The sequence below is a fragment of the Loxodonta africana genome, chromosome 1 (genome assembly GCF_030014295.1).
Source record: "Loxodonta africana isolate mLoxAfr1 chromosome 1, mLoxAfr1.hap2, whole genome shotgun sequence".
In the NCBI taxonomy this organism is placed as follows: domain Eukaryota; kingdom Metazoa; phylum Chordata; class Mammalia; order Proboscidea; family Elephantidae; genus Loxodonta; species Loxodonta africana.
In genome coordinates this window covers 132,686,245-132,758,333 of record NC_087342.1, presented here as the reverse complement: position 1 = coordinate 132,758,333, position 72,089 = coordinate 132,686,245, and the positions used below count along the sequence as shown (strand labels likewise).

The 72,089-nt window shown below is 38.8% G+C and overlaps 1 protein-coding gene across 2 annotated transcripts; it reads right to left on the bottom strand.

The window, feature by feature from the left end:
* Positions 1-43,873: 43,873 nt before the first annotated feature.
* OGFRL1 (opioid growth factor receptor like 1) lies at positions 43,874-64,387 on the bottom strand. 2 transcript variants are annotated; one of them, XM_064287916.1, is made up of 7 exons: positions 64,096-64,387; positions 59,599-59,685; positions 59,367-59,448; positions 55,943-56,021; positions 55,781-55,847; positions 55,546-55,691; positions 43,874-50,052 (listed from the first exon to the last, which is right to left on the bottom strand). In XM_064287916.1, exons 1-7 carry the CDS (start codon positions 64,333-64,335, stop codon positions 49,386-49,388), a joined length of 1,368 nt encoding a protein of 455 aa, XP_064143986.1. In that variant the 5' UTR covers positions 64,336-64,387; the 3' UTR covers positions 43,874-49,385. The 2 variants fall into 2 exon arrangements, with proteins under 2 accessions (XP_064143986.1, XP_064143994.1); XM_064287924.1 differs by having other exon boundaries at positions 59,367-59,445; positions 64,096-64,386.
* Between the last annotated feature and the right edge of the window lie 7,702 nt (positions 64,388-72,089).

The following is a 72,089-nucleotide window of genomic DNA, read 5'->3' as shown; positions in this document are numbered from 1 at the left end:
CTTTGAAGTCTATTTTGTCAGAAATTAATATTGTCATTCCTGCTCTGTTTTGATCATTGTTGTTTGCTTGATATGTTTTTTTTCATCCTTTGAGATTTAGTTTATTTGAGTCTTTAAGTCTAATGTGTGTCTCTTGTAGGCAGCTTATGGATGAATCTTTTTTTATATCCATTCTGCCACACTCTTATCTCTTTATTGCTGCATTTAGTCCACTTACATTCAGCATCATTACTGATAGGTATGTGTTTAATGCTGTCATTTTGATGCCTTTTTGTGTGTGTGTTGTTGATAGTTTCTTTTTTTTCACTTAATTTTCTGTGCTGAGTAGTTTTTCTTTACATATTGTCTTTTCCTCTTTTTCATTGTTGTTGCTTTTGTATTTGCTGAGTCTTTATGTTTTTCTGATTTTTATTTTGGTGTGTGGGATTGTTAGTTTACTTTGCGGTTACCTTAGTATTTACCCCTATTTTTCTAAGTTTAAACCAAACTTTTATTGCTTTATGTCACCTTGACTTCCTCTCCATATGAAAGATCTATGACTACATTGTTTTTAGTCCTTTGTTTTTTGTTTTTTTTTTCCAGTGTCCACCTGATTTAATTAGCTCACTCTTCATCAGCATCTCTCTCCCCGCCGCTGACCAGTCCTTTTCATGCCTGATGAGTTGTCTTCAGGGATGGTTCCTGTCCTGTGCCATCAGAAGGTCTGGGGAGCATTGTCTCCGGGATTCCTGTAGTCACAGTCATACCATTAAGTATGGTCTTTTTATGAGAATTTGGGGTCTGTATCCCATTGGTCTCCTGCTCCCTCAGGAGTTGTCTGTTGTGCTCCCTGACAGGGCAGACATCGATTGTGGCCGGGCACCAACTAGTTCTTCTGGTCTCAGGATAATGTAGGTCTCTGGCTCATGTGGCCCTTTCTGTCTCTTGGGTTCTTAGTTGTCGTGTGACCTTGGTGTTCTTCCTTTGCCTTTGCTCCAGGTGGGTTGAGACCAATTGATGTATCTTAGATGGCCGCTTGTTGGCATTTAGGACCCCAGACGCCACGTTTCAAAGTGGGATGCAGAATGTTTTCATAATAGAATTGTTTTGCCCATTGACTTAGAAGTCCCCTCAAACCATGTTCCCCAGGCCCCAGCCCCTGCTCCGCTGACCTTTGAAGCTTTCATTTTATCCCGGAAACCTCTTTGCTTTTAGTCCAGTCCAATTAGACTGACCTTCCTTGCATTGAGTGTTGTCTTTCCCTTCACCCAAAGCAGTTCTTATCTACTGATTAATCAATAAAAAACCCTCTCCCTCCCTCCCTCCCTCCCCCCTTCGTAACCACAAAAGTATGTGTTCTTCTCCGTTTTTTCTATTTCTCAAGATCTTATAATAGAGGTCTTATACAATATTTGTCCTTTTGCCTCTGACTCATTTCGCTCAGCATAATGCCTTCCAGATTCCTCCATGTTATGAAATGTTTCACAGATTCGTCACTGTTCTTTATCGATGCGTAGTATTCCATTGTGTGAATATACCACAATTTATTTACCCATTCATCCGTTGATGGACACCTTGGTTGCTTCCAGCTTTTTGCTATTGTAAACAGAGCTGCAATAAACATGGGTGTGCATATATCTGTTTGTGTGAAGGCTCTTGTATCTCTAGGGTATATTCCGAGAAGTGGGATTTCTGGGTTGTATGGTAGTTCTCTTTCTAACTGTTTAAGATAACGCCAGATGGATTTCCAAAGTGGTTGTACCATTTTACAATCCCACCAGCAGTGTATGAGAGTTCCAGTCTCTCCGCAGCCTCTCCAACATTTATTATTTTGTGTTTTTTGGATTAATGCCAGTCTAGTTTTTTTTTTTTAGTTGGTGTGAGATGGAATCTCATCGTAGTTTTAATTTGCATTTCTCTAATGGCTAATGATCGGGAGCATTTTCTCATGTGTCTGTTGGCTGCCTGAATATCTTCTTTAGTGAAATGTGTGTTCATATCCTTTGCCCATTTCTTGATTGGGTTGTTTGTCTTTTTGTGGTTGAGTTTTGACAGAATCATGTAGATTTTAGAGATCAGGCGCTGGTCTGAGATGTCATAGCTGAATATTCTTTCGCAGTCTGTAGGTGGTCTTTTTACTCTTTTGGTGAAGTCTTTAGATGAGCATAGGTGTTTGATTTTTAGCAGCTCCCAGTTATCTGGTTTCTCTTCATCATTTTTGGTAATGTTTTGTATTCTGTTTATGCCCTGTATTAGGGCTCCTAGGGTTGTCCCTATTTTTTCTTCCATGATCTTCATCGTTTTAGTCTTTATGTTTAGGTCTTTGATCCACTTGGAGTTAGTTTTTGTGCATGGTGTGAGGTATGGGTCCTGTTTCATTCTTTTGCAAATGGATATCCAGTTATGCCAGCACCATTTGTTAAAAAGGCTATCATTTCCCCAATTGACTGACACTGGTCCTTTGTCAAATATCAGCTGCTCATACATGGATGGAGTTATATCTGGGTTCTCAATACTGTTCCATTGGTCTATGTGCCTGTTGTTGTACCAGTACCAGGCTGTTTTGACTACTGTAGCTGTATAATAGGTTCTGAAATCAGGTAGAGTGAGGCCTCCCACTTTCTTCTTCTTTTTCAGTACTGCTTTGCTTATCCGGGGCTTCTTTCCCTTCCAAATGAAATTGGTGATTTGTTTCTCTATCCCCTTAAAATATGACATTGGTATTTGGATTGGAAGTGCGTTACATGTATAGATGGCTTTTGGTAGAATAGACATTTTTACTATGTTAAGTCTTCCTATCCATGAGCAGGGTATGTTTTTCCACTTAAGTATGTCCTTTTGAATTTCTTATAGCAGAGTTTTATAGTTTTCTTTGTATAGGTCTTTTACATCCTTGGTAAGATTTATTCCTAAGTATTTTATCTTCTTGGGGGCTACTGTGAATGGTATTGATTTGGTTATTTCCTCTTCGGTGTTCTTTTTGTTGATGTAGAGGAATCCAAGTGATTTTTGTATGTTTATTTTATAACCTGAGACTCTGCCAAACTCTTCTATTAGTTTCAGTAGTTTTCTGGAGGATTCCTTGGGGTTTTCCATGTATATGATCATGTCATCTGCAAATAGTGATAGCTTTACTTCTTCCTTGCCAATCCGGATACCCTTTATTTCTTTGTCTAGCCTAATTGCCCTGGCTAGGACTTCAAGTACGATGTTGAATAAGAGCGGTGATAAAGGGCATCCTTGTCTGGTTCCCGTTCTCAAGGGAAATGCTTTCAGGTTCTCTCCATTTAGAGTGATATTGGCTGTTGGCTTTGCACAGATGCCCTTTATTATGTTGAGGAATTTTCCTTCAATTCCTATTTTGGTAAGAGTTTTTATCATAAATGGGTGTTGAACTTTGTCAAATGCCTTTTCTGCATCTATTGATAAGATCATGTGGTTTTTATCTTTTGTTTTATTTATGTGATGGATTACATTAATGGTTTTTCTGATATTAAACCAGCCTTGCATACCTGGTATAAATCCCACTTGATCAGGGTGAATTATTTTTTTGATGTGTTGTTGGATTCTATTGGCTAGAATTTTGTTGAGGATTTTTGCATCTATGTTCATGAGGGATATAGGTCTAAAATTTTCTTTTTTTGTAATGTCTTTACCTGGTTTTGGTATCAGGGAGATGGTAGCTTCATAGAATGAGTTGGGTAGTATTCCGTCTTTTTCTATGCTTTGAAATACCTTCAGTAGTCGTGGTGTTAAGTCTTCTCTGAAGCTTTGGTAGAACTCTGCAGTGAAGCCGTCTGGGCCAGGACTTTTTTTTGTTGGAAGTATTTTGATTACCGTTTCAATCTCTTTTTTTGTTATGGGTCTATTTAGTTGTTCTACTTCTGAATGTGTTAGTTTAGGTAGGTAGTATTGTTCCAAGAATTTATCCATTTCTTCTAGGTTGTCAAATTTGTTAGAGTACAATTTTTCGTAGTAATCTGAAATGATTCTTTTAATTTCATTTGGCTCTGTTGTGACGTGGTCCTTCTCGTTTCTTATTCGAGTTATTTGTTTCCTTTCCTGTTTTTCTTTAGTCAGTCTAGCCAATGGTTTATCAATTTTGTTAATTTTTTCAAAGAACCAGCTTTTGGCTTTGTTAATTCTTTCAATTGTTTTCCTGTTCTCTAATTCATTTAGTTCAGCTCTAATTTTTATTATTTGTTTTCTTCTGGTGCCTGATGGGTTCTTTTGTTGCTCACTTTCTATTTGTTCAAGTTGACGGGACAGTTCTCTGATTTTGGCTCTTTCTTCTTTTTGTACGTGTGCATTTATCAATATAAATTTGCCTCTGAGCACTGCTTTTGCTGTGTCCCAGAGGTTTTGATAGGAAGTATTTTCATTCTCGTTGCTTTCTAAGAATTTCCTTATTCCCTCCTTGATGTCTTCTATAACCCAGTCTTTTTTCAGGAGAGTATTGTTCATTTTCCAAGTATTTGATTTCTTTTCCCTCGTTTTTCTGTTATTGATTTCTAGCTTCATTGCCTTGTGGTCTGAGAAGATGCTTTGTAATATTTCGATGTTTTGGATTCTGCAAAGATTTGTTTTATGACCTAATATGTGGTCTATTCTAGAGAATGTTCCATGTGCACTAGAAAAAAAAGTATATTTTGCAGCAGTTGGGTGGAGAGTTCTGTATAAGTCAATGAGGTCAAGTTGGTTGATTGTTGTAAGTAGGTCTTCCGTGTCTCTATTGAGCTTCTTAGTGGATGTCCTGTCCTTCTCCGAAAGTGGTGTGTTGAAGTCTCCTACTATAAATGTGGAGGTATCTATCTCACTTTTCAATTCTGTTAAAATTTGATTTATGTATCTTGCAGCCCTGTCATTGGGTGCATAAATATTTAATATGGTTATGTCTTCCTGATCAATTGTCCCTTTTATCATTATATAGTGTCCTTCTTTATCCTTTGTGGTGGATTTAAGTCTAAAGTCTATTTTGTCAGAAATTAATATTGCTACTCCTCTTCTTTTTTGCTTATTATTTGCTTGATATATTTTTTTCCACCCTTTGAGTTTTAGTTTGTTTGTGTCTCTAAGTCTAAGGTGTGTCTCTTGTAGGCAGCATATAGATGGATCGTGTTTCTTTATCCAGTCCGTGAGTCTCTGTCTCTTTATTGGTGCATTTAGTCCATTTACATTCAGCGTAATTATAGATAAATAAGTTTTTAGTGCTGTCATTTTGATGCCTTTTCATGTGAGTTGTTGGCCATTTCATTTTTCCACATACTTTTTTGTGCTGAGACATTTTTCTTAGTAGATTGTGAGATCCTCATTTTCATAATGTTTAACTTTATGTTAGTTGAGTCGTTATGTTTTTCTTGGCTTTTTTCTTGAGTTATGGAATTGATATTCCTTTTTGTGGTTACCTTATTATTTACCCCTATTTTTCTAAGTAAAAACCTAACTTGTATCGTTCTATATTGCCTTGTATCACTCTCCTTGTATCACTCTCCATCTGGCAGTTCAATGCCTCCTATATTTAGTCCCTCTTTTTGATTATTGTGATCGTTTATCTATTGATTTCCATGATTGCCTATTATGTGTATTATTTTGTTTATTTATTTATTTTTTAGAATTAATCTTAATTTGTTTGTTTTTGTGCTTTCCCTATTTGAGTTGCGTTGATATCAGGACGTTCTGTCTTGTGACCTTGTATTGTGCTGGTACCTGATATTATTGGTCATCAGGCCGAACAATCTCCTTTAGCATTTCTTGCAGTCTTGGTTTAGTTTTTGCAAATTCTCTAAACTTGTGTTTATCTGTAAATATCTTAATTTCTCCTTCATATTTCAGAGAGAGTTTTGCTGGATATATGATCCTTGGTTGGCAGTTTTTCTCCTTCAGTCCTCTGTATACGTCGTCTCATTCCCTTCTTGCCTGCATGGTTTCTGCTGAGTAGTCTGAACTTATTCTTATTGATTCTCCCTTGAGGGAAACCTTTCTTTTCTCCCTGGCTGCTTTTAAAATTTTCTGTTTGTCTTTGTTTTTGGCAAGTTTGATGATAATATGTCTTGGTGTTTTTCTTTTTGGATCAATCTTAAATGGGGTTCGATGAGCATCTTGGATAGATATCCTTTCGTCTTTCCTGATGTCAGGGAAGTTTTGTGTCAGGAGTTCTTCAACTATTTTCTCTGTGTTTTCTGTCCCCCCTCCCTGTTCTGGGACTGCAATCACCCGCAGGTTATCCTTCTCGATAGAGTCCCACATGATTCTTAGGGTTTCTTCATTTTTTTTTTAATCTTTTATCTGATTTTTTTTCAGCTATGTTGGTGTTGATTCCCTGGTCCTCCAGAAGTCCCAGTCTACGTTCTAATTGCTCGAGTCTGCTCCTCTGACTTCCTATTGCATTGTCTAATTCTGTAATTTTATTGTTAATCTTTTGGATTTCTACATGCTGTCTCTCTATGGATTCTTGCAACTTATTAATTTTTCCACTGTGTTCTTGAATAATCTTTTTGAGTTCTTCAACAGTTTTATCAGTGTGTTCCTTGGCTTTTTCTGCAGTTAGCCTAATTTCATTTGTGATGTCTTTAAGCATTCTGTAAATTAGTTTTTTATATTCTGTGTCTGAAAATTCCAGGATTGTATCTTCATTTGGGAAGGATTTTGATTCTTTTGTTTGGGGGGTTGGAGAAGCTGTCATGGTCTGTTTCTTTATGTGGTTTGGTATGGACTGCTGTCTCCGAGCCATCACTGGGAAACTAGTTTTTCCAGGTAATCAGCTAAAAAAAAATGCAGTGAGGTCCCTATCTGAATTCTCCCTCTGGCTCAGGGTATTCGGATGTTAATGGAGCCGCCTGGGGAGGGTGGGGGAGGGATCAGAGAGCTAGGAGTGTAGCACCTCAGAATATAGAGCTGATCTCCGCGTTCACACTCCGCCCGTGTCCGCCAAAATCCCGGCGGGACGGCTCCCTGGCTGGGATGCTGCTCTCCCCACTCCAAGACCAGTCACTTCCTCCTGGGGACTTCTCCCTCCGGTGCGCCGCAACACTTGCGCGAACTGGGTGGGCGTCGCCCTCAGGAACAACTGGGCCCGCCCCCGGGGTCTATTCAGGGGAACGTGCTCATGCCCCGCCCGCTCTCGCCAAAATCCCAGTGGGACGGCTCCCCGGCTGGAAGGCTGCTCTCCCCGCTCCGAGACCAGTCACTTCCTCCCAGGGACCTCTCCCTCCAGTGCGCCACACCGCTCGTGCGAACTGGGTGGGCGTCGCCCTCACGAACGGCTGGGCCTGCCCCCGGGGTCGCTTTAGGGAAATATAGTTGATCCCCACACTCGCACCACGCCCGCTTCCCGCCAAACTCCCAGCAGGACGGCTCCCTGGCTGGGACGCTGCTCTCCCCGCTCCAAGATCAGTCACTGCCTCCCGGGTGCTTCTCCCACGGGCTGCGCCGCTACCCGCCCGCGCCAACCGGCTAGGCTCTCTCCCAGGATGAGTTCTGGGGGTAGGGCTGGGCCCCTTGTCTGTGCCGTCTGCCCCCCTGGGCTCTGCCCCAGATCGGGCCTCGAAGGTCACCTGCCTGGTACGCTGGCTCCTGGTTCTGAAAATGATCGCTGTCTGCCCGTATTTGTTCGTTCTCCGTCTCTAAGTCTGTGTTTGTTGTTCAGAGTTCGTAGATTGTTATGTATGTGGTTGATTCACTTGTTTTTCCGAGTCTTTGTTGCAAGAGGGATCCGCGGTAGTGTCCACCTAGTCCGCCTTCTTGGCCCCGCCAGCCAGTCCTTTGTTTTTGATTTAATATTGTCATCTTTTACATAATGATGTCTCTGTTTCCCTGTTTTGAGCATTTTAGCTTTGATTTATTTTTGTGATTTCCCTATCTAGGTTGATATCTGGTTGCTCTCTCCTGTTGTTCTTGTCTTGGGTTGTTATCCAATGTTACTTATTTTCTAACCAGATGACTCCCTTTAGTATTTCTTGTAATTTTTGTTTGATTTTTGCAAATTCCCTAAACTTCTGTTTATCTGGAAATGTCCTAATTTCACCTTCACATTTGAGAGACAGTTTTGCTGGATATATAATTCTTGGCTGGCAATTTTTTTTCCTTGAAGGCTTTATATATGTCATCCCATTGCCTTCTTGCCTGCATGGTTTCTGCTGAGTAATCTGAGCTTATTCTTATTGACTCTCCTTTTAGGTGACTTTTCATTTATCCCTAGCTGCTCTTAAAATTCTTTATCTTTGGTTTTGGCAAGTTTGATTATAATATGTCTTGGTGACTTTATTTTGGGACCTACCTTGAAAAATATATATATTTTTTATATTTTACTTTGTGTGGGGTTTGCTGAGCATCTTGGATAGATATCTTCTCATCTTTCACAGTATCAGGGAAGTTTTCTGCCAACAGATCTTCAGCAATTCTCTGTGTATTTTCTGTTATTCCCCCCACCTCTGTTCTGGTATTCCAATCACTAGTAGGGTGTTTCTCTTGATAGAGTCCCACATAATTCTTAGGGCTGCTTCATTTTTTAAAATTCTCTTTTATCTGATTTTTCCTCAAATATCTTGGTGTCAAGTGCTTTATCTTCAATCTCACTAAGTCTGACTTCCATTTCCTCAATTCTGCTCCTCTGACTTTCTATTGCGTTGTCTAATTCTAAAATTTTTTATTGTTAATCTTCTGAATTTGTTTGCTGTCTCTCTATGGATTCTTGCAGTGTATTAAATTTGTCATTATGCTCTTCTCTAATCTTCTTAAGTTCTTCTAATGCTATGTCTGTGTGTTCCTTGGCTTGTTCTGCATTTTGCCTGATAGTCTTCCTGATCTCTTGAAGATTTCTGTATATTAATCTTTTGTAGTCTGCCTCTTCATCCAGAAGATTTCTTTATTCTTTGTTTTGGGGGCTTGCTGAAGCCATCATGGTCTGCCTTTTTATGTGATTTGATGTTGACTGTTGTCTCTGCGCCATCAATAAGTTATTGTATTTATTTACTTTGTTTGCTTACTGCATCCTAGCTTCTTGTTTTGTTTTGTTTTGATATGCCCCTATAGGCTGCTTGAGTGAGCTAGTTTGATTATTTGTCCCTTTGAAGCTCTAATGTCCTGTCACCAGGTGGTTAGAGCTGTTATTATGTATGTGAGCCCAGGAATCCATTTGCTTTTCTTGTATGGATTCAGCTCAGGTGACCAGGTAGTCAGTCACCAAGTGTGTGATGCAGGCTCTCACTTACAGTCTTAACCGAGCAGGGGTGATTGGTGTAGGCACAGGTATCTGGATGCAGCAGGGGGTCATGCACTGGGCCAAGCAGGGAACTGACAACTGCTCCTGAGTGTTTGTGAGGAAAGTGCGTTTCTGTTCCCTAGGGCAATTAGGCAGGTGGGTTTTGCAGCTGGTCTATGGGCACCCAGTGCTGTTGGCTGTAAGGACTGGGAGGCACCACTTCTCCCTGGATACCTGCTGACGGTGGCTAGATGTCATGGGTGAAGCCACCAGTCCTCAGGCCCCTGATATGGGTAGGCGAGGACCCTGCTTATTAGACAGAGCGCTGTCAAATGAAACGAACCTACCACTCCACCATATAGCAGAAACAGTTGAAGCTAGACTTCAGGTATACACCCTGTTGTATTGTGTTAATGAGAGCCTGTGCTGTTGAAATGAGCTCACACAGGTCTATGCAGGGGTTAAAGGCATTCAAAGTCCATGGATCACTTATGCCTGTACATAGGCAAGGGTGCTGTTTCTGCCCTGAGTTCCCAGCTCAGGGGAGCCAGCAGATTATTTTTTCCCTGTTTGTTTATTTGTTCCTTCTCCAAGGCCAGGAGGATGGCTCAGGGTGTGCTACAGGTCCTACTTCCAGTCCAGGGAAAGCGACTGTCAGTGAAACCAGCTCAGAACTCAGTGCAGAGTGGGGAAGGGTCAGTTAAATGGGAGAGAGTTTTTTCCAAAGGGGTGTTTTTGATCTACATGGCAGATTAAAAGCAAGTACTTATCTTTTGCCGAGAGGGCCACTTTTCACTGATTCTGGAGGCGTGAGTGAACTCTCTGCTGCTTGGTCTCTCCTGATGTGGAAGATACATCCTGAATGTCTCTGCTTGCTTCACCAGTGGATTCAGCCTGTGGGGTGCCGGTACCCGCCAGGTCAGGTCTGGCAACTCCTCGCCGCTTCTGAACTGTCTCTCCCTCTCCCTACCGCTCAGTCTGATTCCTCGACTTTGTCTTTGGTAGTCAAGACTCCTAGATTATCATATATAATCAATTCATTTGTTCTTTTGCGTCTTTGTTTTAAGAGGGACCACAGAAGCATCTGACTACTCTGCCGTCTTGGCCCCACCTCCATCAATTCAGTTTTGATGCCGGTAAGATTTCTGAGTCCATTGCAGTGAATAAGCAACATGGTGCCATGGACTAGGAGTAAGACATGGATCTAGTCTTGTCACTTACACAGACTCACCATGTGACTCTGAGCAAATCACTCATACTTTTGTTTCTTGGACTCTCCTTCAGTAAAATCAGAAAATACTTCCTACTTGTCAATATCACTGGGACTAGAGTTTCTGAGAAACTTGGACTGGGGTCCAAAATTCCGAGGATATCCAGATCTCTAGTAGGTACATCCTGGGGTAACTGCTTGGCTCACAGGATCCCCACTTGCCAGAAATAAGCCCTTTGATAAAAGAGGTTTGGGGTGGAAAATGATCACACCTGGACATTATACCCTATTCCCCTTGTCCACAGCCAGTTAATGCAAGGATAAGCACATCATTCAAACAGACCAATCGAATTCTCTCTCCCAGGAAATCAAACAGAGAAAGAGAAAGGTACATAAAGATTGGGAATTGTCAATTGACAGGGTCAAAGGACATTTCGAAATGTAAAATAATAGAATAGAATAGATCCTATCAGAGGGCAGTACTCTCAGCACATATTCCCCTCACATATTGGAATGCCTCCTCATAGTGCCTGGGACTGGCTGGGTCCCCAGTGCTGGACAGGGATCTGCCTGGGTCCTATTCCCTCTTTCTCCCCTTCAGGATTCTCTCCTACACTCTACAACTCCCCACCTCCATCTAGGGTCAACAAGATGCCCTGCTGAGCTCTGAGACCCATAGCAACGAGGTCGACCTGGTGCTCAATGACTGAGCCCTAGTTCCAGGGGGCAGATTACTTTTGCTGGCTGGCACAGTATTTCTTTTGTGAATTATATGAGATTGGGCTGCCAGAATGGTGCCAACACACTGATTTGGGAGTTTCACATACCCTGTGAGTCACTGGAAACTCTGGTGGTGTAGTGGTTAAGAGCTATGGCTGCTAACTAAAAGGTAAGCAGTCCATTTCCACCAGGTGCTCCTTGGAAACCCTACAGGGAAGTTCTATGCTGTCCTATAGGGTTGCTATGAGTCATAATCAACTCAATGGCAACGGGTTTGGTTTTTTTTGTTTGTTTTATGAGTCACTGTCAGAGAGCATTACTGCCAATAAGAATAAGTTTTGTTTTGTAAGACTTTTGTTTCATATATATTTTTATTTATGTGAATACATAGAAATATACAGCATCTCTATAATATGCAGATGTTTACACAACTGTTACATGTTTATAATGTAATTTATATATACATTTACATGTATTGGGTTGACATGTAATGTAAATTTCTTATTTTAATTCATAGTCAAAAATACCTGCCCTAAAAGAACTACCACCTTCACCTAAAAGTAGATTAATTACATAAAACCAGTGTCGGTAAATGGCATCAGCAACATGTAATACAATGTTAAGTTTAATTATCTCAATCAAAATGGCAACTTACAAAAAGTAGAAATGAAGTAGGAACATCTATAACATGTTTATTTATAATTCCATCCATGGCATTTTAGATGCATTCATGAGTCTAGTAGCAAAACAGATGCATTCTCATTTTCAGAACTGGGCAGAGCTGGAAACTCTAAGCTCAAAACACGCTAACAGTAAACAGAGACAGGTCACACAAACTGTGGCTCAAAGACAAATAAGTCTTCATGTCAGGGCCCCTTCAGAAGTCTGGGCCTAATCATTAATGCAAAGACCTCCATGTTTGACCTCCATATTTCATTACTTCTACCCCATCTACCATTTTGCACTGGCTTTTTCTTTTTTTAATATGTCATGTTACTGATCAATTATTGAATTATAAAATCCTACCATAATTTAAATAAGGTCTTTTAAATCCTACATGGAAAATAAAATTAGTCAAGATGATAAATAAGTAAAAATCAAAATTTCAAATAATTTTACATTTGCAAGACCCCTAGAAATGTCAGGGATATTTTTTAAGCATTCTTAATCCATTCAGTCATTCACGTTGAGAGTCAACTTGTTAGCCCTGTCAGTGCCTGGTCAAGCCTGAAAGAATCAAACTCTATGACTCAGGGCTAACAGGAAAGTTTTAATGCTTGAGAAACTACTTATGATTTTTTTCCAGTTTATGAGTGCTCATTATATCAGTATCCATTCCTCTTAAAAATTCATCCATGACTTTCAGGTATACTTCCTTCAATTAAAGGTTACTCTTCCTGGTAAAGTTTCCAAAGGTATATGCTTTTTTTTTTTTAAGTGTGGAATTATTAACAAGTGTGAGAAAAGACACTTGATCACTATATTCTTTGACACCTAGCATCGCTCTGCCTACTATTTTTTTCTTCAAGACACCACCACCTTTTTATGTTCACGCATCCCATTCATGTTTATGACATCTATCATCATAAGCCATACCTGCTAGGGCAAAGATACGGCACCAGAGGAGGGAGAGACATCGCCAACCAAATCCCTTGTAGTTTATGGCAGAGTGAGCGATGATGGTAGAAGCGTATAGAAGAACAGCAGAACCTGTGGGATTCTAGGATACTTTGTCTAAGTCAGAATTGGTGCAAACCTCCAGTGTTGAGTATATCCTTGAACATTTTTCACATTCAACCTAAGCCCAAAATCTATTTTTAAGGCCAGATTATTCCACATCCTAAATTACTCAACTAAGGATATTTTTTCAGTCTTAAATTATCTGGTTTGATGGGTACTCACTGATTTGATATTTAATCCTGAACCCACTCCATTTTGAGGAGATGATCACAGTCTTGTAAGAAAGTTGTGCAAAGAATGGGAAAATGCAGTTACTGGTTTGTGACTGCCAAAGGCTTGTCCTGACAGAGAGGGACCTGTTCTGATCTCTGTTACCTTTTATTTCATATTATTCCAAATCTCTGAGCATGGCTGCAAAGTCCCTCATGATTTGTCTTTTATCTCAGATTATTGCTTAGTTTATATAGCTCTTTAAAGCATACCCTATATATCATCCATACTCAGTTGCTTTCAGTTTCCTGTCAACTTAATATACCCTCCAGTTGCAGGGGAGCAGGGAGGGCATGTATGGAGGAGAGCCAGTTGGTTATGCTCTAACCATCCTGAACACTTCGAATTCAGGCTTTTGATATTATCTCTAAATAATATTATACACCCCATTGCCGTTGAGTCAGTTCTGACTCATAGCAACCCTATAGGACAGAATAGAACTTCCCCATAGTGTTTCCAAGGCTGTAATCTTTATGCAAGCAGACTGCCACATCTTTCTACCGTGGAGCGGGCTAGGGGGTTCAAACTGCCAACTTTTTGGTTAGCGGCTGAGTACTTTAACTACTGCACTACCAGCGTTCCTTAGTATTATACACCAACCCCCCACCTTGCCATCAAGTCGATTCCGACTCATAGCAACCCTATGGGACAGAGTAGAACTGCCCCATAAAGTTTCCAATGAGCACCTGGTGGATTCAAACTGCTGACCTTTTGGTTAGCAGCCAAACTCTTAACCACTACGCCACCAGGGTTTCCAATATTATACACAGAGTCCGGTGAATACACTGACAGAAGATTCATCATACAGCTCGTCATCATCAGACAATTTTAATCATAGCCCTAATTGCTAATCTATACTGTCCATGTGGTTTTTAAAAATAAATCCTATAATTTCTTGTGAATAGTGCTTTTTGAGTTAAAAGTTTTAATTTATTAAATGTAAACATTTGAAATACACCACAATTTTTATAAACTTGTTTTGTCATTTTCTTCAATTCTTCCGTTTTTAATAATCCAGAAACCTCAACAACAGGAAGTGACTAGAAACTCTGTAATGTTTTTTCTCAAATCCCTGCTTTTGTGGTTGCCATTTCCTTCCTTCCCTTTTCTGCATTACCAGCCTCCTGATCATTCTTAACCCTTTCGTGACTGAATTATTTTCTGTTCTTAATTTTTTGTTGATATAATGTTTTTTCATTAATGGAATGTATGCTGAATCATTGAGTGTGTCTGAATTTTGTTAAGTAATGTGAATTTTTATACACACTGTGTGGACCACATATGTCCCTCTGGACTCTGGGGGCAGGATGATGTGCCACATATATGTCCCTCTGGACTGTGCATCACCTTCTAGATACCTTGACAGGTGCATACAATGTTTGGCACCTGAAAATGCAGTATTCACACAAACACCAAATCATCTTGAGAAACACAACTTAAAAATAACAAACAGGAACACAGAAGTATACTCACAAGTTTTATGTTGCTGTACAAAGGCCAAAAGAGACAAAAATTTTGCACAATCATACCCCTAGGATGCACCACCTCATACAATACCCTGTAAAAGCAGTAATTTGTGGCTCACGCCTGTTTCTTCCATTTCAAGTAGTTATACAGGTTCCTGCCTGCAGGCAGCATATACTTCCATGGAAAAATAAACCCAAAACCAAACCAAACCCAGTGCCGTCGAGTCGATTCCGACATGGAAAAATAGCTTCCCAATAAACCCCAAAGGCAGAAAATGTATGTGGCCACTATTTGTCCCGTGAGTGGTCTTGGCTTTACAACAAAAGATTAACAAATTAATTTAAGTGAAAATAAAATCTTTAAGAAATATCCTGTTTTGAACTTTCCCATCTTTAACCTGCTTTTAAAAGTGAACTAACATATCCTGCAATAAAAGACCTTCTGCTGAATTTCACCTGCCCTCCACCTCACCTCTAAGAATGGGTAAAAAACTTGTGCTAGACTGAAACTAAGGAAAGGAGGTGGTCCCTCTCCGATAATAAAACCAAAATGCAAACCAAGACACTGCCTGTGGTCATGAGTCACATCGTGGAGGAAGCTGGAACAAATCTGAGATGAGAGCTGGAGAAAGAAAGCCTGTTGATTTGGGCCCCTGTGTGTTGCTCCTAAGGCAGGCACCCATCTTCCATTCTAGAACTTGTCACACAAACAACATATTTTCCTTTTTGCTTAAGTTCATTCAAGTTGGATTTCTTTCATGTATAAATAAAAAGTCTGAGTAATACAAAAAATAAAAAACACTACTACTTTATATGTTAGCTCGCTATCAGGGAGGTTGTTAATTGACTCTACGCATGTTATGGGACATCTCCTCTGTTCCAGGCACTGAGGATAGAGCAGTAAGCAAACCAGACTAAAGTCCAGGCTCTTGTGGAACTTGCAGGGAAGTGTCTAAATGATGGGGGGATTCCAAACATGAATTTTATGTTTAGATTACACTAATACTTATATCACGATATAGTTGTATTTATTACCTTAACGGCTGATAGATCCAACATAGACATTAAAGAAAATTACAATATTTTTGAAGAAGCAGCCCTAACCCTCTAAGTGAATGCCGGTGAGATAACTATGTAGTCCCAAATCACATTTCCATGCCATTGTCAAATTCAGAACTTGGTAATGGAGGAACTGTAAGACTTAATCAGTATGGTGGTTTCTTACATTTATTGTTATTGTTAGGTGCTGTTACTTCAGCTCCCACTATAACGTACTTATATGTAACAGAACGAAATGCTGCCTGGTCTTGTGCCATCCTCACAATTGTTGCTATGTTTGAGCCCATTTTGCAGCCACTATGTCAATCCATCTCGTTGAAGATCTTCCTCTTTTTCACTGACCCTCTACTTTACCAAGCATGATGTCCTTCTCCAGGAATTGGTCCCTTCTTATGATGCATCCAAAGTAAGCAAGACAGAGTTTCACCATCCTCGCTTCTAAGAAGTATTCTGGCTGTATTTCCTCCAAGACAGATTTGTTTGTTCCTCTGGCAGTTCATAGTATGTTCAATATTCTTTGCCAACACCGTAATTCAAATGTGTCAATTCCTAACATTAGCATGATATAAATGTACAGAGAGGCATCATGCAGCTTGATTACTGCTGTACTACAGTGCTTCTAGAATTGTAGAACTGATAGGGGCCTACAAACTAGGAAAGTAAAACACAGAGAAATTAAGTGATTCATTTCTGGTCAGCCAGACGGCAAGTGCAGCAGATCCCAGGCGGGTGTCAGGATACCTGGTCAGTCCTGGACGACTGAAAATGTGTCACAAGTAGTTTGTTACTACTAATAAAATAGCGATGTTTGAAAATCATTAGTTTTTTGAAAAATTAGATCGAATATATGATAATTCCTGTCACATTATCCTCGCTTGTGTTCCAGGATTCGGCAGGAGAGAAGGGTGTCAGTCTATTTTCTAGTAAGCCAGGAATTGCACACAACCCGGCACCCCCATGGGAGAGACGGGTACAAGTAAACATTATGAGCCAATTGTTTTTTCTCATTGGGGATGTAATGCCTTAGTATCATGTGAGCTGAGTGGACAATCCAGGACTAGAACCTGGTATCCTGGGTTTTTTAAAGTGACTTGTTTTTAAATCAACTTACAAGAAACAGTAGGATAGAGTCTCAATCTTTAAACCCCAGAAAGGAGGATATTTAACACACGGTTATAAATGGCCTGAGGAAAATAAACCCATATGAAATGAAGTGCAGTCCATGATCTCTGTGGACCCCTTTCTTCCTCTGTTTCTCAAAGAGTAATCACATTGATCTGATTATTTTTATCCCTTCTAGCTTAACTTCTGCCTGTTGGAGAGGCGGTTTCTATCTTGGCAAACCTTGGGCTCTATAACATGGTATTGGAACATGCTAACTAATGTCTTATTCAAATACCTTGGATAAAATAAAACATTGATTGGGGCCTGCTTCTGTAAACCTCAACTTTCATAAGTTTTCAGTGTCAATTATCTCCGACAACAAAGCAGTCCACAAGCCTCTTGATGATGCTCAGCGTGTCATATCATCAGTTGCAGACCTGTTTATACTTCACAGTAAAATCTGATTTTTTATAGTTACTGATGTGAGTTTGGCTGCCTTAATCAATTACATTCCTAAAGAAAATGAGCATCTCAGAAGTAAACCTGAACTTATTGAAACAAGCTTCCAATCAAAATTTCCAGCAGCAACGGGGCTTCCTAATTCCATTCATTGAATGCATGCTACTCAGCAGTTTTAAGGATGTATTTTCCAAAAACATAGATCTCTCCCCATTAGAGAGAGAGAGAGAGAAAAAAAAAAAAAGAAGAATAGAATGCAGTTCATACAATATTAATAACTTGCTCGACTTTACAGCTTAGTAATAAAGTTATTTATGCTGCCGGAGGTGTCTCATGACATTAGCAGTGGAAAGATAGCAGCAGACAGGTGGGCCAGGGCTGTGGCATTTACAAATGGCAGAACTGCAGTGCCTGTCTGCAAGGCTGCATGGCAGGACTACAGCCAAGGGGAATGACCCTGGGACAAATCTTTATACAACACAGAGAAGAAAAGACAGAGTCTAAATCAATCTCTTCCCTGTCTTTTGGAACAAATGAGTAGCAAAAATTGTAATTAAATTAACACAGCCGAGACACGGACCAATTGGTTGCCACACCACGAATGTATCTCTTTTCCAGATCAAACATATTCTTTCGAGATTTAAATTACAGAACCTCCACCTAGCTCCTCTCATGTTATCACAATTTACACTTGTGTTACCATGCTGCCCCCGTCATACACATAAATTTTGTTGTTGTTAGGTCAACTCATAGTGACCCTATAGGTCAGAGTAGAGCTGTCCCATTCAGTTTTCTAGACTGTAATCTTTACAGGAGCAGATCATCAGGTCTTTCTCCTGCAGGGCTGCTGGGTGGGTTCGAACTGCCAACCTTTTGGTAGGCAGCCGAGTGCTGACTGTTGCACCACCACACATAGACTACTTTTTATATGTGATCGTGCACTGTTTTCTCTTATTTCATATGCACTGGTTTATATTACATTTCTACATTCCATTGTAAGCACCTAGAAAGCAGTAATCACACATCTTATCCAGTGCTTCTCTATCTCCCGTAGGACCTGCAACAATAGTAAATAAAAGATTGGTGCTGAATAAGTATTTGTAAGTAAAGAAGTACAATGCCAGGACTTTGTCTGACAAGTGGTTATAATAGTCATTTTTCATGATCAGATCTAGGATGTTCATACAGAAGAAGTAGTGACATAAATAATTCAAAGCAGCAGGTAATTGGAAAGTCATTTATATTTTACTTTGAAATGCATTAACACTGCTCACAACTTTATAGAGTAGTCCATATATAGACTAGCCAACAAACTACGAGTGATGTGCTATGGTAAGAGAAAAGATGAGCACGGTATGGGAAACGTTTGTCTTATTTTGTCTACCCAACGTTCATCCCCTACTTTCTTATAGCATCCGGATTGCCTCTTAGGTAATTATCTCCCCTATCGAGGGCACTGGGTTTATTATGTGCAAGCCTGTTGTTAAAGTGAATCCAGCTGTTCCGGGAGGCTCCTTCCACCATTTTTCTTGTTATTGCCTCAAGCAGGGGCAGATTACCCAATAAACAAGGTAAGCACAAGATGTGGCGAAAAACATGTGAAATTGTTCACTACAGATTAGTAAGTACGCACACCTTGTGGTGACAAACATGTGCAAATGTTCTTGCTTGCCTTGCTTACTGCGTAAGCCGTCCCTGAGGACTGTAAACTTGAAAAGAGGCTTTGATTGTGTAGGAAGATGCTGTGGGGTTTGGAGAGAGACAGATGCCAGCCATACCTGGAAGGAGAAGATTTGATGAGGTGAAAAAAATATGAAATTGTTCACTAAAGATTAGTAAGTAAGCACAAGGAAGCCTGTGCTTACCTTGCTTATTGGGTAATCTGCCCCTGACCTGGCAGCTGAGGGCTGGTCCATCACTTGTTGTTGTTAGGTACCATTGAGTTGATTTTGCTAATAGCAATCCTGTGTGACTGAGTAGAACCACCCCATAGGGTTTTCTAGGCTATAATCTTTATGGGAGCAGATCAGCAGACGTGTCTTTCTCCCACAGAGCCGCTGGATGGGTTTAACCACCAAACTTTTAGTTAACAACCAAGTGCTTAACCATTGCACCACCAGTGCTTCTTTAGCTCATCACTTAACACTTGGCCAAATAGGACCTCTTTTCCAGGGCTTTAAATCTCAGGCCATGTTATGCAAACTCAGAAAGAAAGAATATCCTAGAGGTGGTACATATATGGGGTGCACATCAGGGCCTGCTCCTGAGACCTTCTGGAGAAGCCTGGGTCCCACAAGTTCCAAACTGAGTTCTTATGATTTACCTGTAGTTTCTAATGAATTCCCCTTTAAGAGAACTAGCCAGAGTTAGTTTCTGTTGTTTGCAATTAATACACCCTAACTGCTATGCTTCTCTGAAAATGTGGAAATGGAAAACCAGGACACCGACACAGTATATCACAACGGCAGGATCTGAGAGGACGCTGTGAGTTAGAATCAGGGTCCGAGAAGGTACAGTTAGTGAGGGCAGGCTGTTATTGTGCACAAGTCAAAGACACAGGGGAGCAGAGAACTCTAACTCATAGAGTAAGGAAAAGAAGGGGAATTTTGGAAACAGGCAGATATGCTATGAACGTACGAGACCCTGTGGTACCAAGTTGGGTGGTCCTCAGTGGCAGTTCAGTTCCTAACCTTATTTCCCATGAAAGCCAACTATGTATTTTCCTGGGATTTCATCACTTTAATAAGTTCTTCTGTATTCTTCCAGAACTTTCAAAAGGGAAGTTTAATGGTTAAGATGTGGGCTCTAGAGTCCAGCTGCCTACATGAAAATCCTAGCTCCAATGCTTATTATTTAAATGTTCCTATCTATAAAGTGAAGCTAGTAATAATAGCTACCTCAAAGAGCTTTGATGAGGTTTCAGTAAGATAGCCCAAGCATGGTACTCAGCACAATGCCATTCTGCTATGACATCAGACACAAACCTTATGCACCTGTTCAGATTCCCTGGACCTCCCACCTCCCAGACAGCCCACATTATTGGAAAGGCAGGAAACTTCTCCCCGGCAACCCCCTTTCCTGTCTCCTCCTCTAATCTTCATCCCCTGTTCACTGAACTCTAGCATACTCTCTGGCCTTCCTTCTGTCTTCAAACATACCAAGTCCATGCCTGCCTCAGGACCGGCTTCTTTCCCTCTCCTGAAACACTGTTCCTCCAGGTCTTTGCATGACCGTGCCTTCTCATCATTCAGGTTTCTTTTTAAATGTTACGTTTTCAAACAGCTTAGACCATCCTCTCCTTAGGAGAGCCCCACCCCCATTGCTCTTTATTCCTTAATGCTGTATTATTTCCTCAAATGACTCGTTGCTATCTGTAACTCTCTCATTTATTTGTTTAGCTGTTAATTGCCTATTTAGCTCATTAGAATTCAAGATGTACAAGAGCAGGGACATTATCTATCTCGTTTACCACTTTACCCCCAGGGTGGAATGAATGAATGAGTGACATGTGCTGTGCTTGGTATCGTGTCATTTTTCCCTGGCATTTCCCAAATTTTCTATTGGGATCATGAATTGCTTTTATAACGAGAAAAAAAAAAGCTACTTTTTAAAACCAGGAAATAGTACTCTTAAAAAAAAAAATCCATCTGCCCTAATACTAAATTCTTGGACAATTTCTTTCTCTATTGTCCTTAAGGAAACCCTGATGGCATAGTGGTCAAGAGCTATGGCTGCTAACCAAAAGGTCAGCAGTTCGAATCCACCAGGCGTTTCTTGGAAACTCTATGGGGCAGTTCTACTCTGTTCTATAGGGTCCCTGTGAGTCAGAATAGACTTGATGGCAATGGGTTTTGGTATTGCCCTTCAAGGCATTTGTAGATTTCAAAATGAGACCTAGTTTCTACAACACTGTAACTTGGGCAGGACAAAGTCAGGCATGCCCAGAGTCTAGGCAGAGAGTTGTACAGACAATGCTGAAGGTCAGCTGGCTGGGACAGACCACGCTCAGAGCCAAGAAGGTACCAACAGAGAAAAAGATACACACTATATGTCAACAGGGAAGGAGCTGGCTCATGGGCTGGGGAATGTGAGAAATGAAAGAGGCTTACACTAACGATGTAGGTAAAAGCTAACCCGCTGCCGTTGAGCTGATTCCCACTCACAGTGACTCTATGTACAGGTAAACAGCTTTGTAAATGATGAGAGTGCCCTTCAAACTTAGGACGAGGGATTTATTAGATACAGCCTGAGTTAGCAAGGCAGGCTAGAGGCCAGTGCCTGGGGCAGGCGAGCCTTCCACGCTGCGAGGCAAACCAGTTGCTGCCGTTGTTGGTAGTTGCCATCTAGTCGACTCCAACTCATGGCGATCCCATGAATGCGAGTAACTGTGCCCCACAGGGTTTTCAAGGCTGTGATCTTTCAGAAGCACATCACCAGGACTTTCTTCTGAGGCATCTCTGAGTGTGTTCGAACTGCCAATCTTTCTGCTGGTAGTTGAGTGCTTAACTTTTTTGCCACCCAGGGACTGGCAAACAAGTCAGTTTCTCCAAAAACAAGATATGAGGTGATTGCGTACTTTTCTCAAGAGGGAGTCTGGGTCTGCCTGGCCTGTGGAGCCCCACATTTAAATCCTTAGTGTCTATTCTTTGAGTAATACCCCACTTCCTCCTAGATCATTCTAGGCCTTCTCAGAGACATTACTCAGTCCATTGCTTCACTGGGGATGCCCTGGAGAATCTTTCTAGCTTCCTTTCATCGCTGTCTCAGTTTCCAAGGCCTCATTCCTTTGTACTGGCTCAAGATTCAGAATGAGAGAAGAAAGCAAGATGGAGGTTGCCATGAGACCCAATCTCAACACTCATGGTCAAGGAACCGGATTTTTCTAAGATGTAAGAGAATGAGACTAGTGAAGAATTTACAAGAGTTCTGTAAGTAACTGAAGTAATTCCCCAATCTGAGCCTGAATGACATGGAAAAGTCCATGAAATTCCTAGAAAGATAGATAGAAAGCTAGCCATCTTCCAGGAAACACCAACCCTCCTTCCCAGACATCTTCCAGTGCTATACTTGGATGGCCATCTGGTGTAGTGAGTGCTGGTTTCCAGTGGCCTAAACTCTAGAGTGGTCTGGGTTCTGCAAAATAATTAACCTACATAAAGAAAGTGGTCCCAAAATTAGAACAAAGGAGTTATAAAAGTTTAACTGCATTAAGTTAAAAATGCATAGCTGCTGATACTAAGTGGGTGAACTGCTTTGAAATTGGCAACGAATTGGCTTTGGGTTCATAATGGGATTTGATTATTTCCACATGATATTTAAAGACAAATAAAATTCCACTAACATGAAAGAAATGTATTTTACATGTTTGTGGATAAGGGGAAAATATTGTTTATATTACTAAAAAACTCAAAAAGGAATTTTTATGGTAACAAATATATTCTTAGAACATTGATTAAAAACTCTTCAAATGAGCTTAAAATGACTATTTGATATTAATATGCTTCAAGTTGATTAGGATGGAGCCTTGTTCTTTCTGCAAGAAACTATTATAGATTCTGAAATAAACTTAAATTATGTTCAAAACCTTCCAACAAAACATTTACCAGAGATTTCCAAGACTCCTTGATCTAGACATCATTTGCTATCTGATTTAACCTATAAAGACCAGACCCTTCTGCCTTTGTGCTGTGGCTGACCCATCATGCTTTGTCCTTTTTGCATTTGGTAACATGGACATGAACAAGTAACCATTACTAAGACATCATGATTTAATTGTTAACATCTTAGACTCTGGAGTCAGACTATTTGGACTCAGATCCTGCATAGGCCTCTTACTAGCTGTGTGACATTAAGCGTTACGTAACCTTTCTGTGCCTTTGTTTTCTCCTCCGTAAAATGTAATACTGCCTACTTCAAAGGTTGGCAACCAAAGAAAATAATATAAGTATCTTTTCAACAGGGTGATCCAATTAAAATAAAACTTATCTAGAATTTTCGTTGATATACAATATCAACAGCCCTCAGACCTCCTTCCAGACCACTGGATCCTAGTAATTTGTACCAGCTTCTTCTCTCCCTCCAATCATCTCTGCTTCGTATAGTGCTGGCACAGAGCAAATACTCCACAAATGTTAGCTGACATTATCTGCTCATCTGGATTCCTCAAAAGCAAACTCATTTCCACAGACCACACCTGGGCAGCAATGACAGCCAGCCCAGGCCCAGGGCGCAGGTGACAACAGCATTCAAGTTAAATTGGACATATTGTCTTGCTGCTTTGACCACACAGTTACAGCCCCTAGAAGCAGAAGTAGCTTCACTGACAGAGTGCTTGCCCCTGTGTGCCAGGCACTGTGCATGTTATTTATAACATGATCTCATTTAATCTTTGCTTTTAGTCTTTGCATTGCTGTGAGAGAAACAGAAATGTCAGACGGTCTCTGATGTTGCCATCTGTAAAGACAGATAACTTCATACCTCAAGTTCTTCCACTAAGTGTATTTTTCAGTCTTTCATGTCAGGTTTCAGTGGGTACACAATGATTCAGAATTTCGTTCCAATCTTATTCAATAGAATTGAATTACAATCTTGTTTTAAAAATTCAGCATATAGAGTATAGCAAAAATTTAAACCCATCATTTTTGTTTTGCTTTTTACTGAGTTATAAATATTAATGGGGGCAGTGATTGTTCAGTGGTAGGTTCCTTACATTCCATGCAGGAGACCCAGGTTTGATTCTCAGCTGATTTACCTCACGTGCAGCCACCACCCATCTGTCAGTGGAGGCTTGCGTCTTGCTCTGATGCTGAATAGGTTTCAGTGGAGCTTCCAGACTAAGACTAGGTAGAAAGGCCTGGCAATCTACTTCTGAAAATCAGCCATTGAAAACCCTATGAATCACAACAATCCAATCCTCAACTGATCATGGGGCTGGTACAGGACCGGGAAGTGTTTTTTTCCATTGTGCATGGGGTCGCCATGAGTTGGGGACTATTCAACTACAGCTAACAACAGCAATACTGTTACGTACTGAAAAGCATACGTATAACAATTATAAGACTTGCTGTATTTTCACAAAGGGAACACGCCTATGGGACCAGTGCCCAGATGAAGAAACAGAACATTATCAACATTCCAGAAGATCCCTTTGTACTCACTTCCTGTTATCAACCCCTTCACAAGTATAACCACCACCCCCGGCTCTAACCCCATTGATTAGTTTTACCTATATTTGTACTTTATACATATAGAATCATAGAGTACAAGCTGTTTCGTGTCTAACTTCTTCACTCAATATTTTGTGAGAACTGGCTCTATTGCTGTGTATAGTTGTACATGGTTCATGATCATTACTGTATAGAATTCCATTCTTGAATATGCCACAATTTATTTATGAATTCTGCTGTTGGTGGGCAGTTTGAATAATGCCCATCTATTGTGAAAAATGGAGCCCTGGTGGCACAGTGGTGAAACAGTTTGGCTGCTAACCAGAAGGTCAGCAGTTCAAATCCACCAGCCGCTCCTTGGAAACCCTGTGGGGCAGTTCTACTCAACTCGATGGCAAGGGGTTTATTATGAACAATGCATGTCCTTTGTTGTATGTATGTATGTACTTCAATTGGGCATCCACCTAGAAGATTAATTACTGGGTCATAGAATATACATATGTTCTGCTTTAGTTGTTGTTGTTAGGTGCTGTTCAGTCAGTTCCAACTCACAGCCACCCTGTGTACAACAGAAGGAAACACCGCCTCGTCCTGCGCCATCCTCACGATCATTGTTGTGCTTGAGCCCACAGTTGCAGCCACTGTGTCAATCCGTCTCGTTGAGTGTCTTCCTCTTTTTCTCTGACCCTCTACTTTACCAAGCATGATGTCTTTCTTCAGGGACTGGTCGCTCCTGATAACATGTCCAAAGTATGTGAAATGTAGTCTTGCCATCCTCTCTGCTAAGGAGCATTCTGGCTGTACTTCTTCCAAGACAGATTTGTTCGTTCTTTTGGCAGTCAATGGTATAGAAGAATACTGATTCTTCCCTAACACCATAATTCAAAGGCATCAGTTCATCCTCGGTCTTTCTTATTCATTGTCCAGCTTTCGCATACATATGAGGTGATTGAAAACGCCATAGGTCAGGTACACCTTAGTCTTCAAGGTGACATTTTCGCTTTTGAACTGCTAAATAATTTTCCAAAGTAGTTATACCAATTTACATCCCAGCAGATGAGCAGTTCAGTTCTTTTTTTTTTTTTGTTAACAAGCACCTGGCAATTTCCCTTTAAAAAAAAAAAAAAAAAATTTAGCCATTTTCATAGACTTACCCTAACATATCCTCTCCTTCTATGGCATAAAGTCTTCAAATTAGAGGACACTTCCTGGTGATGACGCTCAATTCCTATGTGCCTGACAACACTGACCAATCTCAGCACGGTGGAACACCCTTAAGGAATTATAAATCTCACCCCCCTCAAAAGCCTGGAAACACCATGTGGTACTTCACGTAAAGTCTCTGGAGGAGGAAATGATGGTAGAGTTACAAAACAGCAAGGCTTCCTAAGGATACTCCTTACAGCAGCTCTCTCTCTAAAATCCCACTATCATGGCAGCTGCCTGCATCTTACTCAGGGCTTCCTTTTCTTTTCTTCTCTTTCAGGCTGGAGTGCCTCTCCTCCTCATGTCTCCCTTCCTGTCTGTTATCTTTTATGTCCAGCTGTTGACTTCTGAGCTCTCTCCCCTCATGCCTCATCCTGACAACACAGCTCAAGTTCAAGAATAATGTTCCTTCCTCCTTAGAGGTGGGAGGAGGGACAGATCATAAATACTCTAACTTAATGTTTCCCTTTAATATTTGTGTAGTGGGGGATTTTGAAATATTAGTAGGTGTACTACACTCAGTTTTCGCCTGTCTCCTATTTCGAAATGGTAGCCCGTTCCAGGAAATTCCTTTCCCTGTGTATTTTGGGCAGGCAGAGAATAAAACAACCTGTAGCCAAAAGCCTTCCCACTCTTTTGGGAAAATCCCAAAAGCTCTAAGGAGAATTTTCTGGGAGTCCTGGAAGAAGATGGGAGAAGAACAGTGCCTTTGGGAAGAAGCAATGCTGAGAGTACAGTTTCCCATCTCCTGCAGTGGGAAAGGGACAAGAGACCTGCAGGCTCTGCCAGTGGCAGTGCAGGAAGGAGGCAAGGCCACAGCTAGTTTATACGTGAAGACATTGTGCCAGTTAAGAAAGGTACCTCTTTCTGGGCAGATGTAGCCCAGCAGGCCCACTCATTGATGAGCAGATGATGCCTTCGCCCAAAGGGAAATGAATCAGCCCGATGCCAGGACCCAGAGCTTTGCGAGCGGAATGCCTGCTGGCTTTAAACCTTCTCTCCCTCCCTCCTTAATCTAGCACCTTTGCACAGGGCACAAAGTGCACCACTGCACAAGGATGTAGCAAGACCTCAGTGGGTTGCCTATGTGGTGCACTTAGGAAGCAGAGACCCTGATCTTTGGTGTTCCCAGCCCTAGCAAAGAGTCCCATTCTTTGACTTGGTATGGAACAGAGAGCCATCAAACCTGAAGTAACTACTGATTTTTAAACTTAGCTATGATATGTCAGCTAGGACCATGATGGTCCAGCAAGCAGTGGTCTTTCTCCTGATCTCACACCATGTGGCCTCCCAAGTATTGAGATGACCCCAAGGAGAATCAGGAACCCCAATACTGACTGAAATTGGGTTTCCTCACAGCTTGATGAGGTGGGAGTCAGAGTGTGTTTGATTTGATTTAAAGACTATAAGAACAGGGATGTTTCTTTACAGACTTGAGTTGGTTGCCGGTCACACCTGAATTACCCACTTTTCTTTTAAAAGTAAACCTATTTTTGATTAGTGAAACTGTAAGATTCAACTTGAAAAATGACAGTGAAATTCTCCTGTACAAGTCTGAATAAATCGACTTTGATTTAGCCCATGTGAGCCTAAGGGTACAATCCTATATTTGAATGTAAACTCATACAATTTTATGTGACATGATACCTAGCTAGAGGCTATAGTGCTCATCATATAAAACATGGGGAATTCAAAATAACAATGAGTAAAAGGCTGACATTTCCAAGTATTCCCGTGGCTGCTTAAGTCAGTTATTTGTCGATATTTTCTCTTTATTCCATTGCTTTTTCAACTGCCTTTTTTTCAACCTAGAAACAGAAATATCTGAAATGTTACTGCTGTCATATTAATAGATACTCTGAACTACCTGCAAGTGTGTGCAACTGAAATGTTTTTTTTTTTTAACACACAGTAGTGATTTGTTCTTATGATACCAAAAACAGGTACTTGAATATTATACAGCCTGATTTTGAGACAGCCAAATTAATATGGATTGAAAAGTAAAAGTTAACTTTATAAGTCATTGAGAGGCACTACTAGCAGAGTCAGAAACATCCAAAAACACATAAAAAAATTAAATTGATATTATTCTCATTTAACCTAGAATAAACATGATTTTCTAGTAGTTTTCCCTGTGAATAAAAGTTCAGGTAATAAAACAAGTATTTATTAAAAAACATGTGATACCTTTTTCTTGTACACTTTTGGTGGAAAGGACTAGGAGAAAAATTATTTTTCTTATAGGAATAAAATCATAATAGATAGTGACAAAAATCTGACACCTCAATTATGCTGTAGATTTTTAGTGCCTCTCCTCTGAAGAGTTCAAAGTACTTGAAATATGATTATTTTCATATATTCCATTTTCTACAATGGTAAAAAGCAAATCAACTATCCCTAATGCATAAACAAAGAAGTTGGAGCACAAAATTTTAACAGATCCTCAAGACCAGAGTCAGCCATTAAATTATTCATACGAATGTATACTTTAATGCCTCCATGATTTTCTTTCATCATAAAATTTTTTTTCAACTTATTCTCAATGTTATTCATACTGTAAGACCCAGCTGAAATGTTACCTCTCCCTTCAAGTCCTCCTTGATGCCCAGACAAAATAACTGACCCAGGCTATCAATCACCAGTCCCATTCACATTAATTACTAAATCTCATCTCTTTTGATTTTGAAGAGTATTCTTAAACTATGATTAAATACAAGCTAAAAACAAATAGAAAATACACCAGAATTTTTAGCCATGACTATGTTTGGGTGTTGTACTCTGCATGACTTTTAAACTTCTATGTTTTCCAAAGTTTCTATGAAGGGCATATAATTTATGACTAAAACAAAGCAAAACAAGACAGTTTCCTAAGGGAATATAAAATTCTCCCAGGAGATACTAAGTTTTACTAGATATCACTAATTTACAGCTAAAAAAAGAGCGACGCTTTGAGACTAGGACATAGAAGAGACATCTGAGGAGAAGAAAGAGGTCTTTGGATAGAGGAGGGGCAAAAAATTCTCCAAATAAAAATTTTACCCCATTACATATTATATCTAGATACCACTCTGTTCCCCAGGCAGCTTGGGGAATGCCAAAAAGCCCTGGGAACACCTGTTGATTTCAAGAGAGCATAAGACAATTTGTCAACTAGACAGATGATTACTGAGAAAATCAATCTCTCTCAAATAGAGAAGAAAGAATAACCAATAGCCCACAAATGAGCTAATATACTTTCTAGTATGGACGAGCAGAAATTTGGGTATAAAGAGGTAATTACTACCCTCACTAGATCAGATGGAACATTGAGGTAGTGTTTGGTGCAAGTAGAAGGAAGGTAAGGAGTAAGAGCTATAGTGCTTGTCAAGCCAGCCCAAAAGAAAGAATGTTCTTACTGAAATATGCAAGGACATAAACAGGCTGCCCAAGACAGTAAATAGCTCTTCTCAAACAGCATCATGGGGCTAACGGGTAGTCTAATGATTGTGCCATGATAAATGCAGGTAGAAGCCAATGCCTTAAAAAAGTGCTCCCCAAAATCGTATTTAATGAAAGCATTCCTCAAGCACAAAGAAAGTTTGAGACCCATTTATAAAGTATTGACCCCACACAAAATATGCTATATGCCTCCAACCAGGTTCCATTTAAAAAGGAAAAAAAAAGTGTATAGAAAAAAATCTATTAATAGTCACAATTTCAATAGAGGACTGTATACTGTAGTCCATTGCACTACCATTATATGAGGTTAGAAGTAGGAAAGCCATCCAAGCTGATTTTTCTGCACGGATGATTCCCTACAGTAAGCTTTGCTGCACTGTTCAACTTGGCTTTAAATGTCTTGAACAATATGCTCTCCTCATCCTTCTCCTGGAGGCAATTTAAAATCCTGTGGGGGATTTTCCCAACACCTGTCGGCAAGTAATAGAGTGAGGAATGAGGAGGTCAAGGTGCTGGTCCTCACTCTTCTGTTTGTAACCACATGAATTGGCGTGATTCATGCCACATAGTCATTCAGCCTGTGTATTTTTTTTCTACTAGATTCAAGGCCATGGCTGTTGGAGAAACAAAGATGTGAGCATGAGCCCCAGTGTTCCAAGAGTTTATAATTTAGTACAGGAGTATCTGCAAGGGAAATGAAAAACGCTAAGGAAGGTAGAATCACATATGTGACTGTGAGCGAAGGTAGAGGACGTGAGAACTGGTTTGAAAGGTGAGTGGGATCTGGAAAGGCTAAGATGGAAAGGAGAACATTCCAAGAGAACAGAAAGCATAAGCAAAGGGTTGGAGCTGTGGTCAAGCCTTCCTCCCAAGATCTCTCTTCAAAGACAAAAGTCTGAAGTCTAAAGATTGGACTCTAACTATTGAACTAATGTTGTAATTGCAACTGTTAATTCCAATTCTCCGGTTCTAAATGAATGTTGTGAGGTCTTACTTGCGTGCCTTGCCATGACTACTTTGTGATAAACTAAACGAGTTTATGTATGTCAAAACTGAATATCTCTCTGTTAATTTTCTAAGATAAAATCCTACACAACAGAAGGAGATACTCAAGGAAGAATCGGTGGTCAGTTTTATCTAGAACATATGGCATTCACAGGGGAGTAGTGGGAGACTAGTTAGAAAAAATAGAATGGAACCAGACTGTGAAAACTAATGAATCTGATGTTTATTTAATAATCAACTAGGTTAAAGGACTAAAGATATCCAAGAAGGTGATATGATCAAGGAAAGGCTTTAGAAGGATTATTCGCAGGGCAATTTGAGAATGGATTGGGGTAGAAAGACTAGTTAGAAACTAGTTGGAAAGCTATGCTAAGACAGATGTAGAAGATGTTATTAATGAGAAACAAATTCAAAAAATTGTTTAACCTGTGTTGAATAAAATCTAATTGCTTATGTTAGAGATGCTACAATAAAAAAATGATGAAGCAGAAAATACAACACTTAAGATGATAGACAGCAAAAAGAATACTTGAAATTGATATGACAGAAAAATAACTGTCTAGAAAAGCATTTGGATTTTAACTGCTTAATTTGAGGTTATATGAGGATATTGAACTATTTTGTAAGCTAAGAAAGCCAGTCAAGCTGAAACTCAGGGAGGTAATTACTATCCTCACTAAGTCCTTTGTACATATTCCAAGTTAGATGGATCCTCTTTTTTGACTTTTTCTGATTTTGACTGGGAAGATAGCCTTTCTTGTTTTTATTTTATTGAACTATGTTTTGTGTACAAAAAAAAAAAAAAAAGAAAGAAAAGCACCTATTGTAAGCATAAAGTTTGATGAGCATTGACAATGTATGTTGTTGTTAGTGGCAGTCCAGTCGATTCCAACTCATGGTGACCCCACGTGTGTCAGAGTAGCTCCATAGGGTTTTTAAGGCTGTGACCTTTCGGAAGAAGATCGCCAGGCCTGTCTTCTGAAGTACCTCTGGGTAGGTTCAAACTGCCAACCTTTCTGTTAGTAGTCAAGCTATTGACTGCTCTACCCAGGGAATCCTTGACAATGTATGCACCCATGTAATCACCACTATAAACTATAATTAAGATACAGAATATTTCTGTCACTCCCCAAATTCCCTCCTAACTCACTGCAATCACCTCCAGCCCCTTCCTGGGAAACTGCTGACCTGACTTTTGCCACTGTAAATTAGTTTTGCCTATTCTGGAACTTCATATAAATGCAATCACACAGCATGCATTCTTTTGTGTCTGGCTTCTTTTGTTCAAAATGTTTTTGAGATTCATCCATGTTGTTGCATGTATCAGTAGTTTACTCTTTTTTATTGCTGAATAAATTGTATGAATATTCCACAATTTGTTTATCCATTTCATCTGTAAATGGACATTTGTGGTATTTTCAATTTGAGGCTATTATAAATAGAGCTGCTATGAACTTCAGTATACCAGCCTTTTTGTCTTCATTTCTTTTGTGTAAATACCTGGACCTCAGCCATACGGAAGTACATGCTTAACTTTGTAAGAATCTAACAAACTGTTTTCCAAAGTGGTTATAGCATTTTACATTCCCAGCAGAAGTGTATGAGAGTTCCAGTTGCTCTACATCCTTTCCAACACTTTTAAAATTTTTGCCCTTCTAGGTGATTTTTAGTAGTGTCTCACTATGGTTTTACTTTGCACTTCCCTGATGGTTAAGAATGTATTCATGTCTTTATTTTCATATCCTTACTGGCTATTTGTATATATATTTTTGTGAAGTATCTATTCAAATCCTTTGCCCACTTTTTTATTGTCATTTGTTGTATTTTTGAACTGTGAGAGTTCTATACATATACTGGATATAAGTCCTTTGATGTATATATTGTAAATATTTTCTTCCAGCCTGTGGCTAACATTTTTATTTTCTTAGTGGTATTTTTGGGGGAGCAGTTTTTTTAATTTTAATAAAGTCCAGTTTATTAATTTTTACAGTAAATGTTAAGTTCTAAGAAATCTTTGCCTACCTTCAAATTTTGAAGTTTTTCCATGTTTTCTTCTAGAAGTTTTGTATGTTTAGCTTTTAGTAGAGGTCAGTGATCCATTTCCACTTTATTTTTATTTAACGTATGAGGTAGAGGTCAAGGTTTGTTTTTGTTTTCTGTTTATAATTTGAATATTGAGGTGTTCTAGCACTATGTGTTAAGAATATCATCCTTTCCTCATTGAACTACTTTATCACCTTTGTCAAAAAATCAATTAATTCTATTTAAATGTGGGTCTATTTCTGAACTCTTTATCTATTCCGTTAATTTATTTTTCTATCATTACACTAACACCACACTGTCCTGATTATGTAGCTTTGAAGTAAGGCTTAAAATCAGGAAATAAAACTCCTCTAAGTTGGTTTTTCTTTACAAAAATTATTTTGGCAATTTTGAGGCCTTTATATATCCATATATATATTAGAATCATCTTGCCAGTTTCTACAAAGAATATGGCATATCTTTCTTTTTGTCTTTTTAAATTTCTATAAAATCTTTTGTAGTTTTCCATGTACTAATGTTGCACATTTTTTTAAATGTCTCTAAGTGTTTTAGACAGATTTTATTTTAGAAGCTGACTACTGCAGAAAGTAATCTCACTCATGAGTTGTTAGTTTTATTCGTTTAATTTCTAGAACAACAATTTCTTCAAATTAGTGGTAGTGGGAGAGGGATGATATTGGGGATGAGGTATTTCCCAATTGGAAGCACTTCCAGTTATAATTTCCTGCCTTATTAGGGGAAAAAAAAAAAAAAAATTCTAGCTGAGACCACTCCCCCACAACTTGCAAGAATGTCTATACATACAAAGCAGACTGTATAAGTGGACAAGTCTCCCTGGTGTCAACTATGAACGTACTTACCAAGATAATTAGGTCTTTAAAGTTGAAAGCAGCTCTTTTATGGATTACCCAGTCTACAGATTTATGTATAGTTACCACTCAAAAATGATCTGATTTATCACTTTAATGGGCTCTTTGAAGATATTTGCCTAGGGCTGGATATTTCTTTTAGCAGAATTCCCATAGTTTAGTTTGAATCAGCAATACCATTTGTGCAATTACGGAGTGCTTTTTTTTGTAGGAGGCCTAAAGATAAAGAGCAGAGAGAAATGTTTTGTCAGCAGAGTGTTATCTAGTTGGACAAAATTCTCTTGAAAACACTTTTGGGAACTCTAACCACCTCACTGATCTCCTTTTTGCTTTCCAGCACACAAAAATATTGATGATAAAAAGGAAAGTAACTTTCTGAACGATTAAATATTATATTAATATCTCTCACCAAATTCCCTGATGAGTATTTTACAGATTTTCTTTAATTTGAAAAGTAGATTCCTCAAGATTCCTGAAATAATTATATTATAAATATAACATATTAATTTATATTGTACTTCTATTTGTGATCTCATTCTTTCTCATAACAAATTAGATTTTTAAAAAGTTAGGTGTTATTACCTCATCAAGCAACAAATGCTAAATAAAAGTCAAAGAGCCATCCAAAGTATTATATGGAGACCTTGCACTGTGTCTTTTCTTTATTCCCTTCTTTTCTTACCACCCCTCCTATAAATTTTGGACTTTAAAAGTCCAAAAACACCCAGAAACCACAAAAAATTGAATAGTAAAAATAACAACAGTAACGATGCATTATTTACTCTGTGCGGGGAATAAACATTGCAATTCTATAACCTTCACACTTCTGCAAGGTAAGTATTATTGCTCCCACTTTACAAAGAAAACTGGAACTCATAGGATTTTAGTAATCTTTCCCAAGAGAAACGGGATTCAAATCACAGAGCCAAATCTCTGTCTATCACACAGATGCCTCCAAAACTAACATATTTAACTGGCTCAAACAAAAGGGTGAATAAAAAGATAGTCTGTAACATATAGTTTAACTGAACATATAGTTCAACCTGCATCTATTTAGAAAACTACACAGAAATTTGTACTTACAGAAAAGGAAACAGCGAGTCATGGAAAGAGCAGTTCCTAGAAAAACACTTGAGCTTAACTTGACTTTGTGAAAGGGGCTTGGAAGGAGGTTGGAAGATCTAGATTACAGCTAAATCCAAAAAAGCCATTTTTCACAAAATCTGAGGCAAGTCTTCAAATGTATTTTTTTAAAGAATAAATGTAGATGTGCTTTCTAAAGTCTGTTCCAGACTTAGGATTCTACCAAAAAAAAAAAAAAAATGTATTTAGTTTGTATTTTATTATTATAGGGGTAATAATTTGAAATGTACGTGTGTTCTTTTCTCTTTCAACTTTCTACATAAGTGACTTTCTTTTTAATCAACTCAGATTAAAGTCATTTGAAATATCCATAGAGGAATGAGGAAGCTAAAAGGTGTCAGTCAGGGCAGGACTTTCCTTGATGCCCCAGATAAGGCTGATGCTTCCCAGGAGGAGCTCGTCACGCACCATTTTCACCTTAGCATGGAGCACTGGCACTGACGTGGTTACAGAAGGCAACCAGAAAGATGAACGTATGCTCCTGCTTTTGGTTTCCCATTGCACACAAGGGCTCAGAAGAGGCTACCTTATTTTTATGCAAACAACACATAGTTTCTATGTTTGCCAACCATGCCCTCCTCCAGAGAGGTATTTTTGTAAGTGCTGCTATGCCTATTTTTTTTACACATTTCTGTGAAAAACATTAGCATAGTGCACTTACAAAAATAACTTGAGGGGGTGTGGTTGGCAAACATAGAAGGTGCGGTTATTTGTGTAAAAATACGGTACTTATGCAAGTTAAATAGGGGATCAAATTTTGAATAGACTGAATTTAAACCAAAAAGGAGAAATATAAACCGGAAGTGGCAGAGATATTTTCCATTGGCAAGACTAAGATGCCCCTATCAATCAGTAGCAGGGGGCTCATGGGGAAAACTAAATGAGCTATCAAAAAATAGGTCCCACATTTTCTTTACATACCTGAATTTAGTGTAAGTAATTTAGTGAGCTCACCACACTTTTATCACTTAAGTTCATTATAATAAAAATTTTAAAGGACAAATAAGAGGAACCACCTCTTTCACAAAGTCAAATTAAGCTCAAGTGTTTTACTAGGAATATGAGACACACAAGCTTTTCTTAGAGTTGCTCAAAAAGAAGGCTAGTAGTGGTTAAAGGATTGTGGGTGACCATCTATTTCCATCCACTAAAATTTTCAGGGATTTCATTAAATGAAGCCTTAAAATGAAAGAGTTTTTAGTTTTCTATTTGATTATCAACATGTAGGAAAAAGAAGCAATCAAAGAAGCAATGTAATCTGAAAATTAAACACAAAGGAAAAGGTCATTCCTCAAAGCCTGGCCTTAACTGTCAATCAGAATTTCTGTCTAAATTGTAAAATCAGAGAAAAATTCAGCTCTGCTGTGCATTGCTAAGGGAATTGCCTTTGTTCTACCATATGCTTCAGATACTTTCCTGAAGGTGAACAGATTTCTGCCTCATGCTCACAATTGTTTATTTCCATGCATAAAACTCTCAGCCAGGCACTGAAACAGGTATTGTACTGATTCACTGAGCATAATTTCAAAATTACTTGGTTTTACTTAACATGCCAAAACAAGCAGGAAAAATGACTATGTATCTTCCTTCCCTTTATTTAACCTTGGATTTGAAACAGCTGTTAAATCAGTTTAAAATCAATTAATGACACTTGTTGTTAAATGACCCAAGAAACCAGGAAGAACTATAATCTGGGTTTGTCAAACAAAACCTTAAATACTTAGGAAATGTTTCATTATAAATCTTTGCACTGTCATATAAGTAATTCATTGTGAAGGATATTTACCCTGAGAGAGACATCTTATTCCAGAAATGGACCCAGCAATAGCTAACCTTATACTTTCGCATCTTATTTCAAGATATTACTGCTAAACATTTTTTTTTAATTCAGTGACCGTTTATTGAGTACCTACTCAGCGCCTACAAGGAAGACCAACTAATGCGACTATTATGCAAATTTACGTACTAACCACTAAGGCCAAAGATGAAGAAATTCAAGATTTTTATCAGCCGCTGCAGTCTGAAATTGATTGAACATGCAATCAGGATGAATTGGTAATTACTCGTGATTGGAATATGAAAGTTGGAAATAAAGAAGGATCAGTAGTTGGAAAATATGGCCTTGGTGATAGAAACGATGCCAGAGATTGGATGATAGAATTTTGCAAGACCAACAACTTCTTCATTGCAAATACATTCTTTCACCAACATAAACGGCAACTACACCCATGGACCTCACCAGATGGAACACACAGAACTCAAATTGACTACATCTGTGGAAAGAGACAATGGAAAAGGTCAATATCATCAGTCAGAACAAGGCAAAGGCCACTGTGGAACAGACCATCAATTGCTCATATGCAAGTTCAAGCTGAAACTGAAGAAAATCAGAGCAAGTCCACGAGAGCCAAAATATGACCTTGAGTATATCCCACCTGAATTTAGAGACCATCTCAAGAATAGATTTGATACATTGAACACTAGTGACAGAAGACCAGACAAGTTGTGGAAGGACATCATACATGAAGAAACCAAGAGGTCATTGAAAAGACAGGAGAGAAAGAAAAGACCAAGATGGATGACAGAGGAGACTCTGAAACTGAACGCTGAGCAGCTAAAGCAAAAGGAAGAAATGATGAAATAAGAGAACTGAACAGAAGATTTCAAAGGGCGGCTCGAGAAGACCAAGTATTATAATGACATGTGCAAAGAGGTGGAGATAGAAAACCAAAAGGGAAGAACACGCTCGGCGTTTCTCAAGCTGAAAGAACTGAAGAAAAAATTCAAGCCTCAAGTTGCAATAGTGAAGGATTCCATGCGGAAAATATTAAACGACGTAGGAAGCATCAAAAGAAGATGGAAGAAATACACAGGGTCATTACACCAAAAAGAATTAGTCGACATTCAACCATTTCAAGAGGTGGCATATGATCAGGAACCGATAGTATTGAAGGAAGAGGTCCAAGCGTCACTGAAGGCATTGGTGAAAAACAAGGCTCCAGGAATTGATGGAATAGCAATTGAAATGTTTCAACAAATGGATGCAGCGCTGGAGGTGCTCACTCGTCTATGCCAAGAAATGTGGAAGACAGCTTCCTGGCCAACTGACTGGAACAGATCCATATTTATGCCTATTCCCAAGAAAGGTGATCCAACCGAATGTGGAAATTATAGAACAGTATCATTACTATCACACGCAAGCAAAATTTTGCTGAAGATCGTTCAAAAGTGGCTGCAGCAGTATATCGACAGGGAACTGCCAGAAATTCAGGCCGGTTTCAGAAGAGGACATGGAACCAGGGATATCATTGCTGATGTCAGATGGGTCCTGGCTGAAAGCAGAGAATACCAGAAGGATGTTTTTAAAAAAGGCATTTGACTGTGTGGATCATAACAAATTATGGATAACGTTGCAAAGAATGGGAATTCCGAAACACTCAATTGTGCTCATGAAGAACCTTTACATAGATCAAGAGGCATTTGTTCAGACAGAGCAAGGGGATACTGAGTGGTTTAAAGTCAGGAAAGGTGTGCATCAGGGTTGTATCCTTTTACCATACCTATTCTATCCGTATGCTGAGCAAATAATCTGAGAAACTGGACTATATGAAGAAGAACGGGGCATCAGGATTGGAGGAAGACTCATTAACAACCTGTGTTACGCAGATGACACAACCTTGATTGCTGAAAGTGAAAAAGACTTGAAGCACTTACTAGTGAAGATCAAAGACCACAGCCTTCAGTATGGATTATACCTCAAGATAAAGAAAACAAAAATCCTCACAACTAGACCAATAAGCAATATCATGATAAATGGAGAAAAGATTGAAGTTGTCAAACGGATTTTATTTTACTTGGATCCACAATCAACAGCCATGGAAGCAGCAGTCAAGAAATCAAACGACGCATTGTATTGGGCAAATCTGCTGCAAAGGACCTCTTTAAAGTGTTGAAAAGCAAAGATGTCACCTTGAAGACTAAGGTGCACCTGACCCAAGCCATGGTATTTTCAATCACATCATATACTTGTGAAAGCTGGACAATGAATAAGGAAGACTGAAGAAGAATTGACATCTTTGAATTGTGGTATTGGTGAAGAGTATTGAATATACCATGGACTGCCAAAAGAATGAACAAACCTGTCTTGGAAGAAGTGCAACCAGAATGCTCCTTAGAAGCAAGGATGACGAGGCTGCGTCTTACATACTTTGGACATGTTGTCAGGAGGGATCAGTCCCTGGAGAAGGATATCATGCTTGGCAAAGTACAGGGTCAGTGGAAAAGAGGAAGACCCTCAACGAGGTGGATTGACACAGTGGCGGCAACAATGAACTCAAGCATAACAATGATTGTAAGGATGGCGCAGGGCCAGGCAGTGTTTCATTCTGTTTTGCACAGGGGTCGCTGTGAGTTGGAACTGACTCGACGGCACCTAGCAATGACATTCAGTGCCTGACCATATGCTATGCACCTAAGATTCTAAGATGAAGGAGCCATGTTTCCTGCCCTCAGGGGACAATCACTATCCTATCCAACAGGAATGCAACAGAGCTGTGAAAGCCCAGAGAAGCAGCCTCCATGATACACAAAGGGATTTCCACAGTTTTGCAGAGTCTGGTGCCCTGATGGTGCAGTGGATAAGGATTTGGCTGGTAACCAAAAGCTCAGCTGCTTCTTGGAAACCCTATGTGGCAGTTCTGCTCTGTCCTATAGGGTCTCTATGAGTCAGAATCAACTGGACAGCAACAGGTTTTTTGTTTTTTTCCTTGTGTTGTATGAACTGAGACTCAAGAGTTCCTCAGGTGGAACTAGAGGTGTCGAGGGAGGCCTGGAGTAAGGGGGAGGAGGCAGAGATGTCTACGGTGGAGGAAGCAGTCTGAAAACACAGGAAGTGAGAGGGAGAGAGGGACAGAGAAACAGTATCTCGTGAGAGGAACCACAGATGGTTCTACTCCTTAAATTCTCATTACTCTTCATGTTCCCATTTATATTATAGCTCAGGGATTATGTCTATATATCTTTGCCTACAGTATCATTTAGAGTATGTTCATTAACTGCTGAATGATTGAATAAACAAATAAGACTGGAGCACAATCGCTCTAAGGAAATGGTGAGAGATAAAGCTGGAAAGGTATTTATGGACCAGTTGATAATAAAGAGGAAAATGGAGGCCTGAAAATATATGCAAAGTAGCCTACGGGCAATAAAAACTATTTAACAGTTACATAAATGGCTAGAATTGTATTTTTGAGCAACAGTATGGCATCTTGGAATTCCTGGGTGGTGCAAATATTTAACGCACTTAGCTGCTAACCAAAACTTGGAGGTTCTAGTCCACCCAGAGTTGTGTACTTCAGAAGAAAGGCTGAGTGATCTACTTCTGAAAAAAAATCAGCCATTGAGAACTCTATGGAGCATAGTTCTGCTCTGACACACATAAGGTCACCAGGACTCAGAGCCAATTAGATAGCAACTGGATTGGTTTTAGTGTTGGTTTGTAACATGAAAGACTGAAACACGATGGAGGCAGTGGGGATTGAAATAAGGGGGTAGATTGCAGACAAGATTCAGGAGTAGGGTCAAAAGATTTGTGATCAGATTTGATGTGGTGATGAATGAAGTCAGGGATGCCTCCAAGTGTCTAGTTTGGGAATTGGGTGATGTCATCCAATGAGATTAGAAAAGGCAGGGTTAGAGCAGTACAACATGCTCCACTTTACCCCAGAGAAGACACCTAAAGGAGCTCCTGTGTACAGTAATGCATGCCATCAGAGATGACTATATTCAAAGATCGATTTGAGCGCACCAGTGGGTGTTTCCAAGTTGAAATGTTTGGACCTGCTTCAGATATCTGCTAAACATGAACACTGGCCAGTGGTAAATGCACTAAATGGTGACAAAGACTCTTTCATGGAGAGGACTGTAGTCTTTTATTAATATTGCAGCATGGGTCAGCCCACTCTGGGCTGATGTGCTTGGATCAATTCTAATTACTACAGGGCATTCACTGAGTTTAAAGAAGCCACATGTAGGAAACCCACTAGAGAGAGAGCCAGGAGGCTTAGGTCCCCCACCTCAAGCCCTTAACTTGTGTAGGATTTGTGGTAGAAAAGTGCCAATTCTCCATGTCTCAGCTTCATCATCTGTAAAATCAGAACTCAGACTCACTGCCAGCTATATGAGCCCATCTCTGGACTTTGAAATAGATCAAATGAGAGAGAACCAGTTGGAATGAATGATAGATTTTTGGTTTTCAAAGAAAGTAAAAAATGTTCAATTTCTATTCAAGTCAACAAGAATTTATTTCATAGCTTAATTACAGTACACTTGTGGCATTCTGAGGAGAGAAGAGGCTGAAGAAGACAATCACCCAGGCTCTCCAGTGACTTCATTTTAATTTACTGTATGAAGATACCTACAATTTAGAATTTTGACAGAGAATATTTGGCACGAGATTATTCATCCTCTTAGTTCTGATTGTAAGCAAACAAAAGGCAAGTAGGCCGCAATGCTCAGATTTTATTACATACACATTTTTAAATTATGTTAACTTTTAAGTGGCCTCCCACTAAGATATGAAGTAAATACTCTTGGGGAGGGTTTGACATTGACCTTTCCTGCTTTCAATAAGAATCAAGGCCAATAAGGTCCTAAAATAAACTAAGATTATCTCCTGATTCTGATTGAAAGGCTTCGGCTCTGCTCTATAGGCCAGCTCTTTTCTTGGCATATAAAGGAATCAGTTTAAAAAATTATTCAGTTATAAAGGACTGCTTTATACATTCATTACCTTTACAGTGAGGGAAATCTTCTACTCTGTCAATATTAGTATATCTTTTTTTTTTTTAATATAAAGTTATCAGTTCTGTATCTGGTAGCATTTTTAGTAAAAACTACATTAAAAATATGTTTAAGATGTTTATTTGGATCTATAAACTTGGATAACATCATTTAGATTTCCACTGAGATAAATACTACAACATACCTGTTGTAACTAAGCATTTTCTTTTTTATTTCTCAAACACCAGCAACTACTATCAAGAAGTGCCTGGAATTTGTCCTGGGAGTTTCACCCACATTCCCTTTAATACTTCCAGGAAGCTAACAGGTAGATATTATTACCAATGAGAAACTAGAGACCCTGAGAATTTACATGACTTGTCCAAGGTCACAAAGTCAATTATAACTAACGTTGCCATCTGGACCAATTTGTCTGGCTCCAAAAGCTGCTCTCTTGGCATTAAACAAAATGCCTCCTTTCCCTTACTTTTTATCCCTTTAGTATTTTTTTCTTACACTTTTCTTGCTCACAACAGCGAAATCATCCATTTAAAGATCTCAGACAACTTCAGCATCCAAAGGTAAGCTGTCAGATCTCATTAAGTTCACCTCGTCTACCACATCTTTGCTTGTTTATTCCTTCTTCCCCTAATCTCTTCCTTTTTCAAAGCTGAGAGTAGATAAAATCAGCTATTTCAATCATAACAGAATCATGTTATACACCACTTGAGAGGAAAATATTTATATATTCCTTGGTAAGAAATATGCACTAAAGCTATAAAAATACTAGAACACTATTATAGCAAGAGTAATAAACCCATATTCCTGAGTAGTTAAGTCAAATCCATGCTGGCTTTCTAATCTCTCTTTAGTATCCTATTTTAAAGTGCTCTTCCAGTTAATCCTATGTATTCATGGGAATAATCCCAAGGACAGGATACGTGTCTCGTGTATTAGTCTGACTCCTTAGTCAGCCGTGATTGCCAAATCCTAGTCATCCACAAGAATTCAAACTGCCTGTCATCAGTTTTATCCAGGAAGGAATTTCCTTACATCTCTGAAACACCAGTTTCTCTGCTTTGCATCCACTTGAGGCTTAAAATAAGGGAAATATTATGAATCTTTTCTCCAAACTCTTATTAAATTTTATATTCATGCAGAAGCAAGAGTCAATTTTGCATGTCTCGCTATCCTAAGAATCTCCATTTTCTTAGATTTTGCATTTTCTTCGGAGATTGAACCTCTAGGGAAAAGACAGTCCTCTATTTCTTATTACAAGAATTTGCCCATCTTTCCTTATGACAATAATTGCTTGTGCAAATTCCTCTCTCCTCTAAACAATTCATCTAAAAGGCTGTAGATAAAATGATGCTTACTCACCAGGCTGGCTGGTTTTTGCTGTTTTTCTTTCTCAGTACTGGTTTCTTCGTTGTGCACAATGTGACTTCATTCTGACTCACGACTTACTCTTAGTTCTTTCATCCTCCTCCTTCCTGCCTATATAGATCAATCCAGCCAACCCAAATTTTAGGCTTTTCCTCATCTTCTTCCACATAGTCAGTGGTACCTGGAGCAACTTCCTCACTTTCATCTCACAATTTCATTTTTCTTAATAAAAAACATTGACTTCTTAAGAAGACTAGCCTTATTTATTGAAAAAGCTATCACCTCCATTAGCTATTCATTTTTACTCATCTATATGAAATATATTTTTAAAACTGCATTAGAGAAACGTAAAAAAGAGGAAAAACAATAAACTTTCAGATATTTACACATACGATCTACCCTCCAAAGTCTCCCCAAAAAATAACTTAGTATGTAAAGAAGATTTCATCCTTCAAGTGTTTATTTTAAAGGAAAAAGGGGACTAATGTTAATTTACATGATAATCATATAAAATACATGCCAAATCATAGGAAAACACCAAGTCATCTGTCCCCCCCCAAAAAAAAAAATTTTTAATCATGCAAAATCAACATCATGTACTCTAACACAATGCTAAAATGTTAAATAAGGTGAGGCGAGTGACTTTTATTAGTTTTACATGATGTATACTGGCAATAGTTATTAAAAATAATTACTTGAAAAGAACTCTAAATATATTATTTCAGAAACAATATTTTAAAATACAGCAGTAAGCAACAGAAACTATTGCTCTTTATACATTTTTGGCATAACACTGCCATACAGTTACAGAATTATAAAATAAGTATAGTACCATACAGATCCAGAAACTGGTTACAACTTCTACCACATACACATGGTATTGGTACTAACAGACACGCACAGCATTCTGTAATTCATACGGCAGCAGAATACAGAGCACAGAGAAGGACCAGTGGCCGCTGGATAATCAGAGCTCCTGTGGTGAAACACAGACCTTTGTAAGAATCGCAGCCTTTCCTGAAATATTTGAAATACAAAGAACACAGTAGTCTCCAAATTGAAACAGTGACTTGACCCAGTCTGCCATCTATCTTCTCAGATAACAGTAGAGTCAATATCTTACCTAGGAAACAAGTAATAGCTCTTTTGGGGGAAAAAAAAATGGAAGAAGGGAGTGCTTGTCAAATAACCTAACACTTTTGCTCTCATGTGTTTCTGCTAATTGTAATGCCACACAGTTAATATGCTGTCAACTCTTGTTGGTATGGGAGATAGTCACTTCATTTATAAACCACCTATTGCTGAGTCTTCTCTTTTCTGCAGCCAGTCCCTCAATTTAGCTTCTTATTAGTAAAACCACCAACCTGTTGGCACACACAGGCAAAAGAATGAAACTTGGTATCTGATCATTCTTTACTTGCACTCCACTCCAAACCCACTGCCGTCAAGTTAATTCCGACTCATAGCTTACTTCTACTAGCCTAATGAAAGGTTCCCCTGTAGAGGAGGCAGGATTAATGGTTCAAATGAGAGTATTAATGGGATTCACTTCCCACACCAGTCCCTGGTCTCCTTGGCACAGGTAACATAGAGCTGAGTCTTAAACATGTTCCCACCATAAAGCTTTTCTAAATCATTCCTTATCTGCTTCCAATAATTCTGGCACTTGCACAAACCTATAATTGACTATATCTTTATTTCTATAGTGGGTTTCTTGTTAGTAATCTTGTTTTGTGTTTTTCTTTCCTTCAGTGAAAGTAAGTCCATTAGCACTGAAAAAAAGTACTCATCTGACCAATGAGTACAGAACTGGAACATTGTTTAGAACCAGAGCTTATTATGTAACTAATCTCTCTAGTTAATGTAAACTGTTCCACACACTCATTTAAAATTTAAAAAATAAAAATATGATAAACAAACCTCATAGCTTAAGTACATTTCCATAAGGGGCTCTGTTTAAAAAGAGACAGAGAGAGATCACTGATGCCTTCTTCCTTTCACTTCATTTTTAAAGTGTGCTGAATCATTTTATGAAAAGAATTTATACACACACACGTACACCTATGGAAGAAAACCCTAAAGAATTTTGATTGAAGAGACTTGGGGGGAACTGGTATTTCAAAGTGTTTCCCAAGATAGTTATAAACATACAGCTATAATTTACATAGCAGAAGCCCAATTGCTATCAATTTTCTAAACAACTACAAAAGAGTCGCAGATAAATTACAGCAAGTATTCTATGAAAACTGGTATCCGTTAACACTGTACATAGAGTCCAAAGTGGTCCACTTTCACCAGAAGTCAGAGATCATGGGAGCTCAACATCCTCATTTTCCACTGGGGGACTGAGGCCTGCCATGGTGCCGGAGAGGATGGATCCAGTGTTGGTTTCACTTCACCAAGGTGCCCTCCCTGATTCTTAGTCACCTCTTCCTATCTGAACTCTACTTCCAGCCAGAGTTTGGCCCATATAACAAAGCACTTCATTGTATTCTCCACATGGAAACTTTAATTCAAGGAAACAAACCACATTAAGAAGCTATTTCCCACAAATAACTGAAACAATAGGCTTGTCAACAGAAAAAGAAAAAAGATGACAAAAAGCACCCTCACTAATCTGGGAAGCAAGCAAGAACAGTAGTTTTTTTTTTTTTTTTTAATGTTTATAATAAACTATGGCACAAAAATTTTTCAAATTAATTGCAGATTCTTCCAACCATCTACTGGAATTAAATTTTTTAATAATTTCTCTAGTAGAATTCCACTTTCTTCATCCATCTGTGTCTAAGAACACGAAGTAAAACATAGGTAAACTATTCCTTGTAGTAACTGGTGTGTTTAAAATAAAAATTATAGCATGTAATAATATTAAGCAAAGGCATAAATAAATATAACAAACCACATAATTTTTTTCTAAACTCTTTTATCACATATAATACATTGTTGAATATTGTGGTGAGTTCACTTCTTTATGAACTGATGCATCTGTCTGAAACAGAAATTCTCCAAACAAGAAAGCACCAAAGTAAATTTCATTAAAAAAAAGTAACTGATATTCATGGTTTGAAAAGTTCTTTCAGACATTTTACAGTGGAGTAAAAATTTAAACTTCTGAATGAAAACCACTTATATTAGCTAAGGCACATCTGGACACCTCCAAGCATTCATATTTATAACTACATTATTACTAACTTCAATAACCAGGGATTTCTAAAAACACTCTATGTCCCCAAACACAATCTGCTGGGTGGATCGAATAACTAGATGGGCAGGAGGCAGGGTAGTACTCACTGTCACCCTAGAGACTACCCACACAAATCTGTTCATGCAGTCAACAGTACCGCTTCCACAGCTGAAAGAACTCAGTAGATGCACACTAATTTTCTAGACCCTGCACTGGCCCCAGCCATCTTTCTCTACAACTGCATCTACAATGGAAAGGACCTCAGCATGTCTAACTGAGCCTATTTAGATGCAATCACTCCCCGAAAGGGAACGGGGAGTTTTCTAAGCAGGAGACAAAATAGAAATCTTCAAATACATCCCTATAATGAAGGATCCCCACTCACTTCAAATAGACATGAAAGACCTGCAGATGTAACTATAATCAAACAAGACCAAGAATGTCCTCTTTTTCTAAGGTTAGAAAATAAAGCTTTTAGAAGAGACTCAATTATAGTAATTAACCTGATTTAGTTACTGAGTGAATTATAAACTCACCTATGATTGTACTATAAACTTGAAAATTTTAACTACAAAATAATTAACCAAATATTCTCTATTCATCAGTTCAGTTAATTTTTGACCACTTAATATGGAAATTTTATTTTTTACTAAATTGATTTAAAGAGTAACACAGATGCAATAATATGCTGTTTTTCCCAGATCATACTTTTACTCAGATGAAAGTATAAAATCTAAAAGCAGAGTAGGTAATTTTATGTGACAAAATATGAAATAATGTCTATAACAGGTATCATATGTTCACGTTTATATTATCAATGCTGAGCAAAAATCTTAGAACTTCCCTAGTAACTCCTGAGTTGTACGTTTTATTTTCTTCTTGAAGCTGAAGTCTCAAAACAGAAATTCAAAATAAAACTATACAAAATAATTTTTGAATTGAGAACTAGACTTGATTAAGAGAAAGCAGCTGTATTTTCACTTTGATTATAATACTTTGTTTCCTTATGAGATTGAGCATGAAAAATGTATAATGGTACAATATTTTTAATGTTATAAACTTTCCCCACTGTACAGAAATATATCTTATAATTATATATCACTTTACAGTATTTCAAAATATTTTCACATATATTATCTCCTTAGAGATAGGAAAGCACAAATATTAGAAATGTACTAGACTAATCAAGCAGTATAACATCTATTGCAAATAAACTACAGCTTGCATGAAATGCAAGTTAGTATTCTATTAATAGCCAATATTTAGTATCCTTGTAGTCCATGGTACAACAATACAGGCTATATATTGCAAGGATTCAATATTTAAACATGCTTCGCCGCATTTTTTTACAGCTTCTCTGTAAATTTCTGCAAGCATATGGTAGTTTTTAAAAATACAAAATATTGGAGTCAAACCCAGGGAGCTGTTTCTTATCTAAGACACAAATACATATCCATAGATCTTACTTAAAAAACTACTAAATGTACAAAGTATTCTTAATAGAAAAAAAAAATTCTAAACACTCATAATTTTTATCTGCAAAAGGAATGATATCCTTTTACTTGTTCTCCACTGAATAATTCTCTCATGTTATTTACAAATTAAATGTAGGAGACATACGGTTACATATGAATATGCACTTAAAAAAAAAAACACCATGATGGAAAAAGGCCACTATTTTAGATGGAAGCCAGGCAGTCTTCCCCTTGAGATTACACATTCTCAAACTAAATGGCACAATCTAATTCAACCCCTATTTAGGAATAATATCCTAAACATTAAGCTGTTGAATGAATGTTTTTACTTCTAAGGGTTTCATATACTACAATTTCTAAATAAGTCAGTATATATTCATTTATTTTAGTATCTGGTCACTATTAATATTTTAGTATCTGGTCACAAATTATTAATATTAAGCATTTAGAAAGGGGTCTGAACACTTTACCATGTGTGCAAAATTGGTAAGATATTTTGAATCAACTTAATTGTATCCTTACAATTCAGCCTAATGCAACAATCTACTACCATCCCCTAAACTGTTAAACTGTCTATTGAGCTCTATGAGAGAGTGCTTCAACAAATACCACATAAAAGGTCCATGTGTTTCTTGCATGCAAAAATAAATAAAATGCAAACACAGAATTGTTTCCTTAATCCTAGTCACTCACTTCACAAAATGGTGGAAAGCAAAGATTGGTGCATTACAGGAACTAAAAATAAGAACGTTTTTTACCTTGTACTTACTGGAATATGATATACAACAAAAGTGTTATTAACATTCAAATAAAAAATTAAGGGTTAAGCAACTGTGATGTTTCACATTAATTTCAAAGCAATAAAATATTTTTAAAGGCTACTATTGGCGGGTTTATTTTCCAGAAATCCACTGCTGAAAATGGACCAAGAGAAAACAGCAGATAGTATGATGTGATATCAAATAGGTCATATTAAAAATTCTTTTAGGGGTTCAAGTGTGAAGAACCTTCTCAATAGCCTAAGAGACACAAAACCCAATTCCTTTCCAAATGAAACAAAGTAAAAATATTTTATTTATTAATTGCTTTAACTGTATTTATATGTATGCTTTGAAATTCTCACCAAGTGTTTCTGGTTGTTTTATGGTTTTTAATAATAATTAGTGATAATAGTTGTTATTGTTGTGTGCCATCTAATCGGTTTCAAATCGTAGTGACAGTATAAGAAGCAAATTACATTTTAAACACTATTAAGTAACATATTGTTTGTTTGTTAAAACTGAGCATATGGAATTTCAAATCTGTTCTGAATCTTAAAGTTTGACAATTTAGGGACTCATCAAATTGTATTAAAAAAAAAAGATATACTGTGGATTAAACATGTTCTAATCCATATTAAATATCTCCTAATCCACATAATGGAAACCCTGGTGGTATAGTGGTTAAGTGCTACAGCTGCTAACCAAAGGGTCGGCAGTTCGAATCCACTAGGCACTCCTTGGAAACTCTATGGGGCAGTTCTACTCTGTCCTATAGGGTTGCTATGGGCCGGAATCGACTCGATGGCACTGGGTTTTGGTTTTTTGGTATTTAGTCCACATAACACTGAGATACTAATGGTTTTAGTGACCACTGCCTCATTGCCAATGCAACAGGCATGGCTTTTTAAAAATGAATAATTCCTTTATTATTTTTAATTCTATAGCCATTTGCATTCAGAATCAAGCAGCAAATGTATATGGAACAGCCATAGAAAGCGTAATTCTTTTCTTGGACTTTTGCCTCAAAGTTTGTTTTAAGCACTTAATACAGAAAACCATTTTTATTTTAAACAAAGCAAATTCTTGAAATTAGACAAAGTCCACCTCTGTTCCATTTAAATTTCAAAACAGGTCATACTAACGCACACTAGAATAATGTATACTAGAAATGCACGTGCTAGTTGACAAAGATGGCAGGATGAGGATTAGTGTAGAGAAAGCCAAAGAGGAAACTCAGTGGGGCTGATGGATGGGCTGGGGAGGTCATAGCTCCCCAAGAATATCCATTTTACTTTATCAGAACTTAAAAATAAATGCGTTGAGGTGTTGGAATCAAAGAATCCAAATGACTCTTCCAAATTTTCCAGCTAAAAAATATAAATCCATAAATCATTTAAAGGTTGTGTCAATACAATGAAATCATTCTTTGATTTTCCTCATGTAGAATGTAACTTCTCAAAAGAATTTACTTGATATATTAAGTGATTGTTTTCAGATACCTTGAAAATAATTTAAAAGTAATCATTTTGTGCAGAATTTGAAAACCCACACCCTAAAAGCATTACAGAACACTTTAATTTATTGGATCTTGTCTTAAGACTTATCAAATATTACATTCATTTTCATCCAAAATGAAAAACAAACAATAAGAACAAAGAACACAACATAAATCACAGATGGTGAGATTTTGAAATTTGACCTTGTTTTCGTTTTTTAGGAAAAATTCTACAGTAGTTTTTTTTTTTCCCCCTTACCTAAATGGGTTTGTGGTTTTTCTGATAATTCACTGTAATAGTATATCGTCATGGGAACTTGGATTTCCAGGATTTTCAGAGTTTTTGTTAGGATTCTCACCTTCTTCGTCTTTTTCAGAAAGGGATGCACTTTCCTTTTTCTCTATGGGATTGTTAATTGTTTTTTCTGGTGGAGAATTGGAATTTTCACCATTATAGTCCTTCTCACTGTCTCTCGACTTGGCAGCTTCATCGCTGGACTCTGCTCTGGGCCTATCTGACTGTTCTCCAGGCTCTTTAGGTGCCACTTTTTTTTCTTCCGCTGTTTTGCTATTTAAATGAACAGCTGAGGAGGAATTTTTGGACTCCTTGGATTTTTTGTGTATAGAAGTTTGACTGTTATGACCAGAGCTGGGAGGGGTGGGCATTTTGGGGGCTTTGCTTCCCTCCGACTGTTCTTTCCTAGGTGGCCCCCAGATAAAATTCTCTGAGGGTGTGTAATGTTTCTGTGCAAACCGCAGCAGCTTTCTCCTTTCTCTTCTGTCTCTAATTGTATAAACAAAATACTCCAGAGCACTCTGCTTAATATTGGGAATAGTATTCTCCACAAGAGCCTCATGAAGGATAAATTTCACAAGAGGAGATTTAAAACTTTCATATCCAAGCTCACCAAGGCTTTTGAGAATACGGGTGATTCTTAAATAGTTGTGCTGGGACCTGGAAGAGAGGATTAAATAAAATGAGGGTGAAAAAGTCAGGTGGAGGAAAACAGGTAAACGAAAACGATTACAAAAATACTTTTTATGGAACTGTAAACAAGGGAATTATGCCTTGAATGACTTTTTTAAAAAAGTCAAATTAGAAACTATTAAAAATAAAAAATTAGAAGATATACATGTCTCAATTTAATGTCAATCCATGTGAAACCTAACATGCAATATGTATTTCCTGTGTTTGTTTAGTTCTTCGTATTAGAAAAATGTTTAGAATAGAATTTTTTCTTACTGATGTTGAATTACTGTTTGTTTATTAAGTACCCTAATGATGAATAATCTAATAGAACTTTTATTTGCAACAACAGCAATGTATTATACCCATCACTGGTAACTGGTGCTGCACATAAACACAATATTAGCCAACAGCTGATCACAATTTGCACGGAGCTAATTAGTAAAATCCACCTTATTAGCCAACTCAATTATGACAAAAGATGTAAAAGTGACATATTTAACAAAAAAAAAACACCAAACCCAATGCCATTGAGTCAATTCTGACTCATAGCAACTCTACAGGACTGAGTAGAACCACCCCATAGGGTTTCCAAGGAGCACCTGGTAGATTCGAACTGCCAACCTTTTGGATAGTAGCCACTAGGGTTTCTGTATTCAGCAGAACATAGTTTAATAACTCTAAGGAGCCCTGGTTGCACAATGGTTATGCACTGGGCTGCTAACTGAAAGGTCAGCGGTTTGAACCCACCAGCTGCTCCACAGGAGAAAAGATCTGGTGATCTGCTCCCATAAAGATTACAGCCTGTATAACAGAGGGTCCCAGACAGACCTGAAGAAAAATGTAGAATATTCTAACTCATTAAAAAAAGGCCAGACTTATTGGCCTGACAGAGACTGGAAAAACCCCAAGAGTATGGCCCCCGGACACCCTTTAGCTCAGTAATGAAGTCACTCCTGAGGTTCACCCTTCAGCCAAAGATTAGACAGGTCAATAAAACAAATGAGACTAAAGGGGTACACCAGCCCAGGGGGCAAGGACTAGAAGGCAGGAGGAGAGAGGAAACCCGGTGATAGGGAACCCAAGGTCGAGAAGGGGAGAGTGTTGACATGTCGTGGGGGTGGTAACCAATGTCACAAAACAATATATGTGTACTAATTGTTTAATGAAAATCTAGTGTGTTCTGTATACCTTCATCTAAAGTACACTAAAAAAAAAAAAGATTATAGCCTGGGAAATCCTATGGGGCCGTTCTACTCTTACAGTCATACGGGGTCACTATGGGTCAGAATCAACTCCACAGCACAAAGAACAACCATTTAATAACTAAGAGCATGGACTTTGGAGGTAGACCTGAGATCACACCCTGTCTCAACCACTTACCAGCTATTTGAAATTACGATGCCTCTCTAAGCCTCAGTATCCTTCATCTGTAAAGTGGGAGAAATGGCCCATGCCTCACTGGACAGTTAAAAGAATCAAATGACATGATGCATATGTACAGCATGTAGAGCTCAAAAAATATTAAATACTATTTAAAATTATCAGTAGTACTCTTATTTTCTTATTTAAAGATTTGATATCAAAGACCATCCTATTTGTACCTATACCAACTTAACCTAATTCTCTTCCATCCCTAGCCACTCTCTCCTCCTCCTGCCCAACCCAATAATTTTAAACTATTCTTTAAATAGAATTATTTCTAATGGCCTTGGCTCCAAAGATACCTTTTTTCTCAGATTACACTAATGTCTTTCTTCTCTGTCCCCAAATTAAGGTTCTTATCAGATGAATGCTTCACAAATCTGTTCTGACACAATTCATAATCTACCTCACCCAGCCCAGTCTTTGCTTTATTACACATGCTCTGGCCACATCTTACAGGGATTTTCAACTATGTATATTAATCATGGGTGTCAGCAACAACCCAGGTATTTACTTACCCAATACTGCCACACAACCATAATGTTGTCATTTTTTTTCCAACTAGTAAACCAGTTGCCATTGAGTCAATTTCAATTCTTGGTGACACCATGTTTCAGCGTAGAACTGTACTCCATAGGGTTTTCAATGGCTGTGATCTTTCAGAAGTAGATACCCAGGGCTTTCTTCCAAGGTGCCTCTGGGTGGGTTTGAACTGCCAATCTTTTGGTTAGTAGTCAAGCGTTTAACTATAGGCACCACTGAAGTACTCCTCTTTTTCTAACTGTAACTTCTTAAAACCTGTTTTACACCTTAGAAACTGAACTTTCTACAAGCATTGCATACACCCAGCCTGGTTTCCAAAAGTTGTTGAAATATTTTACTTAGGAATAACTAGCAAATTAGAGAAGGATGTTGATGAATTATTTGAGGGAAGGAAAGGGGAAGTTCCATGGTCTTATATTGTAATAAGAGTTTGTTTGGACAAGACAAAAACTTTAATGATTTGGACTAACCAAACACTGAAAAGACAAGCCTAGCAGTTTTTAAAACGTCCATGCCTCTGGATGCTTACAAACAAAGTATTACTTTAATATTCAACTTTCTGAAGGCTGAAAGGTAAACACAGCACAGATACAGATAGGTTTCAGTTTTATGAATCTGTGTTTTTTTTAATGGTTAGGAGGCAAGAATCTTTTGAAACAATACAAATCTTGGTGAAGTAAAGAAAGTGTACCACTAACAGCAGGGTTAACTTAGTTGTTATTACGGAGACTGTATACTCTAAAAGGAGCCCTGGTTGCACAGTGGTTAAGCATTTGGCTGCTAACCCAAAGGCCAGCAGTTCAAATCCACCAGCTGCTCCTTGGAAACCCTATGGGGCAGCTCTACTCTGTCCTAAGGGGTTGCTATGAGTCAGAGTCGACTTGATGCCCATGGGTTTGGTTGGGGGGGGGAGGTTTATACTCCAAAAACATAGTAACAAAACTCTTGGGCAGTATCTGTTTCCTAAGCCTATGAGAAGGACGTATATGGAAAGATAGAAGAATCTTTTCACAAATCTCAAAGAGGAACTATATGATAAAACAAAATTTACTATATTTGCAACCAGTTCAATTTCATATATCTAATCCCAGATGAAAGGTCAAGCTAAAAATTTTGTACACACTTAGCAGTATCTGTACATTCTCCAACTAAAAATCTTTATGTAACAGTAGAAAAGGACAGAAACACAGGCTTGAAGAATGACACTCAATATTCTGGAACAAAACTATGGAAGAAAGCAACTGGGTGTTTCAGTATGACTTGAAATAACTGTCATAATGAAAGATAAAATGGAAATGGGGGAAAAGTGGCTAAAACCTCCTAAACGTTGTGAGCAGTCTTTGGAGTTGCACAGCAAATGAAAGAGATAGGCTAGGCTTCCAGATAGAGATAAGGGCAACAAATAAGGCTGAGGTTGTCCGGAAGACTGGGTACATGAAGACAGAACTCACAAGGACAAGAACCAGGAAGACAGAAAACAAAAGAAGGGACTTTGGGTGTAAAATATAGGCCTGTAATCCAAGCCGATTACAAATAAAATTGGAAATACATTGTAGTGGCTGATCTATAAATATGTACTCTCATGTTTGAAAATACCTCTTTTAGCCATAGTCACTAGTTCACTGAAGGTTGTTTCATTTCACTTTGATTCAGTATTTTTCCTCTCCTGGGCTACTATCACTATATTGAGTTCCCTGCCTTCTCTAAAAAACTCAAGATACAGTACAGATTAAAACACAAATAAGTTACGGCATTTACAGATAAGTCAGAAAAAAGCCCAACTGAAGAAAGAAAATGGAATAGAAGTTTTCATGTAACCCCATGTAATTTGTTCAAATCTAGTCAATAAATATCATTTTTCTGGCAACTAAACCAGAAAGGAAACTTGTTTTCTGACAGTCTGAGGCAGTGGATAGTTAATTTATAGCTAGAAAAGCTCTACGCGATACCCAGGAAAAGGAAAGACAAAGACCATGGGTGGTAGAAAGAAAGAGAGCTAGGTGAGGCAGAGGAGTGAGAAGTGACTGTTAGTTCAGGCTTTTCTCCCCTGACTCAAGCCAGCAGATCCTTTAATTAAACCCTTCAGAAAGGGCTCTGTTTTCAGCTATAAATCAGAGGAGCTGATAATAAAACCCCAAAGAGGCTTTAAGCTGACAACTATATTTTATTCAACCATTTATTCATTCAACAAACTTTAACTATGGTTACTATTTGCTATTCCAAACAAATACACCAAGTTGGAGAGGGGGGTTCTCTAAAATGACAGTTTTGAGTACATGGAAGATGAAGTGCTATCAGATCCTCTCCGAAGATTTACTTTTACTTTTGCATCCTCCATGTCAATAGGCTGCTTGGATACAGCTTTCTTTGACAAGGTCACAGAAAGGCTTACTTCATCTAGAGATAGATACCTGCATTGCTTAAGCAGTACCCTGTATAAATCAAAGTTAACTTGAGTTATGAGTTAATGGGTCTTGCAGTTAGGATCATAAAGCTTTATGCCCATGTCATCAGTGTTTTAGCACAAGCTATCTTTTTAATTGTATTGATTTTAGCTAATAAATTATAAAAGCGGGGCTTAAACATTAATATTATATTCATTTTACCAACATAAGATGACAGCTCTTAAGAGAAAAACCTTAGTTTACTGATGCACAAAACTTTGAATTGTTTTGGGCAAAGAGAAATTGCTTAGGTTAGTTTTTTTTTTTTTTCTCCTAGTACTTGCCCAGTTCAGCTAATTATAACGTGTTAAAAAATGCTTTAAAGCTGCTGGTTTATGGTCCAGCACTTACAAGTCACCCTGTAATTAAAAAGGAAGAAAAAAAAAAACCAGTTTCTATGCAAAGAAAATATTAAGAAAAATAGACTTTGGCTATAAGTATTAATGAAAGTTATAAATAGCCAAGCAAAATAATATAGCAAATCAATTCCAAATAAACAATGTTACAAATTTTATCACAGGTTTCTGAATTTATTACCAAAAATGAGCTTTTGTTTTTGACCTAAATAGCAAGACACTTTTAATTTTCTCTCCATTTTAGTAAAAGATACATGTATATCTGAGTCTTGTAAAATTTTTGCATCATAGGTTTAATTCACAGATTTAATCTAAGAAAGCACTATGCTTGGGGATGTTAAAAAAAGACTGTGCCCCCAAGAAGCTTACAAGATAATAGAGGAGATACAGAAAAACTTTATACAAGCAATAACCATAAATGCCAAAGACAGTGATATAAAAAGGCGAAGAGGCCACACTTAGATGTGGGCAATGGAGCGATTTCAGAAAGAAACAGTTCTGAAGCTGAATAGCCAAGTTTCTATTTGAAATTTTTCTTTTTTGTTTTCGTTTTGTTTCAGAACGTAGAACAGAGGGCAAAATTTATTTTAGACGAGCTTTTGAGTCCAAATACCTGGATCCATCTGCTATTTGTTCCTATGTTCCGCAGAGAATTGTGACTAAGACAAAAATAACGTGCCAATACCCCAGTTTATCACTAGGGCTTTACTTACTCATTCAGATGTCGAAACCTTTCCTGCCAGTTAACTGCTCGGGCCACATTTCCAGTTTTATCAATCAGTTTTATTCCAAAAAATTCTAACATCATTTTATAAGCCAGAAGGAATCTTCTAATTGCTTCCTTTGTCTTTTTGAATTCCTAATGGAAAAAAAAAAGTCAGCTACCAGGACAGTGAAGTGGGAATATTTTTTTGCCACCTCATATAAAATGAATAAAGCTTACATTACCTCAATTTCATACGTAGTTAGTTCTTTAGCATAAAAATTCAAGCCTTGTTCTCTCAGGGGGAAAAGCCTATTATTTTAAAAAATGAAATGTCTGTTAGTGTTGTCTGGAAAACACACATGATTAAGTAGGACATGGTTCAAAGTAGGTAATATATAACTGACCATTGAATGTAAGTGTGGTTGTGCTCCAGCTTCTCATAATCTCCTTTCCACTTATTTAGAACTTCTTCAATGTAAACACCTAAACAATAAATATTTAGAAAGTGAATTAGACATTTAAAACATTTTGAAAGCATTTTAAGATTTGAATCACTCAAGTTTTACAGTAAAACTTTTAAAATTTAGTAACAGCACACAAGAATAGTGATTTCAGAAGATGAATACTCTATGCCACATATTCAGTTATGAAATAAGCCTAATTTAAAAGAAATTAATGGCATCTCAAATAGCTGACAGTGTTACTCTAGAGCAGCGGTTGACGAACTATGGCCCATACTTGTTTTTGCAAATAAAGTTCTATAGGAACGCAGCCACGCACATTCGTTTATATATTGTCTATGGCTATTTTCATGCTACAATAGCAGAACAGAGTAGTTGTGACAGAGACTGTATGGTTCATAAAGCCAAAAATACTTACTATGTGGCCCTGTACAGAAAGTTTGCTGACCCTAGCTCTAGAGGGTCACATAGTTCTTTAAATACTGGATAGGATCAAAATAACATGTATTTCAGGGAGAAATAAAGGAAGGGAGGGAGGGAGGGAAAAAGAGAAGGAGAGAAGCAAGGAGGGAAAGAAAAATGTAAGACAAAGTTATTGAGCACCTACTATATGCAGGACCATATTATACAGACTGTACATCACCCAGCTTAATCCTCACAGAACCCTCCAAATCAGGGCTATTATCTTCATTTTACTAATGAGAAAATTGTGTGATGTGCTCAAAGTAGCACACAAATAAAAGAGTAAATCTAGGAGAACACAGGTCTTTCTGGCTCCAAACAGTATGCCCTTTTTACCATACTCCATTGTTCCCCTGTTAAGAACTCATTATAACAAAATTCTTAAGTCTGTCCAGGTCCTCACAATTGACTATGCGGCCATTTAGTCAATCATATTAAAAAAGACCCAAAAACATTACATTTCTCTGAACATAATTCATCGCAATCTTGTTTCCTCTAGAGATTTACCAATTTGTAGTAGAGTTTCACTTTCAGAAGGGTTGGTAAAAAGTTGTTTTTGAGTCATATCAGAATCAGTTGCCATTGAGTCAATGGCAACTGGGTGTCAGAGTAGAACTGTGTTCCATAGGTTTTGCAATAGCTGATTTTCTGAAGTAAATCACCGGGCTTTTCTTCCAAGGCCCCTTTGGGTGGACTCAAATCTCCAACTTTTTGCTTAGCAGCCAAGTATGTTAACAGTTTGCACCACCCAGGGATTCCCTTTTGAATCATACTGTTGGCTTTATCAACACATCGAAACTATTTACCTCCACAATTTTGCGTTTACCTTTCCAACTACCCTTCCTCCTACTTAATAAGTAAAACATGCCATTGCAAGCCTCTGTTACTTACAAATGTGTGTGTGTACATATAATGGGAAGGAAGGTATGTGAGTTGATGTAATAAATATATAATAACATCCAGGATAATATTTTACATGAGCTTAGTTAAAAATTCTGACCCCACCAATCTTAGAAGATTTCAAAATAAACTTTGTGATAAGGATTACAAAGGATTTAATATACTGCTTGACTTGCTGTTTTAAATTACTACCTCAAAATAAACCCAATATTACACATACAAAAATAATTGAGTTTTAAATACTGCCATATCTGTTCAAGATTTTTAATACTTGAAGACATTCCTTTAGACGAATTCTGTAAAATTCATATCAGAATTGAATTAACAATTTATCATTGTATTTCTTAAAAAGTTTTCTTACCCCAACTGCTTAAAAAATAATGATTTAAGTAATTCCACTAGCAAATAAAGCAGCACATTTCTATCACTGGTAAATTTCGCAGTGCATTTTTATACAGATATTTCCCTCCAAATCAGAACAGAACTTTTGGGACACCAGAAAATTAATTAAAGACAAATGGATCTGGCCATTTCAGCAATGTTCTTAAGCCATTACTCCCAAGTAGGGCATGTTTCAGAACACAGAGCAGGGAATTCCTCCTCACAGTGCTCTACCCAGCCTTTAAATCTCCTTTCTCCGGTTAGTTCACCAAAGAAGGCAAGGTCCTGCCACTTTCTAATGACAGAAAACAGCTTTGCTGGTTTGACCTGGATGAAATTAGGATGCCCACCAGTGGCATCACTAGGGTTGGTGTCACCCAGTGTGGTAACTCATGGTGTCACGCCCCCCAATGCTAACTACCACAATATCGTAGCTAAAACACCAGAACATTTGAGAAAATCATCAACTATAAAAACACCAGCAGCAACAAAAACAACAGCTTGTGCTTGTAGGATGTACAGACAAAAACCACGTGATTCAAAGCATCACTGTAATTGGGTGATAATGACAGCTCTGACCAGAAGGCATTAGAAGGTTCAAAAAATAAATTAGCATAGAGTTTGAGTCTTGTAGGTATACTGATACATGTAAGCTGGGCTTACGAAAAATATTTTTGTTGTTACAATTAACTACAGGGATATTTTTATTAAAAATAATAAACTTCTGCTGAGACACTGCACAAAAATTTTATAGACAGTCATTTTAGTGTCATCTACCCTGACAGTGTCAGCAGTACAGTCTGTACCCCCATACCCCCTAGTGATATCACTGATGCCCACCATAGCTTGGGTCCTCAATGAAATATGCAATTTTGTAGACATATTACCATAGCAGCTATATCCCCTCACTATGGCTTTAGAAAAGATCTTAAGAGGGCAATTGTAGTGTTAAGAAGGAGAAGGCAAGTTTATTTGGAAGACATGGAGTGAAATCTACTCTATACTTCTAGGAATATTGCAACACTGAACTAGGTCTGGTCTTACATCCCAACCCCTGAATCTGAAAGCAGGAAGGAAAACATAATTCTAGATGTAAGCCTCACTTTCAATCACTTTCTAAATATTTTTTGGGTATGACACACTGGACTCTGGAATCTATATCCAACTCTAGAACAAACTGAGTGACCCAGCAAGTTAGTTATTTAAGTTACAAGTCCTAGTTACCTCATCTTTAAAATGAGAATGCTGAATTTGAACTCCTCTAATCTTCCTTAATCTAATGTTCTATGATTCTATAGATCTTCTCTCTTTTCCTCTCACGAAAGTTGCCCCCACTTTCTTTAAGATAATAAAAAAAAAATAAATAAAATAATACCCATGTTAAAATAGGTGATAGGAAGATATTTCTAATCAGAAGCTATTCCTCCAGAATTTATCAAGTGGTTGCTCACGATTCTAGGGTCTAGGACTTTGGGGACACATTAGGCTACATAGCAAAATAAGGCCAATCCATGAAGAAATGCATTAAGAATGTACTAACTGTGGTCTAAACAAAAATAACCAGGTATATGTCATTATTTAAAGTTTTTTTTTTTTTTTTTAACCAAGGTAGCAGATTACTCACCATCTGGCTTAAATGGAATTTTATTCTTATAAAAACGAAGATTGCTCAAGTCATTTTGATATCGGATATCTTTGAAGTTCTGCTAAAGGAAAACATAAATCAATCTCCAGTATATGAACAAATAGAAAAGGCGCGAGGCTCTTTCTGGCATGTTTGGTCATTGGCACCATAAAATAAGGAAACAGAAGGGAAACACCTTACATTTTAGAAAAAAAAAATTCAGTACTCTTACTGGATACTGGTGTCGGTATTTGTACAAATCTCTCGCTGCATAAAAACTTCTCTTTGGTTTGGCAATTCCTTCAGTGGAATCACTACCCTGAAATAAAAAATGAAACTCCAGTTACATGCTGAAGTGAGGTAATTTCAGTGAGAAGCTTCTAGAATAAAATTAAAATAATGAACACCATTAAAGTAATTCTGAAAACTATTAAGCTGCCCAGATACATGAAAATACTAAAAATGTCTCTTTACTAATGCTTACTAGCAATATTTGTTGGCATTCTATTATCCTGATTTGAACCAGTAACATTTGTCCTAAGGGATATTACTAAATTTAAAACTTTTTTACTCACAAAAAGATTATAGAGGCCAAGTGTTATGAATCAACACCCATCAGAAAGAGAATTCAAAATTAATTGAAGACCTGTATTTTACCAGAGTTTACACAAGTGGTTCTATTTAAAAAAAAAAAAAAAAAACTTATTTGGGACACTTTACATAATTTTAAAAGTGTTAAGGAAATAAATCAATTCTACAAAGAAAACTGTCATTAAATTTGCAATATTTAGCTGTACTTGGAAGTCAAGTAACTAAATAGTAAACTATTAGCTTTCTAAACTCCATCCTTTACAACACTATAACAAGTACACAAAGGCATGAATACTCCTCTGTCCACTCAGTGATAAAACAATGTAATATAAATCAGCAAACTGAAAAAATATACACACAAAGCAGTAAAAAGCTGTCAAATGGAATAAACTTCAAACTGAAGTAATTTATATGTGATAGTTTACTCATGCTACTTAAATTCTAAGCAAAATCCCTACCACCATGAAGTTGCTTTTAAAATATGAGATGCAAGTCATTATAATTGACTTATATTCTCTAACTATATGTACTATTATAATGTATAAGAAACTGTTTTATGTCCAGTGTTATGCAGGACAATGAGACTGACTATGATTAAGAAAAAGAAAATAAAGTTTAGGCTTGAATATTCATTAAGAACTTTAGTCCCAAATCCTTTTCTCATCATCCCCTACCCCCATCTGTGTTGACAGACTGGCATCCTGTAAGCAATTTTCACACATTTTTGAAGCGGTGTGATCCTCACTATTACTACAAGTACAGAGATACTTACTTCAACACCAAATCCTCTAATGTTGAACACCAGTTACTCTGTCATGTTACATAAGCCAGGAAGAGCTTAAATTCTGGTCCTTACCACACGTTTCAAAATAGCTCTGCCTAGCAAGTTTCTGCATCTATTTAGCCTGAGCTACAATCATATATGAATCATCTTACATTTGTATAGAAAGCACTTTTCCATTTACAGAGCACTTAGATGTATGTTATTTCATTTGATTCTTATAACACACCTAGCTGGCAGCTATTAGTGGCTCCATTTTAGAGACAAGGTAACCGAGAAAGGGAAAAGTTACACAATGCCCAATGACAGCCCGGGAACTAGAATCTGAGGCCCCGGGCTCTAAATCCAATTAATTAAGTATGATTCAGTTTCAGCCTCACTAAAAGTGAATGATCATTGTAGAAACCTTGGTATAATGTCAATAGACAAAACTTGGAATCAGGAGACTTGGACCAGCTCTTGACTCTGCTCCTTGGTATTTGTGTGACTTTTTTTTTTTTTTTTTTCTCCACTGGAGAAAAGACCTGGTGAAAAGATTACAGACTAGAAAACCCTATGGGGCAGTTCTACTCTGTCCTACGGATTGCTATGAGTTGAAATTGACTCGAAGGCACACAACAACAAATGAATCTTAGTTTTATCATCTGTGAAATGAAGATAGTGACTCATGCCCTATCTACCATCCAGGATTATCACGAGAATGACCGCATCTTCCAACCTCTAAATCTACCATCCTTCCTGCATCTGTCCCTGTTCCTCCAATACACGCTCCTTTTAGACTCTTTACTCTGTCCCTTCCACTTGCTCGGGCAAGGATTTTGTTCTTCAACCTACTGCTCCTCTTTCCTGTATCATCAAAATTTCCCTCTCTTCTGAATCATTCCACCTCAGCCAACAAACACACCTTAGTGTATCTAATCTTAAAATAAACATACAAAACCTTCCCTTGATTCAAATCCACCCTCAATTACAAACCTATATCTCTATTCCCTTTTATAGCAAAACATCACAAAAGAGTTGCCCATACTCCATGTCATCATCTCCTCTTCTCCCATTCTCCTATCAGCCCATCCCAATCAGGCTTTTGTTCTCATCACTCCATCAAAATGGCTGTTGTAAAAGTCACAAACAAATCTCCATCTTGCCAAACCATTCGTCAGTGTTCATCTCAGGGGACCTCCAAGCAGCATTAGACCAGTTAATCCCTCCCTCTTTCCTAAAACAGGATACCACACTCTCCTGGTTTTCTTCTTATCTCATAGTTTGCCCCTTCTCAGCCTCCTTTTTGGCTCCTCCTCATCTTCACACTCCCTAAATTGAGTGCCCAGGGCTTAGTCCTACTTCCTCAACACTTCTTGATGGCTTCTTACTTTTCCATGACTTTAAATACGTTTGATCTATATGCTGATGACTTGAGCTCTGGTCTGAGCCTCCATTCATAGAGGCACTTACCTACTCAACAATTCCACTTGGGTGTCTAATAGGATATCAAACTAAACAGAATCCTAGATTTAACCCCAAATGTGCTTTCTCCATCTTAGTTAGACTACTCCATCTTAGTTAAGGGCACCATTATTTGTCCAATATCCACTTGGGCTAGGATGACAGCAGTGGAGGTGGTGAGAAGTAGTCAACCTGAGATATATTTTAAAGGTAGTACCAGTACTACTTGGAAATCGATTGTGTATGGGAAGTAAGCGAAAAAATGGCAGACACAGTCACAAAACAAAATAAATAAGTAGAATTTTTGGTGAAAATGCTAACAAGAAAAATGAAGCATTAAAGGGGAATAGGGAGGGTTGGGCTGTCTACCATTTACTAGGGTTGCAATTAACTAGTTAAAACATGCATTATAAAACTGTTTTATATAGATGGACCTGGTTAGTTAAATTAAATCTGAGGTTGTGTTTTTTCTTTTTTTTTTTTTATATCCCAAACTCTGTAGGTTACTTAATTGAGACATAAGTAAAAGGGAAAAACACTGAAATACAACATCTAATACTTTCCTGGGGTTGTACTGGCAATGCCAAACAGAGCAGTGAACCAGGACACAAGGGGCAAAGGCCTATTCAGGATTTTAACGGATCAAAATTTCTAAGGATGGTGTCAGACATGCCTGCCTCTGTCTCTCCCCCTATGATCTTGGGTAAGTTTCTCTTTTTCTCCAAGCCTCCTTTTTGTCTAAAATGGGGATTTAAAATACCAACCCCACTCAAAATTGCAGTGGATTTAAATAGCATGTTCATGATAGAACCTGCATTTAGACTTTTTTAATGACTCCTACTTTTTTTTTTTTTACTGACCTACACAGAGGCAGGTATGGAGATCTGTGAGTCAAGGTTTAGCAGATATAAGGTGATGATTCCCCTACTACAAGAGACCAACCCACGTGCTTAATCAAACTATGAAAAATTAACGGATGGCACTCCTGAAGTTAAAGGTTTTATTGGACAAAGACCTTTTAATTTGCTGGATGATCTAGTTTGGATAATATGGGGGTGAGCAAAGGCAAGGTGGCCAACAACCCTGTGGTCGCATTTGACTTTGGGCTCCATATTCCCACAAGCATCACCCCCAGCTGATAAAGGCGGAGGACTTGAGGAACTGCAAACCTTAAAAACTTACATGATGCATACGTTTTCCGAAGTTACTCCTTTTTAAAGTTTTCTGAATTATTTTCAGTCCACCAGGGGTTAAAACTGTCATTAACGTCTTTACTAACCTCTCCTCCAAATTACATTAGTCAAGTGATTTAAGCACAGCTGGATCAACAAGTCCTTATAGGTGAAATAAGCTTCCCGAAGAGTGCCCTGAACTCTTCGGTTGACAGGCCTTACTTGGGCTAAGAAATGTGGCGTTTTAACTTCAGACAGGGACCATCTACAATACTTTTAATGGCCGTAGACCTCACTGCAGGGGAGAGTGTTGGCTGCTTGTCAATTTCAGTCCCATCTTATTCTAAGCAATTTTTACCAATAACATTCACTAAACGGGTTTTCGCAATCGTCTATTTTTAGACAGGTTCCGCCCACCCCACCTTCGCTTCACCCAGAAACACCCATTGAAGTTGGGTTCTTCCTGGAGGGACTTTCCTGCCATGCCCATGGCCAGGCCCCAGGCCGGCAGCGGCCAGCCCTGACCTCTCGATCCCCGCAGGCCGCCTTGCCCCCCAGGGCGGTGGGACAGCTGCCGGCGCGGAGGGGTCCGGTCGCAGGGGACGCGCAGCCGCCCGGCACCCCTGCCTTCCACGCGCTCGGTCGCTTGTCGCTTGCTCCTCTCCCTGCAGATGTCCTTTCTCCCCGGCACCGGGGGCAGGGACGCCCCGGCCCGGCCGGGGGCCACCGCGGGGCCGCGTACCTGCTCGGCGCCCGCCGCCTCGGCATCCTCGTCCGGCGCGTTGCTGGCGCGGGGCCGCCCGCTGGCTCGCTCCGGAGGCTGCGCGGGCTGCTCGGGCTGCTCGGGCTGCTGCCCCGGGCCCTCGCCACCGACCGGCCCCGGCTCCTCGGGCTCGGGCTCCGAGTCCGTCTGCCAGGTGGAGTCGCAGTCCTCCACGGTGGTGGGCTCGCGGAAGCTGACCCCGCCGAGCAGGTTGCCCATTGAAGAGGTGGCGGCGGGAGCGGGGCGGCGGGAGCGGGGCTGCGGGGCGCAGGCTGCGGCAGGCGCGCTAGGGCCCGGGCATGGCCGCGGCGAGGGCGCTGGGCAGCAGCCTCGGCGCGCCCGCCGCCGCACTGCCTCAGCGCGGCGAGCGACAGACAGGCACACTCGCGGGGAGGAGCCGGCGGCCCCGGGACCGCCGCAGCAAACGCTTGAACCCGCCCATCTGGTTCCTTCTCCTCCCCACCCGCCGGAGCCGACGCCGGCCTGGAGCCTCGGGGGGCGCGGTGTTCAAGTCCGTCTGAGCGCCGCGGCCCCCGGGCCCCGGGGACGCGCCTCGCTTTCCACTTTTCACCCCGGAAGGCCTGCCCTCGCTCGGACCTCTAGCGTCTCATGGGTCGGATCAGGGCCTGCTGCCCTCCCGCAGGGGCCGTGGGCCACCCGCCTGAGGCTCCTTCCAGCTGAGCGGGAAGGGTGATCCCGCCCAGCTCTAGGAACCGCGGACTGGTGCGGACGTGATGTTGGAGGAGGTCTCACCATCATCAGGCGGGTCCTGTCCACACCCCTCCCCCCTCTCCGGGCTGGTCCAGAAGGAAGATAAATTACCTGCTGCAGAGGAAGGCAAAAGCTAATGGTGATCCAGCACCGTATAAACAGAAATACAGGCTACTGCGACTGTACTTTAGGGCAGCCACCTAGAGTCCAGGTGGTCCAGATAAAGTCAAAACTATCGGACACCTCATCTAATGGGCAAACGTCTCTTGAAACAAAAGGGAACTATACTAACTAGTCTTTCATGGCATGTCCTGTGGAGAGTTTTACTAACGCCCACTCCAAATCTGTGCTCTGACTAGAATAAAAACTCGGAAACCTTGGCCCCTTGGTCTATCCTATAAATGAAAGGGGAAGAGGGTTACAGGTGCTATAGAAGTACTTAACGGATAAAATAATATGATCAAATAAGTGACCTGGAGAAAAGTGATTGCTATAAAATTTGTATTATGACATCTCATTTGGAAACCCGGGTCGCCTAATGGTTAGAGCTATGGCTGCTAACCCAAAGGTTGGCCGTTCAAATCCACCAGGTGTTCTTCGGAAATCCTGTGGGGGCAGTTCTACTCTGTCCTATAAGGTCACTAGGAGTCAGAGTCATCTCAATGGCAATGAGTTTGGTTTTTTGGTCAACTAGAACAGAGCACCTTGAGGGCAGCTACCTCTGTATATATATTCAGCTGCACAGGCCCAATGTCTGGGAAATAGGAACTTGGTAGGTACTCAGTAAGTATTTGTTGAATATGGACGGAGAAAACGGGTAAGATATGTAAGATTAAATTGGTGTAAGTGATATGAAAGCAGATGGACTTTTTGTAGGGGACCCATCAGGTGAACAGGGAGACCATTCCTCAGATAAGTCAGGAATGCCTTTCTTCAAGCACTGAAGCAGGAGATCTGGGCTGTGGCCCTGTCGCTAAACAGCTTCTGACCTTGGACAGGTCACATAGCTACTTTAAACTTAAATTTCTGCATCTGTAAATCGGGACCTGGTTTGATCTCTGGAGTCCCATGCTGGAAAAAGCTCTAAAAATAATAATAGACACAGGACACACAGAAAGACTCTTTGGTCATAATGACTTAGTGAAGAAATAATGGGGCAGCAGCAAAGCACATGAATCCAGCTGCTCACAACTAGAGATTTGGATTCATCCTCCATTGGCAGAGGACCAGAACACATGGAGAAGTAAATGCTGTCCATCCGGCCATAAGCATTCCAGAACCCATCACAGGTTCTTATAGAAAGTCTAGTGATAGTTGCCCCAGGTGCTCCATCAGTAGCTCTAGATACACGTAGATTAAAGTTAATAGTATATTCTGTGCTCTCCCTCCACTGACAAAAAAAAAAAAAAACCCTTTGCTGTCAAAGTTGATTCCAACTCGTAACGACTTTATAGTACAGAGTAGAACAGCCCTATAGGGTTGCCAAGGAGTGGCTGGTGGATCTGAACTGCCCACATTTTGGTTAGTAGCTGAATGCTTACCCACTATGCCACCAGGGCTCCCTTCCATTGACTCAATCTTATCTCAAATCCAACTCAGTGGAGTCTAATTACTCACCTCTTGACTGGGTAGCCTCAATGTCTTGAAACATAGAATGTCTGGAACCATAGAATATGGAGGAAGTGATATTCTACAATTTTTAAGGATAAGCTATAAGAAGCCTTGCAGCTTCTACCTGCATGTCTTGGAATATATTCTTCAGTAGCCATGACCTGCCAGGTAAGGAATTCAACTACCTTGAAATTGCCATGATGGAAAGGTCACTGTGTCTGTCTTCTGGTCAACAGTCCCAGGTAGGCTCAGCCTTTTAGAGCATCCCCAGCTGGATCCTGCACACACATCAGCTGAATAACTCTCAGTGATCTTTATCAATGTCATGTGGAACAAAAGATCCAACCAGCAGAGTCTGCTCAAATTTTTGGCCTATAAAATCAAGAGATATTATAAAATGGCTGCTGTTTCAAGCCACCAAGTTTTGTAGTAATTTGTTACTCAGCAATAGATAATAAAATATTGGGACGCGTGTGGGTAAGCCTATATGTCTTCTGCATATAAATATGTAAGTTAACTGTTAAAATTAAACCTTTCCCTTTTCAAGGACTTTTTGGGTATGTATCATTTTTTTTTTTTTAATCAGGCTGTGAATAATATACTAATTTGTGCAATAGATTTGCTAAGGAACATAATTTTATATGATGTATTACAACAATCTCAAATAAGAAAAATAGTAAGTTTAAAGCAATAAGCTTGATCACTGTGTATCCAATTGTATGGATTTAAGAAAATTAGCTTCAGGGGTTTCTCCTCTCTACGTTTTATACACAGAAATTACCTCACATGAAAACTTAAACTATTTCATTATCCCTACTTTTGGGACTAAAAGACCCTGGGTGGTGCGAATGGTCAAGTGCTCAGCTACTAACCAAAAGGTTGACAGTGTAAGTCCAGCCAGAGGCACCTCGGAAGAAAGGTGTGGTGATCTACTTCCAAAAGATCACAGCCACTGAGAACCCTATAGAGTGCAATTCTGCTCTGAAACACATGAGTCAGAATCAACTCAACAGCAACTGGTTTTTACCTTTAAGACTAACATTGATGATAGAAAATAAAGAAGCATGTCCTTACTTCATATAAAAAACTGATCACTTAGCCTAGTGTTTGGCACATACTAAGTTATCAATACATATTGGCTGTAATTATTATTCATTAAATGTGTCCATGAAGAACACTGAACTTAACAACAATGTAAGTATATGTAGAACAAGGAAAAACTACTGTCACAATGTCCAATAATAAGGTATTTCTTCTGGTTCTATGTATCTAGAATCAACCCTAAACTATATAGATACTATAGGGTTGCTCCAATGTAACCCTGATTTCAACCTTGTCACGCAATCCTTTAACAGTGAGGCCACCTTAAGGAGGAACTCGTACTTCAGGAACTAAACCTTTTTGGATGGAAACCAAGGGTCAACTGGCATATCTTGACTTGTTTTTTATAGCGAATTGTGGTTTAGGGACATTAACAAAGAAGGTTTGTTGTTATTTAATTTTGTTTGGGAGCCTTTCCAATAAAAGGAAAGGGTGGGTCAAGTGTATTTTACCCAGTCTCAGGAGTTAACTTCTTGATAACACCTAGAAACCTAAGTTCTATAAAAAAAAAAAAAAGTTCTATAGAGAAAAAAAAAAAAGCCTTATAAAACATTTCAGAATAATAAAGACAGCACCCTAAAATAACATCTTAAATTAATAATAACATGCTGTAATATTCCTTTCCACTAAACATACCCAGGGCCTCTGTTAGCCTTTGCGTGCTTGAGAATAAAGCGCCCCTTCCTCCAGGACTGAGTGGGAATTGACTCGACAGCAATGGCTTTGGTTTTGGTTTTCCTCCAGGACTTGGTGAGCTGGGCCTGGGCTGGAGTCCCCTCCCACTGCCTTGGGAGGGCACCTTCACACAAGAAACCGTTTGTACACCTTCATTTGGAGTTTGGGACTTGCTGGAAATTTCCCAGGATCTCCATCTTCTCGGAGAGGAGTTTGTAAATGTGTTTTAATTTATGAAAATAATATGCTTTTATTTTTCATTCCTTCCTCCATGTAAATGTTTGATACTTTTCTTCTTGTATGATTCTGAGACATTAACTCCCACCTCCACCCCCCAGGTCTACGTCTCAAGTCCCCCCCTACCACTACCACCATAGTCCCTGGTACACAGGTTTAAGCTTCCTCCCTCCTTGGACAATGCAGCTGTGCAATCCAAAATTTTTTTCTGCATCTTCCTTCAATTCTTTACTAGGTTTAATTGCAAAATTATCTCTGTTATCCATTACCTCCTCCTTCAAATTTTCTCTTCTTATTGTTCCCAAAGGAGAGACCTGCAATTCAAACAATTTCCATGTACCAGAACCAATATACTCAAAGTTTCCTTAAAGGAAATGCAGAAATAAATACACATGCATATAATTCCAACTAAATAATACTTGCAATGTTGTTGTTGTTGATGATGTAGTTAGGTGCCATCGAGTTGGACCCGACTCATAGTGACCCCACAGGACAGAGCAGAACTGCCCCATAGGGTTTCCAAGGAGCAGCTGGTGGATTTGAACTGCTGACATTTTGGTTAGCAGCTGAGCTGTTATCCACTATGCCACAAGGGCTCCATTAATACCTGCAATAGCAAGATATTCCTGTATTTGCTTATAATTGATATAAAATGTCAAGAATTTTTCAACTCTTGATAGCAAGAGCAATTAAATTCCCTCATCGACACCCAAACTGCTACCAAGATCCTGATGAATCCCTGGGGTCTTCCAAATCTCCCACATCTAATTTACCAAAATAGCAGGTTATGATGAGTCTGTACTTTTCAGTTTTTTGTTTGCTTTGTTTTTGTTTTTCTCACCTAATTTGTTTCACCAGGATTCACCACAGGTAGCCACTGTATACTAAGCAGACTTCATCCCTTTAAGGGGTTTAGAGTGTACTAGGTAATACAGCAATTTGGCAGATATAAAAATAACAATATTTTCAGATTATAAGTACCATGAACGCAAAATGAGAGATCATGTGGCACCAGCTTTACTCTGGGGAATCAAAGAAGGCTTCTCTGAGGAGGTGATATAGAAGGTTGTTATTGTTTTTAGGTGCCGTCGAGTCAGTTCCAACTCATAGCAACACTATGCACAACAGAATGAAACACTGCCCGGTCCTGCGCCATCCTTACAATCGTTGTTATGCTTGACCTCATTGTTGCAGCTACTGTGTCAATCCACCTCGTTGAGGGTCTTCCTCTTTTCCACTGACCCTGTACTTTGCCAAGCATGATGTCCCTCACCAGGGACTGATCCCTCCTGACAACGTGTCCAAAGCATGTAAGACGCAGTCTCGTCATCCTTGCTTCTAAGGAGCATTCTGGTTGTACTTCTTCCAAGACAGATTTGTTTGTTCTTTTGGCAGTCCATGGTATATTCAATATCCTTCGCCAACACCACAATTCAAAGGCATCAATTCTTCTTCGGTCTTCCTTATTCATTGCCCAGCTTTCACATGCATATCATGTGATCAAAAACACCATGGCTTGGGTCAGGCACACCTTAGTCTTCAAGGTGACATCTTTGCTTTTCAACACTTTCAAGAGGTCCTTTGCAGCAGATTTACCCAATGCAATGCGTCGTTTGATTTCTTGACTGCTGCTTCCGTGGCTGTTGATTGTGGATCCAAGTAAAATGAAATCCTTGACAACTTCAATCTTTTCTCCATTTATCATGATGTTGCTCATTGGTCCAGTTGTGAGGATTTTGGTTTTCTTTATGTTGAGGCGCAATCCATACTGAAGGCTGTGGTCTTTGATCTTCATTAGTAAGTGCTTCAAGTCCTCTTCATTTTCAGCAAGCAAGGTTGTATCATCTGCATAACACAGGTTGTTAATGAGTCTTCCTCCAATCCTGATGCCCCATTCTTCTTCATATAATCCAGCTTCTCAGATTATTTGCTCAGCATACAGATTGAATAGGTATGGTGAAAGACTACAACCGTGACGCACACCTTTCCTGACTTTAAACCAATCAGTATTCCCTTGTTCTGTCCAAATAACTGCCTCTTGATCTATGTAAAGGTTCCTCATGAGCACAATTAAGCGTTCCGGAGTTCCCATTCTTCCCAATGTTATCCATAATTTGTTATGATCACAGAGTCGAATGCCTTAGCATAGTCAATAAAACACAGGTAAACATCCTTCTGGTATTCTCTGCTTTCAGATATAGAATGAGGGATAGGTTACCCAGTAAGCAAGATATGCACAGGCTTACTTGTATTTATTTACTAATCTGTAGTATACAATTTCACCTGTTTTTCACCACATCACCACATTGATTTCTTTCAAAGATGTGGTGAAACTGATGTAAAATTTTGCACTGCAGATTAGTAAACACAAGTAAGACTACGCCTACTTTGCTTACTGATTAATATAAGTGAAGAAAAGAAGGACATGAAAGAAGAAGGAATATTAATTTCCTAGGGCTGCCATAAGAAATTATCACAAACTAGGTGGCTTAAAAAACAGAAATTTATTCTCTCACAGTTCTGGAGGCTAGAAATCTGAAGTTAAGGTGTCAGCAGTGTCGTGCTCCCTCTGAAGACTCTCGGGAATTCTTCCTTGCTTCTTCCTAGCTTCTGGTCATTCTCGGCAATCCTCGGTTTATAGCAGCATGACTCCAGTCTCTGCCTACTTCCATTTTCACATGCCCTTCTTCTCTCCTGCGTATCCCTATGTGTCCTCCTCCTAGGACGGCTCCGATCATTGGATTTATGGCCAACGCTAACCCAGAATAATTTCATCTTAACTTAACTAATTATAGCTGCAAAGACCCTATTTCCAAATAGGGTCACATTTTGAGACTCTAGGTTGACATGAATTTTGGGAGGACAGTATTCAACCCACTACAGAAGGAGTTCGCCAGATAAAGAACAGACAAAAGAGCTTTCCTGGCCAAGGGATTGGTGTGGACAAAGGCCCCAGAAAAAACAAGATCAGCTCCTACAATCTGAATGACAAGAGAGCAGGCTCTAAGAGCTAAGCAGGGGTCATCAGAAAATAATTGAAACTGTGCCTTTGTTTCTGTTAATCAATTTCAAGTAATATAAAATCAATACTTACCTTAAATGGAGTTTCCATGTCATCAGAAATAGAAATTGAAGTCAGCAACATGTAAAAAAAAAGTTGACATAGTGAGCTTACAAAAATAACACATGGAGGGTTGCACAGTTGGCAAAAAAACATAAAACGCATGTTATTTGTATAAAAATGTGGTATTTGCAGAATTTAAAGATCTTTGTACCAGCCACAAATAAAATCATTGACAAAACAAAGGTAAGATGTTCATATAATTTTTGAGTGCTGAATTAATGCATAATAAGGTGTTAGTGGAGGTAAGTTAAATTAATACAAGAATTCAGTAATAAATAATTTTTTTTATATAACTAAGCAAATAAATTCAGCCCGTAGACTAAAAAAGGAGCCATATTTAAGTTTAAAAAATAATAACATTTGTTCAAAAGCAGTATTTGGAGTCCTTATTTGAATGTTCAGCAGCATTTAGACCATATTTTGAGTTTTGTATTCAATATAAGATGCTGTACTGAAAAGAGAAATAAACTGAAAGGGTTTTTTTAGTCATACTTAAGCAAAATAAAACATTCAA

Bases quoted from the DNA above. Each gene is read 5' to 3' on its own strand.
- OGFRL1 (XM_064287916.1), bottom strand. From the start codon at position 64,335: ATGGGCAACCTGCTCGGCGGGGTCAGCTTCCGCGAGCCCACCACCGTG. The intron at 59,686-64,095 runs GTACGCGGCCCC...TTTTTATTTCAG, and splicing joins AGGCGGCGGGCGCCGAGCAG to GGTAGTGATTCCACTGAAGG. The intron at 55,848-55,942 runs GTCAGTTATATA...TTAAAATAATAG, and splicing joins AACCACACTTACATTCAATG to GCTTTTCCCCCTGAGAGAAC.